Raw genomic sequence first — 72,089 nt, 5'->3', positions numbered from 1 at the left:
TTCTTTTTGGTAACTTTTTTCTTCAATTTTTCATCATAAAAGGACAGAAAGATGTAACAAAGAGTGTTGCACAAATCATGAGATTCACTGAAATATGAGATGGGTCAAGGAAGCAGCACTGAACAGATTAATTTTTCATATTTAAAATGTCAACATTTAGGGTTAAAGAAGAAGACCTAACCTAAAAGTATTTAGGCCTGCCTTATTTTTGAAACTTTTTAGTGGCATCTATTTTTTTTTTTCTTATCATTACAATTAATTCTGTGATAACTACCCTTATACACAAACCACTGCTTTTGTTTTTGGATAATTTCTTGTACACATCCCAGGATCTGGGATGTCCAAATCAAAGAGTAAGGGCATGATTTTAATGGCACAGTTAATGTAGATATGTCCTAATAGCTGGCAAATATTTTCCCTTTCAAAAAACTGATTGTATCACATTTATTTCCTTAGAAATGTTTTAGGAAAAATTTTAAAATATCTAGCTCAAAAACAAGATTCTTCTTAGGAGGACAGCAAAAGAGTGAATATTCTTTACATCCTGCAAAATGTCTAGGTTTCAAAATATTTCAAAAATTCCAAAAACAGAAAAAAACTTCACTGAATATAAAATGTAAATATAAAATTTATCCAGATGTATTTTTGAAAAAAAATAATCCCCAAAATTTCTTCTTCACGATGTACTTTTTAGAACACCAGGCATTACTTTTAATTGTTCCTTAGTAATCTGTATAGTTCCATCAAGAAAAAGACTATTAGGTGGTTCCAATGGTTTCATTTTTATCTATTTGCTGACATTTACAGAAGGAATGAACTAACACATTGCTTACATTTTACTTGGTGTTCTATAAAATGCAAGATAAGATGCTGAAATGATTTACCAAATATATAAATGGAATTTTTTAAAATGACCCATTACCCACTGATTTAAACATAGTAAGACTCCAGTGATTTAAAAATTGCTTATTTCCTCAGGTGTAAACAAATTAAACAACATTGTACTGTGATTAGCGAACATACTTGATTTACAAGATTAAGTGTTCCATGGGTTGTTTTTTTTTTTTTTTCCACCTTATCATTTCTTAAAAAGAAGTATTATTTCCCTAAAATTTTTATAACAATAAATTGAACAATTTGGGGACAAAGGAAAATAAAGGTAATCTTGTAATTTATTTTTTTTCTAACATAGTTAAGAAAAATAGTCATATAATGTTTATATTTTTTCTAACATATTTAAGAAAAAAATAATGACTAACACTTCTATTATTTCTGTAGATACATGGTGATTATTTCTGCAGTTCTGGTAGAACATTTGCTGAAAATATTTTATTAGTTATTTACTTGAGATATTGCATACAGTTAAAATATTTTTTACAGATGAGTTTTTAAAAACTCAATGCACTTGTTATAGTTTTAAATATATTTAAATGTCATTTTAAGCAAAATAGTAATCAAAATATTTCATAAATTGGCAATTATTAAAATGATTAAGTAATTTTTTAAAATAATATATATGTATATATATATATATTTCTGTGAAACACCTGAAATTAAAATCTAAAGATAACAATTATATCATAAAGCAATTTACAAACAACAAAATGTATTAATGTTGCCTTTATGCAAGTAGTTATATAATAAAAACAATCTAGGCTCCATTGGTATAAAATAAGGGCAGAAATTGTGGGCAGAAATTTTATCCATATTCTACTGGCCTGAAAGATCAGAGAGATCTAAATGAAATAACAAAAATTAATTAAATGGCACCAATAAAATCATTCTATATTCACATATGTTGTTAGTTTTCTTTTTAAAGGGAGATACAGAGAAAGGAAGGAATGAAGGTATTTGGCATTCTACACACAGGCTAAGTATAAAATCTGTATGGAAAATAACCCCAGGAATAGTGCTAGATTATGCACAATTTTATGCACAAGAACAAAGACTCTTAATTTTTCAAAATGATACATCTTAGAACAAGATAAAAATGGAAGTGGTTGAGTACAGGAAACCAATAATAATGAAAAATAATATCAGAACTGAGAGTAAACTAGAAATATTATGAAATAGACATTGATGAAATTCAAACCAAGGATATGGAGGGAAAACTGGGAATGAGCACAGTGAATGGAGAGAAAAGTAGAAAACAGTGAATATGGACAGAAAATGAACATGGAAGTGATATATATGTGATTGCTAGAGATGCAGAAATCCAACAGATGAAATTTTATAGGATTCAAAGTTATGATACTGAACAATTTCATACAATTGATGTTAGAACTAGATCTGCAGATTGAAAGGTAAAAAAAATGCATTCATAAATATTGCAGTAGGTCACCATCAAGATTTTGTTGTTGTTAAGTTATTGAGAACTTCAAGTATAAAAATAAAAGCCTTTCAGGTAACTAGGGAGAAAAAGCCAATCACTTAGAACACAATAGGTAACCAAGTTGTCTAGAAACTTAGAACAATATTGAGAAAATAGACAATAAGAAGAAAACACTTCAATAATATTACAACTTCATTGTGTGCAAAGGGTTTTAATAAAATTCAACTTGTACACACACACACACACACACACACACACACACATATGTATATAGAGTCACAAAGGGCTAGAAATTATTGCTTCAGTGTTATCTCAGACTAAGAACCAGTGGAAAATGAGATGGAAAAAATATTGTCAATTTTCTTATTAAAAACAGTATTAGGAAATGCATATCTACAATGACTATTCTATGCTCAGTACAAAAATATAAACATCTATATACATGGATATTCAAAACCGCTAAATTTACTAAGGATCATGAAAAAAAAAGAATGCAATGATTCACTGTGATCCTCAGTGCATCTCATTCTCAAAATATGATCTCTTCCTATTACTAAACATCAACTGATACAAATTCAATCAGAATATCAACCTGATTTTTACTTTAATTAAATTACATCAAGCAAACAATCAAAACAAACACTGTGATAGTGATAAAACATTTTAGACAAAAACTGATAAGAATGAAATTAAGTTTCAGAAGTTAAGATAGGGTCTATTTGAGTGAAGAGCCACAGTTATTAATGGAACAGAATTTTATAAAGTTATGTCAGGAGTTTTTAATGCTTTCAATTATCATAGCTTCATGATCCATCCACACTGTATTGTGAATCACCATTTCAAGCCTTTTCTGTCTTCTGCCCTAAACAATTATTCTACCTGTTTCCTGACTGGCTTGCTGTATACTTCACTGAAAAGAGAGAAAATCAGGAAAGACCTTGAGCAAGCTTTCATCACATTCATTGGATGCACCTAGCCCATCATCTGTTCCTGCTTTTACTATGAAATAGCCCAACTCCTATAAAAGTCAGCTCTTTTTCTTAGGAAATACACTTTCATTTCTTGCCTTAAAGGCTCAATTATTTATTTATCCAAACTTTCTATCATTTTATTATCCTCTTTATTTAATACATGTTGTATCTATCCTATTAATTATCAACATTCTTCTTATTCAGCTACAACCCTTATCAGCTTTCACTTAACACAAAATTCAATGAAAAATTTATACAGGATGACTCTCATAAATTTGTCTCCTCACATTATCCCTTTAACACAACAGGATTTTGTCCCCTCCTCTTCAGACAATACTATAATTTACATTTTCCATACACTATTACTTAAACTTTTAGATAAAGGCTAAAGATGCACCCCTCATTTCATACATATTACCTCAGTATACTGAGAATTACTACAGGTTATCACCATCTATGTTCTGAAACTGCAATGATTTGTTTCTGTATACAAGTAGTTTCCATTAAACATAGGCATTCTGGATTATACAATAATCCATTACTTTATGTACCAATATGAAATTTAAAAACTTTGATAGTCAACATTTGGTTAAGCAGTAATGATAGTACTAACATGTTGAAGTTGTGTTATTAATTAAATTTTTTTAGAACTTAACTGAAAAAGAAACTTTTAAAAACACTTTCCAAATATTCTTGCTTACTTCTTACTTGGTACTATAGTAGTTATCATCATAATTTCCATATTACTGATAAGAAATCCAAGGGACAGATTGGATAATGAAGAGCTCCTAAGTAACAGCTAAAAATTTAGGACTTGGGAAGGCTGAGGGTATAGCTCATTGGTAGAGGACTTTCTTACCATGCATAAGTCCATCAGAATGATTCCCCAGCAATGCAAAAAAAAAAAAAAAAAAAGGAAAAGGAAATAACTCTCTGCAACTACCATACACTATTATTTACTATTCTATGCTCTGTACAAATAAAACATCTAATTTCTAGAAATAACTGAACCATATGCAGGAGTACTGTACTGCAAGGAGATATATGCAAGAATCATTCTGGTTTGATTCACACATGCTGTTCTGTCTTCATGGTGAGTATAAATTTTATACAGTTACTTTTAAAAAGTACCACAAACGACACAAAAGCAGTTTCTTGGCTCACAGTTGTGGAGACTAGAATCTGGGATCAAAGAGTCCGCTGATTTAGTTCCTCCAGTGACTTATGAAGAAGGACGTATTACATGTCTATCTCTTAGCTTCTGATAGTGTTGTAGCAGTTTTTGTTGTCCCCTGGCTTCTGCTTCTTTGCTGTGCATTCTGCCTTTTTGCCCACATATCCTCTGCCTATTTTCATGCAAGTGTTCATATTTCCCCTTTTTATAAGAACACCAGTCATATTAGATCAAAGGACTACTCAACTCCAGGATGACCTCCTTTTAACTAGTTACATCTACAGTGATCTTAATTCCAAATAAGGTTAAATTCTGAGGTGTATGAGTAACAACTTCAACAAATTAATTTTGCTGGTGACAAAACCCAACCTCTAACAGTGACCAAATTAATGCTAACACATTTAATTTCATCATACAACAATTTTTACCATCAGGTTTGTTTAGAAATATATTGCGTTAATGTCCTGAGAATAAGATTGATTTAATGTTTATAATGAATTGAAAAATTATGTGCAGAATATTGTGAGATAATGTACTACAAAATGTTCAAATAATCTTTCCCTTTGTAAGGACTGCTCTCCATTTGACATGTGCCAGTGGCCATTCCAGCTGTGGTAGTAACACTCCTGGTAGAGAAAGATGCCAACTTTTCTCCAGCAAGAGTGATGATATGGCAGCCATTAGGCCACCACTGCTCTGTTGCAAAATGGATTTGATTTATCTGCTAGGCAAAAGTAAACTTATCCCATTTAAGTACAACTAATTCTGCAGGGCATGGTGGTGCGTGCCTATAATCCCAGAAGCTCCGTAGGCTGAGGTAGAAGGATCTCATGTTCAAGGTCAGCCTCAGCAACCTAGAGAGGCCCTAAGCAACTCAGTGTGACTCTGTTTCAAAACATAAAAAGAGTTGGGGATGTGGCTCCTTGGTTAAACACCCCTGGGTTCAATCCATGGTATCTAAATAAATATATGCATAAACATAAATACAACTAATTCATTAAAAAATTTAATAGTTACTCTTCACTTCTAGAATTTATTTTCTGTTTGTACATTATATTGACAGGTGCACAGAGCCAGAAAAATAGGCAGCTATCCTGTTAGAACATGGTACAGACCAAATCTTTGTGGTAACAAAGGAAAAACTATTCTGTGTTCTGCTGCCTATGGCCAAAATTAATGAGTATCAGCAACACTGGGATTAGATTCAGCCTGTCTGAATAAAACAGGATCACCTCCTAATCTTAAAGTCGGCTGATTAGCATTCATTCATCTGCAATGGTACTTCCCTCTTGCCTTATAAAATAGAACATTGCATTTAGAGGCTCGAGGGATTAGGATGCAGATATGTTTGGGGCCTATTATTCAACCTGTCACATAGCTTGAGAGTCCTATTTCCTGTCCTCACTCCTACACATAAAAAGATAAACGAAATTTTCAGAGTGATAATGGTTCTGAAAGATATGTCCATACATTCCTTCAAAGATTGAGGAATCTTTGAAACCTGTGAATGTTACCTTCTTCAAAAAGGATCTTTGCAAATGTGATTAAATTAAAGATTTTAAGGTAAGGAAACTAACCAGGATGATGTAAGTTCTCACTAAACGTTATCACAAATATCTTTATGAACAGAGAGCAGATGGAGGTTATACATATAAAACATTTATGTATGACCCCAGCAGTAGAGGTCGGTGTGATACAGCACAGGGACAGAGGTCAGTGGGAGGAGGCACAAGTCAAGGATACTGTCTGCCACTAAAAGCTGGAGTAGACCAGGAACCCATTTCTACTCTAGAACTCTCAGAGCAGGTACAGCCCTGCTGACACCTTGATTTTGACTCAAACTGATTTTGGAGACTTCTGGCATCCAGCATTGTAAGAGATAAATTTTTGTTCTTAAGCCACTAAATTTGAGGTAGTTTCTTACAACAGCTTCCTGAAATAAAGATAGTGATTTTTTTTAAAATTTTATTTTTCCATTTTTAACTCAGATCTCTAAGTGACAAAGGTAATTTACATATGGTAAATATGTGAGAGCTACAACTAAAACAACTGTCCATTTTACTACTTCTTGGCTAGAGTTTTGCATTAGAATCAGCTGGCATTTAAAAAAAATATTAATTGGATGTAAGCGCTACCCCTGAAATCTCTGAAAGTTGAATAAATATAGTAAGTTCTGGAAATGAATATTTAGGTGTACTATTTTTCCTCCTACTTCAGATAAAAGACCTCAGAATGGTTTCTTGACCTTATAGACTTTAAGTTAAGCATCTTTTGTTATATATGTTCTTAGACATTGTTGGACCCCGGTGATATAAAAAAACTTTTATTTTCTTTTTTATTCTTTTATTCTTTGAGGTAATCGATCATAGGGAACACATGAAGATGTATGTCTTAGTTCTATGATTACTAACTATTAATATTCAAGTATACATGAGGCAGACTAATATTCACTTGACAAAATATCAAATAGCTATTTAAAATAATTTAAATTTCTTAAGGATGAAATTAGTTCATACTTTAGAACTTCACAGGCTCCAAGATAATGTAGACTTCTTTCTTCCAGTTTTTTCCACAAGTGCCTAGCTGGAAAGTGCTTTTCTGCCCCAGCAATTGCTCAGCCTTGGAAGCAAGCATCCTTTCCTTCAACTAGAGGCACCAAGTGGTGATGTGAGGACAGTCCCTCAGTTCCTCCAATAACACAAGTGGGGACCAGAGGAAGTCCCAGCAAGGTACATAAGGGCCCCCATCTGCTTCTTCCCAAGGACCAGAAATGTATGAGGAATCTATTGTAGATGGTCTATCACTCACTCAGTATGAACCTTGAAGCAAAATCATAAAGAATTATTAATCAAAGTAAGAAAAATTATATTTTAAACTAATCACAAATGAGTTAAAGTACAAAATTTTGCCAAAATATTTTCAAAGTACAAATAAATTTCTCAGAAGTGTCAGTGCAAGGCAAGCAAGAGAAATGACCAAACTTAAAGTATGTCCCTTCAAATTTAACAAATGATGGAACTGATTCCAAGGTAAAGGGCACTATTAGAATGTTGGTCTCTGCAGTATTCTCATCAGTTTCTGAATAAAGTGAACTCAGTCTTGAAAATGTCATTCCATCTCATTTAGATTCCATGCCCTAGATATATATTTCGGTCATTATTCATATACTTTTAAAGTGACAATAAACTAAAAGAGTGAAAAAATCAACATAAATCCAAAATTGAATATATTTTTAGCAAAAGGACAAGAGATTTTAATGACTGAAAAATTTAAAACTACAGCCCCAAAGCAGTTATAATTGAAATGAAGATAAGAAGTGCAATATAAAAACAAGGTACTATATGAACACAAATGCCAACAGTTTGAGGTTTGACACTGTTGAATATGTCTCAGTCTAGTGATCCAAAAAGACTTATTGCTATGTGGCTTAGTTTTTACCAATGAAAAGGGACATATATTCCAAATAAGCAAAAATGTTTCTACCTAAACCAATTAATAAGAAACAAAACATAACTAAGGAATTTTATTACATTAATTAGAAAATGAGTTGTGGCTCAGTGGTAGAGTGCTCGCCTAGCATGTGTGAGGCCCTGGGTTCGATCCTCAGTACTACATAAAATAAATAAATAAAATAAATATATTGTGTCCAACTACAACTAAAAAGTTATTATTTAAAAAATAAAATAAGAACTTCTAGGAAGATGGCTGCTGCGTACGGGGGTAGCTGAAGTGCTGAGCGTGGTGCTCAGCTCAGCGGCTTTAATCGAGATTTCGCACAGTCTGTTAGAGCTCCTTTCACCGTTAATCTGTAGTGGACCACTTTGCCAAGCAGCAGGAAGAACAAAGAAATCGAAAAAGAGACGCTTGGCTCCCGGACGCTTGGCTGCTCAGAGCCGCAGGCGCTTTGCTCCCATCTGCTTCCTCTTTCGCTTCGCTCTGGGCAGAGAAGCTGAATGTGTAATCAGCAGTGGATTTTAAGTACCCGAGGCAAAGAAAACTCAGTGCGCCCCGCCGTTTTTTTTTGTTTGTTTGTTTTTGTTTTTTTTGAATATTTTTTATACAGGGAGAGTTTGTGGATTGGGATTGTTGGCTGGGCTGTGGTTTCTGTGCCGAAAATCCACTCCGCGGGAGCCGCCATTTGCTTTCTGCTTGCTGTCTTGATGGCTCTGTATACATTGTCCGACAGCAGCATCTAGAGGTTGGAGCTGGGCTGCGTGCCGAGCCCTGTCCTCCGAAGGCTGGACTGCAGCCTCGAGCGCCTCGGTGGCCTGTTCGCCGCTGCACCTTCGGGCAGAGCCTGCTCTGGGGTCGTTCTGCATCCCCCTGCCAGGGGACAAGTGCTCCGGAGGAGGGGGATGGAGAGCCGTGGCGGGAGCCGCTTGGGCCCCAGGGGCCGGGCACCAGGCTGAGGAGCTGCGGAGGCCAGGGCGGCTCTGCTACGGTCGCAGACGAGCGCGGAGCACGTGAGCGCGGGCGACTGCGGCAGGGTTTCATTTCTAGAAATCTGGACTGGAAACAGAAGCAGCAGTTTGTATGATCCCAAGAACTTGCTTATGCCAGGAAGCTGTAAGGGTAACATGAATATCATTGAGGAGATCTAACATGGTGGCAGGCTCAGAGAGATCAAGTCTCTGACATCTTCAACTGCGCGGGCATAGGGAGCCGTAAACTGTCTAAATGCTGTTTGCTCAGGATCACTAGGCAATGCTGAGCTGACGTGGATCTGGGGCATACAGGCTGGGCCCCTCAGAACACACACACAGAGCCCGAATCGGAGGCAATTACGCTCTGGTTTGCCTGCTTCTTGTGACTCAGTACTAACGATCCTGCTGAAATAATTGGTCGGCCCTTAGGAACTTACAGAGGTAAAAGCCAACCGAGCCTTCATAGGCAGTGGCCACAGGACTGAAAAGGGGATTGGGAGAGACAGTCAGGACCCACCCATTGCATTGGTCACCCGGCAAAGGGAATGAACGGTCACCATTTGCATTGGATACCACCATGGCAGAGAACTGGCGTCACAGGCGGAGGAGATAACTGCATTGAAACCAGCGCGACAGGTGTGTAATCCCCTAGCCATCTCTCTCCACACAGCGGGGAAACCTTAAGGGCCCCTCCAAGCTCTCCTGTGAACGCAATAACCAGACCGAGGGAATCAGGAGTGGCGTGGGACTCGCGGCGCGGAACTCCCGGCTACCGCTCCCACCAGTGCTGACAACTGAGGTCTCTTGCACCAGCTACCGGGGGCGTGGCTACAGGAGGGCAAGCAAATTCGCTGGGGGATCTCAGCCCCAAGCTCTACAAACTTAGGGTCTGAGGGAGGCAAACAGGGAGAGTGAGCCCAGGTGTTCATGAAAACAGGGCTCCCAGGAGCAGCAGACCTGGCGTGTAGCCAGTATTGTGGTGAGCGCCACAGGTGAGCACGGCCTGGCTTGAGGAAACACAAGACAAGGCCCTAGACACTCAGGATTGGAGACCCGCCCTGTCTAGGAGAAAGAGCTGCTGCACAGTGAATGGTTCCCACCTATTGAGAGGAGAAGCTTGGCCCAGTGGGCACAGCTCCACCTACTGGAAGAGAAGTTAATAGAACTCTAGGACTGCATTTATTATTATTATTATTATTATCATTTTTTTTCTTTTTCTTTTTTTTTCTTCTTTTTCTTTCATTTTCAATTTTTAGTTGTTGTTGTTCTTTAACTTTTTTTAATGTTTCTAATTATTTTTTAATTTTTTTAATTTTATTATTATTATTATTTTTTAAATTTTAATTTTCATTTTTTTATTATCATTATTATTTTTGTTAAAAAAATTTTTTTTCTTCTTTTCTTTCTTTCTTTATTATCTAATCTTTGTTATTTTTGTTTCTTTTGTCTTTTCATTTCTTTTCAATTTTCCTTGAATTCTACCTGCCTACTCTCATTCTCTTTAGTGACTTCTTCCCTTCCCTTCTAATATCTTTCCTCCCAAGCATCAAATAAATTTATAAGAGTAAACAGTAACTCAGCAGTCAAACAGAACAAGAAGTAACATGAGCAGCATAAAAAAGCAAGGAAGAAAAGGAGTACAAACAATGAAGGACAGCCTAAATATTCAGGAGGACCTAGAGTCAGCAGAAAAATGGTCATATAAAGAACTCAAGGAATACCTTAGACAGATGGAATGGAACCTTAAAGAAGATACGAGACAGCAAATCCAAACAGTGAAAGAACACTTTGAAAATGAATTACATAAACAGATAAAAGAAGAAGTTAAGCATCTTTATCAGGAGATAGAGATTATAAAAAAAAAAAAACAAACAAACAATAATTCTAGAAATGAAGGAAACGATAAACCAAATTAAAAACTCAATTGAGAGTATCACTAACAGAGTGGAGCAAGTAGAAGCCAGAACATCAGATAATGAAGACAAAATATATCATCTTGAAAAGAGCCTAGCCAACTCAGAAAGGCTGGTAAAAAACCACGAGAAAAACATCCAAGAGATATGGGATAACATAAAAAAACCAAACCTACGAGTCACCGGGATAGAAGAAGTTACAGAGATTCAAACCAAGGGAATGAGTATCCTGCTGAATGAAATAATTACAGAAAACTTTCCAGAAATAAAAAAGGAAACGGATATAAAAATTGTAGATGCATACAGGACACCGACCACACAAAATCACAGTAGACCAACGCCAAGACACATTGTTATGAAGATATCCAATATACAGAACAAAGAGAAAATATGAAAAGCTACAAGAGAAAGGAGGCAGATTACATTCAGCGGTAAACCAATAAGGTTAACAACGGATTTTTCATCACAGACGCTGAAAGCGAGAAGATCCTGGAACAACGTATTTCAAACACTGAAAGACAATGGATGCCAACCAAGAATTCTGTATCCAGCAAAATTAAGCTTCAGGTACGACAACGAAATAAAAATCTTTCATGATAAACAAAAGCTAAAAGAATTTGCAGCCAGAAAACCAGCACTGCAAAGCATCTGAGCAAAACACTACACGAGGAAGAAATGAAAAACAATAACCAAAATCATCAGTGGGAAGTGCCTCTATAAAGACAGAGGGCGGGGGGAAAGCTAACCACGGAGAAACAAACTAAATTAAAAAAAAAAAAGAAGATAAATAATCAAACATGGCTGGAAGTACAAACCATATATCAATAGTAACTCTAAACGTTAATGGCTTAAACTCTCCAATAAAGCGACATAGGCTGGTAACATGGATTAAAAAAACAAATCCAACAATATGCTGCCTCCAGGAGACACATCTGATTGGAAAAGACATACACAGGCTGAAGGTGAAAGGTTGGGAAAAAATATACCACGCACACGGTCCTCGTAAGCAAGCAGGGGTGGTCATCCTCATATCCAATAAAATTGACTTCAAGACTAAATTAATCAAAAGGGATGAGGAAGGACATTATATACTGTTAAAAGGAACCATTCACCAACAAGACATAACAATTATCAATATTTATGCACCAAATAATGGTGCTGCGATGTTCATAAAATAAATTCTCCTCAAGTTCAAGAATCAAATAGACCACAACACAATAATTATGGGTGACTTCAAAGCTGAATAAAGAAACTATAGAACTCAATATCACGATCAACAACCTAGACTTAACTGACATATATAGAATATATCAACCATCATCAAGTGGATATACTTTTTTTCTCAGCAGCACATGGATACTTCTCAAAAATAGACCATATATTATGCCATAGGGCAACCCTCAGTAAATATACAGGGGTGGAGATAATACCACGCATTTTATCTGATCATATTGGAATGAAACTGGAAATCAATGATAAAAGAAGGAAGGAAAAATCCTACATCACATGGAAAATGAACAATATGTTACTGAATGATCAATGGGTTACAGAAGACATAAAGAAGGAAATCAAAAAATTCTTAGAGATAAATGAAAATACAGACACAACATATCGGAATCTATGGGACACAATGAAAGCAGTTTTAAGAGGGAAATTCATCGCTTGGAGGTCATTCCTCAAAAAAAGGAAAAACCAACAAATAAATGAGCTCACACTTCATCTCAAAGCCCTAGAAAAGGAAGAGCAAAACAACAGCAAATGTAGCAGAAGGCAAGAAATAATTAAAATCAGAGCGGAAATCAACGAAATTGAAACAAAAGGAACTATTGAAAAAGTTAACAAAACTAAAAGTTGGTTCTTTGAAAAAATAAATAAGATCGACAGACCCTTAGCCATGCTAACGAAGAGAAGAAGAGAGAGAACTCAAATTACTAATATACGGGATGAAAAAGGCAATATCACAACAGATGCTACAGAAATACAGAAGACAATTAGAAATTATTTTGAAAACCTATATTGCAATAAAATAGAAGATAGTGAAGACATCGATAAATTCCTTAAGTCATATGATTTGCCCAGACTGAGTCAGGAGGATACTCACAACTTAAACAGACCAATAACAATAGATGAAATAGAAGAAGCAATCAAAAGACTTCCAACCAAGAAAAGCCCAGGACCGGATGGGTATACAGCGGAGTTTTACAAAACCTTTAAGGAAGAATTAATACCAATACTTTTCAAGTTATTTCAGGAAATAGAAAAAGAAGGAGCTCTGCCAAATTCATTCTATGAGGCCAACATCACCCTGATTCCGAAACCAGACAAAGACACCTCAAAGAAAGAAAACTACAGACCAATATCTCTGATGAACCTAGATGCAAAAATCCTCAATAAAATTCTGGTGAATCAGATACAAAGGCACGTCAAAAAAATTGTGCACCATGATCAAGTAGGATTCATCCCTGGGATGCAAGGATGGTTCAATATACGGAAATCAATAAATGTTATTCACCACATCAATAGACTTAAAAATAAGAACCATATGATCATCTCAATAGATGCAGAAAAAGCATTCAACAAAGTACAGCATCCCTTTATGTTCAAAACATTAGAAAAACTAGGGATAACAGGAATTTACCTCGACATTGTAAAAGCTATCTATGCTAAGCCTCAGGCTAGCATCATTCTCAATGGAGAAAAATTGAAGGCATTCCCCCTAAAATCTGGAACAAGACAGGGATGCCCTCTATCACCACTTCTATTCAATATATTTCTCGAAACACTGGCCAGAGCAATTAGACAGACGAAAGAAATTAAAGGAATAAAAATAGGAAAGGAAGAACTTAAATTATTTATCACTATTTGCAGTGACATGATTCTATACCTAGAAGACCCAAAAGGGTCTACAAAAAAACTACTAAACTAATAAATGAATTCAGCAAAGTGGCAGGATATAAAATCAACACGCATAAATCAAAGGCATTTCTGTATATCAGTGACAAAACTTCTGAAACGGAAATGAGGAAAAACACTCCATTCACAATATCCTCAAAAAAAATAAAATACTTGGGAATCAACCTAACAAAAGAGGTGAAAGATTTATACAATGAAAACTACAAAACCCTAAAAAGAGAAGTAGAAGAAGATCTTAGAAGATGGAAAAATATACCCTGTTCATGGATAGGCAGAACTAACATCATCAAAATGGCGATATTACCAAAAGTTCTCTATAGGTTTAATGCAATGCCAATCAAAATCCCAACAGCATTTCTTGTAGAAATTGATAAAGCAATCATGAAATTCATAAGGAAAAATAAAAGACCCAGAATAGCAAAAGCAGTTCTAAGCAGGAAGTGCGAATCAGGCGGTATAGCGATACCAGACTTAAAACTCTATTACAGAGCAATAGTAACAAAAACAGCATGGTACTGGTACCAAAACAGGAGGGTGGACCAATGGTACAGAATAGAGGACACAGAGACTAATCCACAAAGCTACAACTATCTTATATTTGATAAAGGAGCTAAAAGCATGCAATGGAGGGAGGATAGCATCTTCAACAAATGGTGCTGGGAAAACTGGAAATCCATATGCAACAAAATGAAACTGAATCCCCTCCTCTCGCCATGCACAAAAGTTAACTCAAAGTGGATCAAGGAGCTAGATATCAAATCAGAGACTCTGCGTCTGATAGAAGAAAAAGTTGGCTCCGATCTACATATTGTAGGGTCGGGCTCCAAATTCCTTAATAGGACACCCATAGCACAAAAGTTGATAACAAGAATCAACAAATGGGACTTACTTAAACTGAAAAGTTTTCTCTCAGCAAGAGAAACAATAAAAGAGGTAAATAGGGAGCCTACATCATGGGAACAAATTTTTACTCCTCACACTTCAGATAGAGCCCTAATATCCAGAGTATACAAAGAACTCAAAAAATTAAACAATAAGAAAACAAATAACCCAATCAACAAATGGGCCAAAGACCTGAACAGACACTTGTCAGAGGAGGACATACAATCAATCAACAAGTACATGAAAAAATGCTCACCATCTCTAGCAGTCAGAGAAATGCAAATCAAAACCACCCTAAGATACCATCTCACTCCAGTAAGATTGGCAGCCATTATGAAGTCAAACAACAACAAGTGCTGGCGAGGATGTGGGGAAAAGGGTACTCTTGTACATTGCTGGTGGGACTGCAAACTGGTGTGGCCAATCTGGAAAGCAGTATGGAGATTCCTGGGAAGGCTGGGAATGGAACCACCATTTCACCCAGCTATTGCCTTTTTGGACTATTCCCTGAAGACCTTAAAAGAGCGTACTACAGGGATACTGTTACATCGATGTTCATAGCAGCACAATTCACAATTGCTAGACTGTGGAACCAACCCAGATGCCCTTCAATAGATGAATGGATAAAAAAAAAAATGTGGCATTTATACACCATGGAGTATTATGCAGCACTAAAAAATGACAAAATCATGGAATTTGCAGGGAAATGGATGGCACTAGAGCAGATTATGCTTAGTGAAGCTAGCCAATCCCTAAAAAACAAATACCAAATGTCTTCTTTGATATAATGAGAGCAACCAAGAACAGAGCAGGGAGGAAGAGCAGGAAGAAAAGATTAACATTAAACAGATACTTGAGGTGGGAGGGAAAGGGAGAGAAAAGGGAAATTGCATGGTAATGGAGGGAGACCCTCATTGTTATACAAAATTACATATAAGAGGTTGTGAGGGGAATGGGAAAATAAACAAGGAGAGAAATGAATTACAGTGGATGGGGTAGAGAGAGAAGATGGGAGGGGAGGGAGGGGGGATAGTAGAGGATAGGAAAGGTAGCAGAATACAACAGTTACTAATAGGGCATTATGTAAAAATGTGGATGTGTAACCGATGTGATTCTGCAATCTGTATTTGGGGTAAAATTGGGAGTTCATAACCAACTCGAATCTAATGTATGAAATATGATATGTCAAGAGCTTTATAATGTTTTGAACAACCAATTAAAAAAAAATTTAAAAAAAAAATTAAAAAATAAATAAATAAATAAAAATTAAAAAAAAATAAAAAATAAAATAAAATTGCTAAAGACAGCTTATATAATTTTAAGAAATTAAAATATGATGAAAAATCTATTTGACAAATTATACATTATTATTATTAAGGGTTTTATTAAAATGTTTTTTATCAATTAAAATGGAATTATAAAAAGTAGCTGTTTTCTTACAAGTTAGATGAAGATCATATTTTTTCAAAATTCCAACAAAAGCAGCCATTACCCAAATGACAAAATTATCACGGATTGGGGTTTAAATCAAAAACCAAATGTCAATTAATTATGGATTCCAAGTCTTTGTTAAGCAGAAGGAAGGGCCCTGTTTCATATTACCAGGAGGTTCTGGCAAGGGATGCTAGAGGGACCATCTCTTTATGTAATGCCTATTTTTTTTTCACAAATAAAAAGCCAGTCAATTTTAATTGGTTTCCAATCCTCACCCACAACTTTTTTTTTTCTTTTCCTTTTTTTAGTACCAGGAATTGAACTCAGAGGCACTCAAGCACTGAACTACATCCCCAGCCCTATTTTATATTTTATTTAGAGACAGGGTCTCACTGAGTTGCTTAGTGCCTCAGCCTCCCAAGCCTCTGGGATTACAGGTGTGCACCACCACACCTGGTACTCACCCACAATTTTACCTGATTTTTTATTTTTGTGTGGGATCTTAGTACTTTGGTGGATTATATTGTTCAATTCTGAATTCCTATAAGTTGGACACTATTAGCCTCCCAACAAGTTCATTCCTTGAGGTTCCACTGACAAGATCACAAACTATTGTTGTTAAAATTCTCCATCTGCAGGAACATGATAAACAGCATGCCTTTTTCTGCACGCATCCTGCTCCTCTCTTTGTTTCTGAGTATGACATGTAGTTAAGTGTTCAGTTCAGTTCATGTATTTTTCTAAAATCTTTCTATCCAATGTACTTGCTATCATTTCTCTTCCTGAAATGGCATTCCCTCAAACCATCTGAAAGAGGACAATAAGTCATGCCTCAATAATTCTCTCTTCATTAAAACACATTCAGTTTGTCATAGTTCCACTAATCTATGACACATTCACTCAGATCTCCCTGAGAATATTTTGGCCAATGTCAGTTTATCCACCAAATATGATATTGCCAGAGCCTGGCAATCAATTCTTTATAGATTAAGTGTAGAATTTATACTTGAAATACTGTGTTTGCCATAGCTATGTGTTATAGATAGTGACCATTGCTAACTATAGTTTGAGTATGTCAAAGTGTTTTACATATATGAAACTTGAAGGCATTGAAGATTTTAGTAGTTGATATTGCAGAACAAACCATCACTCCCTTAACTATTTCTGTCAATCTACAAATACACAGTAGATAGGTATTAGTGAGGCTGGAGATAGAAATGAGGAGCTCTATTTGTGTACAATGAGTTGAAATGCATTCTGCTGTCATGTATAACTAATTATAACAAATAAAAAATCATAATAATTTAAAATAAAATATAACAGTTATAACAAAAAATGTAAAAAAGAAAGAAAAAAAAAGAAGAGAAATGGAGACATTGAAGAATGGAATCCCACGACCCCAGATTTAAACCCTACGCTAAAACTTGGTTTTAGCTTCTGGCTGCCTGACTAGAAGGCCTCATTCATGTTTGGATGGCCATACATTCTACTGTTGCCCCACGTTTCCTTGACTGTGCTAACATTAATCAACCCCAAAGAGTTGTTTGAACCCAAGCAATTATTTTATTTTAAATAACAAGTACAGGACACATTCAGGCTAGCAAATATTAAATCATCCCATTATGGAAATAAGAAATTGAAATTGTACACTTTCAAATGAGTCAGAGAAAGAGAATAACTAAGGGGGCTTCTCCAATGAAAAGTTAGTTCTTCCTCAAAGCAGTATAAAACCCCTAGACAGTTACAGATGGTACCCTTCCCTCTTGAGACCCCTCCCATCCTGTAGGAGCATTCTTTGTTTGCTTCTAATAAACAAACGTGCTACTGAATCCTCACCCTCTGTCATCTGTATAATTCATTTCTTCTGTGACAAGAACCCTTGTTGCTCACAGGACCCTGTGTTACATTATAATACACAGAACTGTGACAATTTGGGCGTTTAGTAGTATTTTGTATTCCAGTGTGTTTCTCAACTGTTTCTCAACTGGATTAATAGCTACAGTGATCCCTGGTCCTTGGTGTACATGCAGACTTTTATGCATGATATCTCGTAAAATGGTTCTATTGTAGAAGGAAAAAATCACAAATGAGAACCAAATCACTGTAAGAATTACTTTAAGTATTTCTTTAGTATGTATTATTATTCTTATATAAAGACAGCATAGGTAATTCCAGATTGAATGTTTTCAAAATAGCCCAAGCCAATATATGCTTTCAGCCTCACGCAAAGATTTCAAAACTAAATAAATAGCTTCATCCTCATATAAATATCTAAACCTAAGTAAGAAGTGATATTATTCTTTATTGTGCACTAGGTTTCAAGAAAACAAATTTTTCTTTTGCATTTTCTGATTCTTATTTCCCTTTTCATAAGCAACCACTTTTCTTTCTTTACATTTGTCACTAATTTTTACTAAGACTTTCCCCTCATACCAGCATAGGGCTGTCAGATTCAGCCAGAGTCTGACCCAGAGAGTCAGCAAAAATATGTCTTGTCTAGTAGTTGAAACAGCTTAAAAATGTTAATCCTAGCTCTGACAGATGAGGTAAGGTGTTCCCCTACCCTATCCTTTCCTTATGATTTTTGGATAGTAATATTTACATGGAGGGCCATTATTTTATGTTTAGAAAATAATTCTTTATTCAAAACTCTTAAGTACAAAGATTCAGCTGCACATAATGAGTCAGAAAGAAAAAAATAATTAAAAGAAGAAAAGCAGTCCATCCCCTGCATCTTCTGCTCTACTCTCCCACCAATATCTCAGCAATTCACACAATAGCAATCACTTTACTTCCACACATACTAAATTATAACTAACATTCATTCATTCGATTGTGGAAGTCATCACCCCCAGTCACTTATGACCTTCCAAATTTTAAGGTCATTTTTCAATCACTCATTTTCTTATTTTTAAATTGTTGATGGACACAATACCTTTATTTTATGTATTTATTTTTATGTTGTGCTGAGGAGCAAAACCAATGCCTCAAACGTGCTAAGCAAGTGATCTACCACTGAGCCACAGCCCCAGCCCTCATTCTCATTTTCTCATCAATCCACCAAATTAGGAAGGACAAGGTTTCATAAAGTAGATTTACATAATGCTTGGTAGACCATGATTTTATGGCACTTCAATAAATTAGTTTATCATTTCCAAGAAATAATATTTTCTCCTCATGGGTCTCTTAACTATCTTAGATCCATTATTGGGTATGCAAATCCATATCTAGAACGAGTATCTACATAAGTTAAGAATCTTTATTAGAGACTTGAAGCAGTAATGGGCCAACATTGTCTACTTCCAACTAAGTATTGCAGCAGTTCGGCTGCAGCAAAATAACCGGGGGGTGACGAGCAACTTGTGTAGATTGATACAGCAGGAGTGGGAGCCATTTATTGTAGGACAGGAGGGGTATATATACATTACACACAGCTTATCTTAATTAACATAAACTAGATAAGCAGTCAACCAATAAGGAATCTCCACACTTAATGGCTCGCTGGCGTTACTTCACAAACCACTCCCTCTGGCAAAATGCCAGGTGCCATCTTGACTTGTTTACAGACCCTAACAAGTATAAGCACCAATATTCTCCTATTTTCAGCAAGTGGTCCATAAATATTTTTAGTCTAAGATATTCTTGTCAGGAAAAAAAAATGAATTGTCAGTCCCCCTTTAGATTCTGAGGAAGATATTAGCATGTATTTTTATCTTGCCCAATGTTGTATTGTTGAATTCTTATATTATGACTCTTCCCATGTTCCCAAAGTTTATTTATAAAGACTAAGTGAGGCATTCACTTATTTCCAGTTGCTTTCTGAATTAGAAGTGGGTACTTGGGATAGTCATTGAGTCACCCCACTGTGAATTTATTTTCTAGTTCCATAAAATTTTCATAACAAATTGCCCCATAATGGGGTTCTTCTTATCTTTCAGTATAAACCCATGTTACCAATTGTTGGTTATTGTCAATGGAAATCTACAAGGAGCACCAGCTTTAATAATGCCCATTGAAGGGATTTATCTTTTCTCTTTTCAGTCAAGCTATAGCCACCATCAGGCCACAGTATAGCTGATTTCCACAATAAGTACCACCCTTGACATTGAGCTGCTACCTGTAAGATGGACTGCTTATTTGGAATTATCTGAAAAATGATTCTTGGAGGGGTCTAAGCACTTGAGTGCTCCTGGGGGGTTACTTAAAGCAATCATTTTATACAATTTCTCTATACACTCAAAGGGTAACCAGATTAGTTACCCTGTTGCATGTTCTTGATTATACCATTTCTATGTAATAAGATAAAATTTAATGTGCATTTATTTTTCTCTTGATATGATTAACAGAATGGAGGATATGACAGATATGTGGGGTCTCAAGGTAATTCCATGTTCTTCAGAACAGAAACATTATCAACTAATATCTAGTAACAAAGCAATGACTACTTCCTAATGGTTGCAAATGTACCTGATCAGGTAATTTTCTATTCAAATATCCCAGTGGTCACCACTGGGTGGCAGTTAAGAGTTTTTCCAAAGGCCCCATTCAGCCTTACTCCAAGCAGCAGACAAACAGTCCTGTGAGGTTGGGGGTTATAAGGTCCCCAGGGATATAGTCATGGTCTGACTGTTTAAGTTCCTAGGTAGCCTGTGCTCAGTAAGAACAAAACTCAAAAGACCATTTTGCTTGTTTTCGTGATTAATTTCAAGATTAAAGTTTATTTTCAGACATTATAGATCCAGAAGCATTTGTGAGAATCAACACAGAAAGATCCTATGTAAATTTTATAGTTTTCCCCAATTGCAAAACTGTATTATAATATCACAATTAGGATACTGACACCGACAGAATCCACCACATTTAAACTGCTCCACATTTACACATATACATTTTTTAAAAGTTTTATTTCAGTTTTAGACTTCTGTATCCATTATACCAACCAAGATATAGGATATTTCATTAACCCTAAATACCCTCTTAGCATTCCCCTCTTATAAGCACACTTAGCTCCTTCCTAGTCCCAGCCGAACCCAAGTCCCTAACAGAGTAAATGCTAATCTGTTCTCCATTTCTTTAATTTTGTCATTTCAGTATTACATTAATAGAATTATATGGTAGATAGTCTTTCGTGATTGACTTTTTTTTCCAGTATAAATCCTTGGAGATTCATCCAAACTGTTGCATACATTAATAACTTGCTCCTCTTCATGGCTTAGTCTTTCAGGGAATGGATACAAGATAGTTTAATCATTCACCTGTTGAAAGAAATACGTCTCCAATTTTTTTGATATTTGAATAGTTTCTTTGGAATTCTGACACACATTTTGAACACATGTTTTTTTATTTCTTTGGCATAAATTTTCAAGAGAACAATTGCCAGGCCATATATTAATTGCAAATTTTCTTTCGTGAGAAACTATCAAATTGTTTTCTAGAATGACTGTATTTTACAATCTCACTAGCAAAGTATACACGGTCTGATTTCTTCAAATATTTGAAAATATTTGGGAGAATTACTATTCTTTATTTTAGCAATTCTGATAGGTATACAGTGAGAGCTCATGATCATATGATTAACAAGAATTTGAAATTCATACTAGATGTTCTTCATATTAATAATATCAGCATTAAATCATCAGCATAATGAGTAACAAGGCTTTCTAGTGGAGTTAAAAATATGTTTCTGTTTACAAATATGTAAGAATATACATAAAAATGTAAATACACCTGTGGTAACCCATTGCACTGTGGCATCTCAAGAACAGTAAAGAGTAGAGATATAAAGAATAAAGATTAGAAAGAAGAAAATGGTCAGAATTCATAGAAAACACTATTTGAAAAAGGTTGATAATCCTCAGACAAAGTGCTAGGGTTAGTAAGGAAGCTTTATATAAATTAAAAGCATTCAAAAATAAATTCCATGTATATATATTAATAAAAAATTTAGAATTGCAAAACTTTAGAAAAACTTTTTTTAGAAAATAGTTGTGCAAAACCTTTATAAAATTTCAAATTATTGTTATTATTATTATTGTTATTTTTTAAGGAAACTAATCAAGGATCCAAACACATGGATAGAAAGACTTATGTAATAATCACCAGTTATCCCCAAATACTTTTGAGGTCGCGGAGACTTCTAGTTAAAATCCTCTGCAAATATCTCTTAAAAGATGCTTCTTAAATTAGTATAGAGATTCATTTGTGAACATATAAGTCACTTCTGAAAAAAATTAAAATGTAAGGAGTTGTTTTGCCTCAGCAGATAGCTAAGAATAACTAATGGGATACTGATTCATAAATGTTGGAATTTATAGTTCTACTCTTCCCGTGTTTGTCATCTACTTCATTACTACACAGCATTTATTCCGTGTCTATCATTTAATCAGTCTCTTTTCAATATCCTAAATGTATTTGCTTCATTTATCTTCTATTAAATCAATATGAAAAAAGCCCATCATCTCCGTGCCTTTACCTGAGCTATTGTTACTTTAGGAGAAAATTACACATAGGAGAAATTTCCTAATCTAAGAAACGGTTATTAGCCTTAATTTGACACTATGCATGAGCCACACTCCTAAGAAATGGTCATTACCCTTAATATGACCCTACATATGGTAATCCTATTATCATTCAAATGATATCCTATCATTATTCTCTAATCTTCATAATGGCTATCACTGAAGAATTTGGCAACACTTACCTCATCCCTATCTCTTTATCTACTAACAGCAAAAAATCTTCTCACTTCTCAGAGAAAGAAACTAAGCCCTCAGGTGTAAACACTACACAGACAAATAAATCCTTCTAGTTTTTATATTTCTTGTTTTCCCAGGACCATTTAACACATTGAGTTTCTTTTTTATTTGAACCAAATTTATCAATTCATTTATTCAAATAAAAGCATTATGTGGTGTTTCCTATTTAGTTCTCTCATAGTCGCTGAGAGATTAAAGCAGTAAGGAAAATCACACATGAATCCTAAGATGTTCAAGAGAAGACAGACGTTTGTCAAATAATCACAAACATATGAAAGACACACATCAAAAAGTCACAGAAGAGAGAAAGTTCTTGGATTGGGGAAATGAGACTCTTAGAAAATTCCAACATCCAGGTCAGTCTTAGAATTTTTAGAGTAGCAATCCTGGAGTCAGGTATAAAGGTAAGTACCTGAGGGCAGCCTTTCTGAGTTCTAGCCTCTATTAAGATATGAGGAAAACAGCTTTGTCCTCCTGAATATCAATGGAGAGGTGGTTGAGAAAGAGCTGAAAGAGCTTAAATAGACTTTGGGGTTAGGACAGGGAAAATGCAGATGGTGAGAAATCACAATGATCCAGAATTATTTGATCTCAGTCCAGCAGATACAGATGCTAATGGTCATCATTGGGAAAATATAATTAAAAACAAAATCCCCTGCCAAATCAGAAAACCTCTCCACAAACAAGAAGAAAAATAAAGCAGTTCTATTATTGCATAAACATTAAACCAGAAAGTGATGTGTATCATAGGCAATCTGCTAATTTTTTTTTTCAAAAATTGCAAATGCAAGCAGAGACAAGCCATTGCATACATGTTCTTAAGGTAAGGAGTCCTCAAGTGAGGGCATCATTTATCACCCAGAGGTGCTCATTGTAAATTCACCTCTAAGTGAGAAGACTGTCTTTTAGCTAGTTCTCTTTACCCAAAATAAAAATAAGTTCCTTATATGTACATAATATAACATAATTTTGGAGCTAGTTACCTACTGAAGTTATGCCTCTGTTCTCCCAAAGAAGCAGGGAGATAAGAGCATTATATTCTTTGACGTGACGCTTCAAAGAGATGGTTTCCAGGTCTGGGTCTTGAAGCTGGAAAAAGCCTTGCTTAATAACTTTTATGTATGATCCAAAGAGGAAGAAATATCTTAACAAATGCAGTGTTTCTAACTTGCCTTCAGGAAAAGAAGTGGAAGTAGATGGGGAGTATGGGAGTGCAGGGACTAGAGAGTCTCTTTCTTTCAACAAGGAAAGTTAAGACTCTGATTTTTTTTTTTTTATTTTTAGTTGCCCTTAGAATCTCCTCCCTGTACTCCCATAAAACAGTAGTGTTCTGATTTTCTGTGTATTTATATTGCTGTGTCCACCTGCCTCTGGGCAAGTTGCAGCAGTCAAAATCTCTAGCAAGTTCACAATAAAATGTAAAGCAGTTATTAGAATTACAACAGGATGGATGTAAGCACTCCCTACAATATTTACCTTGGGGAAGAAACCAATGATGGATGAATGGTTATACTAGATTCTTGATAAGCAATGCAAAATCATTTTTTCTTAGTGATACATTAATTGTATCACTTTATTGCTTACATTTTAATATGATTCACTAAGTTCCTTTGAAGTCCCATCTAATCCAAATTTAATAGGTAACTGAACTGTGAAGCCTGATAATTCACATAAAAGAGATAGGGGTTTTGTGTTATTTTTGGTAAGGCCTGGTCAATTTCTCTTGACTTCTTAGTTATATAAATGGCAACACATTTGTATGACTATTTAGGTCCTTTAGTGATTGTTTTGTATTCCCAAACAATGTTCTTCTGATGCAAAAATGCAATGAGATGATCCTTACCTACACAAAATCTTGTATGAAAACTTCTCTTTTATTCTGGGTCCCTGGGCAAGTTCAAAAAATATTTCTGCTTGGAACCTCTCTCTAGCTTTGACATTATCATGAGATGTTTCATTTTCTAGCACTTTCCATACTGGGGATCCTCAAATATGGCTGCACATTTAAGTCATATAAGTAGCTTTAACAATCACTGCTGCTTTATACCATACACAGATATGATGATTGAATTTTGAATTTGTTATTATTGTTGTTCTGTATGCATGTGCACAGTGTGCCTGTGTGTGTCTCTGTGTGTGGACAGAGGTATTGCGGATTGAACCCAGGACCTCACACATTTTAAGAATTCTCTAGCCCTGAGCTACACCCCCAGCTCAGATTCTGATATAGTTATTGTCACTTCCTCCAAGAAGATTGCTCAGTTTTTTTTCCCTGCTTATTTTATATATTCTGTTTGCTGTTTCACATTTTACAGACATTATTTCAGCTTAGTAACCAGTGGCAGCTGGTTTAGAGTTTTTTTTAATTTATTTTTTTAATTCTGATTACCATCTCATGGCTTCCCTCTCACTCACAAACACTGCTCATGTAGAGCTTTGAGCAGTGATTTTCAATGTGAGCTGTGCATTAAAATGACTTGGAAAGATTTTTAAAACTTTGCTAATTCTAACACCAACTAATTCTAATCTTTAGATAAAAATAAAAGTAATAGATTGCAAAAAGTATTCCCGGTGAGTCTAAGGGTGAGAGTAGTTGTGTTAGAATACCTTAGGACAAGGTCTCTCAAATTTTAATGTGCCCAAGAATCACCCAAGGATCTCGCAAACATTAACATTCTGATTACTATGTCTATGGTGGAGCCAGAAGTTTTCCATTTCTAACAAACTCTGGCTGTGGCAATGCTGCTGGATTGCTCACAGCTGAGAAGCATGGCCTTCAGGCTTCTTGGAGAGAAAATATGAATGCCAAGAGTTTTGTTTTTGTCATTACCTTGAAACCCAACTACTATATACTGTATTGTCCCCAAACACCTCAAACTTTTTGTTTCACTGATAGAACATTTCATCTCTGTTTTTAAGTTCTGTACTCTTATTATTTCTTTTCATTTAAACAACAATAACAAAAACCACAGCCACAAATCTTCTTGTGTCTTTTCAATGGCATTTGAAAAGGGGTGAAGGAAAATGATTGTTTAGTTCAGTAACCACTTTAAATAGAAGACAATTGTTTAAATATCCATCTTCCCTTCCCAAAATAATCTTTTAAAATATATGTGCACTTTTCTATAGAAATTTTAAAAAATATCTTGAAGAGATTTTTCCAAGTGGAAATCAGTGTAATCATGAGAGTCAAGAAAGAGAAAAGTGTCTATAAAGAAAAAATGAGAAACAAAGAATACATCTATGGGACTTATCTCATGTATTAAAATCTTAGAGTTCTAAAGTACCTTCAAATTGCGCCCACTACACAAAATAGTGTATAGATCCACGCTTCTTTAATTTTCGACTTCATTAAATAAATCAGATTATTATTTCTACTTCCTGAGAATGTTTTATTTGCAAATTATAAGTACTCAGGTATAAATAAAACAGAATGCAAAAATTTATACATATATCTATATAACGTAGCTTGCAAATATAAAACAAATACATAGAGGAATAAATAAATAAATATTATGAGATAAGCATGATGACTCAACTATTATTTATTATTATTTTAATTTGGATCCATCATAATTATTTGTTATCATTAATGAAGTAAAATGTTAAGAAAACTACAATAATATTTCCAAAATATTTTTCTTTGTTTGGAAAGGCATTGCTTTCTCATACTTTAGAGAAAAAAACATCAACCATCATGAAAATAAAATTGAACTGATGTGCTCTTCCATTAAAGACCCAAAGACATGATGGATCACAACTGCATGTATCATTATGACATTTGCCATGGAATCCTGTATTTCTTAGCTCACATAACAGATGGTAGACCTCCATTCAAATGCATCTCTGTCATGTGCAAAAAAGAAAAAGAAAATGAAACATACATTGAATTTCCTTCACCATCCCTTCTGACCCTTAACAGCCTATTTGGCCAATTGCCCATCAGAAGAGAGAATTTGGGTTCTGGTAAATTAGATCTTATGGCTGATCCACTTTTGGTCTTCCAGTGGCCTCCTTTGACCAATAAATAACTAATATGTCAGGAATTATTCTTACTGTTTCCAGAAACTTAGACACAGAAGGGATCTCAGGGTGTATCAGTGCTGTGGTTTTCAACCTATAATCTAAGGGACTCTAAGGTGTCCTCTTTAAGGCTGTTGGTTGGAAAGAAAGTTGACCAGGGATGACATGCTCTGGGTCTCATTCATAAATCATTGAGACTGCTCATCTGGTAAGGTTTACACGGACCATTCTATTTGAACAATGAAACCTATTCATCATATTCTGGTTCACATCCTTCATTTTACATTACAGTGTGGAAAGTTTAAGCAATATTATTCATCTAGCCTCATTACTAAAGAGAGAAGTAGAATTCACACATTATGAACCAGTGATTTCTACATAAGGTTGATCACCTGACTCACCTGAGGAATTTTCTGAAAATCAGATTCATGAGACTGAGTCTGGATTATTAAATGTGCGACTTGAGAATATACACTCAAAAAATCTCACTTGAGATTCAGATTAATTAGCAATTTGTAAATCCTACTAAAATCATTCTCTTACTTTCACCCCCATGTGATCTTTCCCTATTCTCTTCATTGTCCAGATGGTTTTATCAAATTATCAGTATTTTTCATAACTTTATGATGCTTAGTATGTTGCTACAGTAACTCATGAAACCTGAAACATTATTGCAAACTATCCTTTGATATGAGGTATATATCCATTTTAGAGATACGTTAAGTGAATGAAAACAAGTGTTATGTTTCTGTTTCCTTGCTAGTTGCCACCACTTCCAGTACATTCATTTCCAAAAGCTCTTTCAAGCTCAAATTTCAAACATTCTTCTTTTTTAAGCTGTAGATAGACAAAGTACTTTTATTTATTTATTTTTATGTGGTGCTGAGGATTTAACCCAGTGCCTCACACATGCTAGGCAAGCACTTCCCCACTGAGCTACAACCTTAGCCCTCATATTTCAAACATTCTTGAAAATGATATACAGCAGCCCAATATTAATATTGCTTCTCAAACTCTGAGTTTCCAGGTGAAAATTTTTCAATAAAATTCACTTCTAAATTTCACTTTCCTATTTGTGTTTCACTACAGTGGGCACTGGTAATGTGTCATGTCATAGAAAAAACAAAGTGTAGCAGCTTATGATTAAATCTGGGATGGGTAGCCTCTCCAGAGGACAGGCACAGAGTGACAAGCTGGGCCATGGAATCAGAAAGATCTGGATTCAAATCACTAGCTGTGATCTAATGATTCCCATTTTCTTTACTGATGAAGAAAATTTATCTCTTAAGCTATGTCAACCAATACCTGTCACTTATTAAATCCACCTTTATCTAGGCACCCAACCTTCCTTCTATGCATGTTTTCAACATTCAATGTTCAGTTTTTCTTTTTAGCAAAAATAAAAATTTGGGGTTGGCAAAGTTCATTTTTCTTTTATTTTATTTTTTCTGTCTAGCACCTTATGTGTGTCAAATGCTTAAAAATTCTCAGGAGTTTTCATGAAGAGACTTTGAAAAGTAGCTGGTAGTGATCTTAAGTACCCTTAATCCCCTATTATAAAGAGTTTTTTTTTTTTTTGAGTCTTCTCTGTATAAAGACTTTCTCTTTTCTACCTGCACTCCTCCCACCCACATGTACCTATATATTTTAGATAGATATGTATGCATAACTCACAAGTCTGGCTGACCACTTGCATCTGTAGAGAATTTTAATGACATAACTCCTTGAATCCTGTATCCTATGGCATTTTATTTAGTAGAGTGAGGCCAGGGCCTAGGAATGTCAGTGTCTGTGAAACTGCTCATGTGACTCTTAAATTTACTTGGATTAGGTGATGAATCACTGTAGTAACATGCAGGACATGAACAGCTATATTGTAAAACTTGCTATTTTACTATGACCTTCATCCCATCTTCTCTAGTTATAACAATCATATTTGGCAACAAAACTCAAGGGAAACTGAATAAGATTGAACACAAAATAATTGACTCTATTGAACACAAAATAATTGACACAAAATAACACAAAATAATTGATTAGTGTTAGTATCTGCTGCATTTAATATTTTTTTAAATATTTTTCATTTTTTCTCAGTCATACAAAAATAAAATATTGTTGGCCTACATTTTGCATGTATAAAAGTTGAGTCTGCAAATATAAGACTAAATGTACATGAAAAGAAAATTTATATACATTTAATAGGTCATCATAGTTTGATTTACTTTTAATGTTTTGTATATGTAAAATAAATTGGCACATTTAAATTAAAAAATTTTCAGAGAAAATACTATGATATCATGATACCCTTTACCAAATATAAAATTTACTTTATCAAATAAAAACATGTAGTTTATCAAATATAAATGTAAAAATACTGATTGAAAGGAAAACTGAAAGATAAATGGCATATACATTTATTTAATAAATCTTTGTTAATTAAACAACATTTGTGATTCTTTCCACTAATATAATCTGATATCTTAATGAGTTTTTGACCGTGTTCAGAAAATTCTTATTTTAATTTAAATCCTTAATGAAATTTATTTCCTCTATGTTAATCCATAGTAAGAAAGAAAAAACAGTGTTCTGCTTTATTCAATATAACCCTTTTATGTAAGTGAAGACTAGTATTTAGCTTCGCTCAGAACATTATAATCAATCATTTTGATTTTGAGTACATTGTAACATTACCACATAAAATATTAATCCATCTCTCTTTACCATGGAAAATGTGGCTAAACAAACAAAATTTTCCTACTGAGTATGAACTTGACATTGCAATCACTCCATAGGTGACACTCTGGTCACTGCTAATGATCCAATGGTCATCTGTTTCAAAATCTTTTTTGTGTGTGTGCACGTGTGTGTGTGTGTGTGATTTGAATATCAGGGTTAATATTCACAATTCTTTAAAACGTATCACCTTTTATAAACTGCTGCATAAACTTGCATTTTCCCCAAACATACAAACTAAAGTTTTTTCAGTTTGCATGATAAGAAAAAATACTAATGGTATAGAAAATTTTTAAAATCTGTACATTAAAATGTATGGAAGAGTGATACTTCAAGATTATAATATTTTTACATTATTCTTTACTGTGTTGTCTGTATTATAACATTCACCTGTAGCATTTCAGGCTTTTACCAAGGAATTAATTACTATCTTACATGTCGTTCTTTCCAAAATTATTTTAATGTCTTTATTTTTGTCTCTATGTGTGATTTCATCAGGATCTCTATTGATCTTTAAAGTTCTACAAACTTTAAAGACTTTGACTATGTCAATTTTGTAAAAATTGTTTTCTCATTAATTCACTTTTGACTAAGTATAGTTTTATCTTAAATTTTCTTCTGTCAGATACTCTGAATAGAAGTTCTGTGTGAGTTTCATACTTTTGATAAGTTTGTTTCTTGGGCATCAGATAGAGCACACATCCAGCACAGGAAAAAGGCACAGTCTCTATTACCTGTGGCTCTGATCTTTCTTATTTGGAGCTATAATCCTCTCAAATCTATGCTCTTGCCTCAGATTAAAATTTTGCCTTTTTTTTCCCTTTCAAACCAAAGTTTCAATTATATTTTGTGTCTAATTTGCCATCAAATCTCTGTAGATGGTGTAAACTTGTAGTTCTTTTCAACTAAGTCTGATAAATGGAAGAATAGATTCAAAATCATTTTTTTAAATCTCACCAAATTAGCCAAGCTGGATCAAGTGGGCTTCTGTTAATATTTTCAGTATGACTCCTGACATAAATTCAAGTACAAAATCTAAGAAGAACAAGAGAGATGCATAATTTATTTGAACTTGACCTCTGAAGACATTATGCCCTCATTAAATATGAGGAAGCTATAGAAATGATACAGGTACATTTCTTGCTTCCGGAAGAAATCTGTAAACAGCTTCATTAACTTTAATTTTAATGCTGCATGTCAAATTACTATCAACTTAATGACTTTAAACAATATGGTTATAATGCCATAGCTTCTGTAGGTGATGAATCTGTTCCTGGCTTATTTGGTTCCTCTGTTCAGTTGTCACAAGGGTGTAATCAAGGAACCAGTTAGAACTGAATTCCCATGAGTTGCCAAATTGGGAAGACATCCATGTTCACATGCTCTTGGTTGTCAGCAGTTTTCAGTTCCTTGTGCCTAGAGAATGCATACAAGCTTGTTTCTTTCAAGTAACATGAAATATTTTGAAGATCTTGTACATTGCAACATGTATATGTATACTTAGTTTCCTAATATTATAGGAAACAATTAACAGTTTTCCATTTTATGGATATGCAACATCTTTTTTTTTGAGAGAGAGAGAGATTTTTAATATTTATTTATTTATTTTAGTTTTTGGTGGACACAACATCTTTGTTTGTATGTGGTGCTGAGGATTGAACCCTGGTCGCATGCATGCCAGTCGAGCACGCTACCACTTAAGCCACATCCCCAGCCCTACAACATCTTGTTTACCCATTCACATTGGTATTTTGGTTGTTTCCACTTTGGGGCTATTAAAATAGTTTTTCTATAGATATAAACACATAATTCTGTGTATGGGCATGTTTCTATTTCTCTTGACTAGTATTTTGGGGGGAAATTTAATATAGATTGGTTGGGACTTTTCTTTGGCTTAATAGTGCTAGCATTTAATACTATATATCTGATGTTACCAATAGTTAAGCCCTTCCTAAAGGAAACATTTGACATGAGATTATGCTTCTTTACATTTGTTTTCCATGATTTATTTCCTTTGATTAAAAGTGATTCATATTTAAGTGGAAATGAAATTCTGTACTGAGGGCATAATTTTCTGATAAATATTAAAACTTTTGTTTCTTGAAAGGAAGTAACTACTGTTTTGTAGCATTAGAGACATGCTAGTTTATGTCCAGTTTCATAAAGATACTACAAATGTTTAAAACATGAAAATATAATCATATGATAAATGTTTTTGCATCTGGGCTTACAAAAGTAATGGAAAATCACACTAAAAAGAAATATTAAAGCACATTTAATATTTGGAATTGTGTTAAAAAGACATATCAAGTAAAAATGTATCATTCATTTCATCATGGATTGAAAAGCACATTACTGATGAGGAAATTTTCTATATTCTTATTAGTTAAATGATAGATATTATAGTAAGATCTTATTAATTCAGACTTTTTTAAAGAAAAACAAAAAGAGACTGAAGCAAGTTGGAGAGGCAAAGTAATAGCTGCTCTTCCAAGCTGCCAGCTTTATTTATATCAATAGGTCACATTAGGTCATTGACATCCTTAGTACATATTGCTCCTTGTATAAAGTTACTGTTATGTGGACAGCTTTAGGCACAGCGACACTTAGTGTTGTCTAAGAGAGTTCCTTTATTCTCAGAAGCTGAGTGTCTGAGATCAAGGTTGAGGTTGATAAGACTCTAGCAGAAAACCTCCTCATGAAGGACATTACCATAGCAGTTAGGCAGTGAACATGTATTAGTCATCTTACTAGTTCCTGAGAGAAATGCAGAATATTTCAACCATGGGAAACAGGGTACCTGTAACCCTCCCATACCCTAAGAATTTACTCACCAGAGGAACACTGTTGAGGGCCACACCGAGTCGGAATGGCCCCTGGCATTTTGCCAATAGTATTGGTTGAGAGGCAAGCCATTAAGATGATGTTGGATTGATTTGGTTGTATATTAGACCTTTACTATCCGCCTTGGCCTGCTACTTTGGAGTTCTCGTGGGGATTCCCGGAGAGTTCCCATTGGTTGGGGAAGTGTGGGAGGAGGGATTTCCGGAAGAGGGATTTCCAGTTGTTGGTTCCTGGAGGAGCTGCGTGACATTCGGGAGAGTTCCCCGGAGAGCTTTGTGGAGTGTGCTGTTGGAGTTCAAAAATAAAGTTTGTTCCTGCTTCAGTGGCTCGTGATTTGTGCCCAGCCAGACTGTGGCAGAACACTGCCTTGTACATTTCCACAGCCAGAATCCTTACAGACTTCAGTGACCCAGAACTTATAATACTCTGTGTAAGTGTTAAAATACTCTATGTAAGTGTTTAAACATAGTGTTACTATGTTTAAACTCATAGCATTTTTAAAGAAAAGTTTTATAATATAAATGAGTTGCTTAATAATGGTTATGAACTGAATGTTGGTGTCTATAGAATTCATAGATTGTAGCCCTACTCCCCAATGTGATGGTATTTGGAAGTAAAATTTTGGAAAACAATTAAGTTATGGTAAATTCTTGAAAGTGGGATTAGTGACCTTATCAGAAGAGGAAGAGACCAGTACTTATTTTTTTCTCTACCATGTTAAGACACAATGAGGAAGACATGTCTGTCTTCAACCCAGAGAGAGAGACCTCATAGAACTCTAACCCTACTGCCCTGCTGTCACCATGGTCTGAACATCACACTGTAAAAAATAATGAAAGAACTGTGTGGAATAAATAGCTGTCATTTAAATCACCTAGTCATTGATATTTTGTTGTAGCAGACCAAGCATTTTAAGGAAAATGTTTTTAATCACTGTCAATACTCTCAGAAACATATTTATCTAAAGATTCTCTCCACATCAATTACAGATAATTTTTATTAATACATTAGAGAGAATCCTAAGTGTTTATGTAGGTTATACTCTTCTGATATAATTTTACATACTACTGGTAATTTAGTGTGATCATGATTAGTTTGCTTTATTAAAATCTATAATACTGACTTCCTGTAATGCTGACTTGTTTTCTCCAAATTCGTTTAAATTACTGAACTCCATTATAATAATTTCCTTATTTAACATATATGCTACTTTGTAAGAAAATATTTTTTTTTCTTTTTGACAGATTAGCCTAGCATATTTTGATATATTCATGCTAAAGTATACTTCTTAGAGTCTCTCAGAACACCTTCTGACATGGTTTTCCTCCAAGTTGTTTTTAATAGTTTTTACTAAGTACTTCAAGGAGTACAATTCTACATCAAACTGCATGTGAAAATTTTATTTTTAAGCAGTATATTACTGCCACTTATTAATCCATGAGGACTTTTATTTCCACATTTGATTTTATCTAGTATAAATGAAAACTTGATTAAACAATATTATGCATAGGCAGGTTCTATGAAATCAATGTGTTCAGTTTACACATGAGTAAGCGAGGGAATCACTTTTCCAAATTTATTCTTGAAGTCTTGGGGTCCTGTTAATCGGTGATTACATATAATTACTTCCTAGGAGAATCCCACACATTAGTTCCAAGAATACAGGGTTTCAGTTCTGAAGAGGGATAATGATTCTGATTATTGCAAGGGGAGAATCAAAAAGTCTTTTTATTATTCTATACCAGAAATTCTCAAATTCAACACTACTGACATTTTGGATTGGACAAGTCTTTAATATAGGATCCTTTCTATGCAATGGAGAATGCTGAATAGCACCCCTGGCCTCTATGCCTGTAACACCTTCCTCCATCTCCCAGACATTGCCAAATATTCCATGGGGGGGTAAAAATCATCTTAATATATAACCACTGATCTACTTATATTTCCTTTTCAATTTTTAGTGAATAAATAATTTTCTTCAGTTATCTTCCATATCTACATTCACTTTGGAAGGAGTTTATCACAATTCTTAAACCTTTGTGTGGCTCAGTTTCCTGATTTGTAATGCTTGTGGGCAGCAATATATTGAATTATGTGGAATAATGAGATAAAATGTGTGGAACATCTAGAGTAATAATTTATACATACTTAAAGTCCCATATTTCCCATATTTGTGTTTTACTTTTATAAGAGAAGATCTGAATTAAGGTTTTAGAGAAGTTTTAGATTTTTTTTAGTTGATGAATTAAAAATTTCTACCAAGTTTGCAAAACTCTGAACTTATACCTAAAGAAAACAATATTTAAGAAGTTGAGAGATATAAAGACCAAGTTAAAAAAAAGCAAGGTTAAATGGGTAAAGAGGACACACATTCAGTAGCTTTCAGACCCAAGATCTAGGAATATGTTAGGTAAAGACCAGGAATTTATTCCTGTCTGGTCTTTCAGAGGTGAGCTGTTATACTGAGGTTTTTCTCTTATATACTTAGGATTATTTTCTAATACTAGTAATTATAAAAACTGAGGCACTGCCTGGCTGAGCCTTATATAAAATTGTGACATGTATGCCCTACAGGGAAAATTATTAAACAATTGATAGGAATGCAAAACAGGAAAAATTCAAACAGGTAAAAATGAGAATACAGAATAATGGTCAGCATCAGACACTGGGTGTTGGTGCTTCAAATTGCAGACTTGATCTCATGAATCACCATATAACTTTTCAGTTAGCATTGGTGGTTATTTTTTTTTTATACTGGACATTTTGATTACAAATTAACTGATGTGAATAAAGTATTAAGTAGATGTTGAATTTCTTTGAATTCAAGGTACTTTTGGTATGCATTCCAAATTCCAGTTATGTTTTTAGTGTGAGCAGTCTCAGTGCCACAAGTAAGTTGAATTTAAAATTCTGTCAATGAAGTTTAGAAGGCCTGCTGCTCTCTAAATAATTGATTTTATAAAAATGACAATCTTATCAAGAGATATAGTTGATGTTCAGAGGTTATAGTCATTTAGCTGCTGGCTACCAATTCCAGGAGTGACATTCGAATATGCCGATCTTCCTTTTAAAGTTGATGGTTGCTAGGAGCAGTATTTGTATTATGTAGCTGTAAAAACTAAAAATATAAGCAAATCTTTACCATCTAAAGGCCTTATTTGGTCTGCAGCTATGTTATATAAGAATACAAGAGTAGGAGAATTATATACAAGGTACTAAAAGTAAGTCTGCAATCTGTTCTTTCCAGATCTTCTGATTAATAAGAAATTTGTGACAATGTATAGTATATGAACCAATACATAATGAATCCCTAGAATAATCCTGATTGAGCAGTTAGTAAAAAATCTTTTTTTGCTTTTCATTGACTAACATTGAGTACAGATGTTAGATACGACTCCTATTTGTATGAATGCAGCATCCTTAAAGGCAATTTATTCAAGTTTATATTATGGTCTAAGAACTCTCATGCAAAATCATAGTTAATTAACTGGCATGTTGTTTAAAATTTATGATGGTATATTATTATAGTTAACCTAAGGTTTTGATTATCTTAATCTAAACAAAAATGATAAGCATAGTAAGTTCAAATGTCTACAGTAACTACAGCCTCATTAATTCTCCATTTATTCTTTAAAAATGACACATTTATTTGAAATACTTTTTAATGTTTTGCAAAATATTCTTTGTAAGTGGGTTGTACTGTTGGTATAGAAAAGCAAAATACCCTATTTTTTTAATCTCACAGCACAAAATTTACTCAACCTTGATTGATGAGAAACCTTGGCTACTTAATGTTTATGTTGTTACTGAACCCTCTTTCTTTTAAAATAGAGACATTATGAAAACACACTTTTTTACTTATGTTGTTTGTTTGTTTTTCTACTCTGCAGCTATTGGTAGGGCCTCAGTCATGGCACAAAGAGATCAGATCCCCATGCATGATCCAGGACTTCTTCAGATCATTTCTCAGAGACCTAAGGCCATTCGACTCCAGGATGTTGATGCCTGTTCAATCTTTGGTGCATCAGAAGGTGTGGTTCATTGTCAGATATGGATGCTTAGATATTCCAGCTATCTATTTTGTTTATCAATGTACTCTAAATATTAAGAGTAAAAACACCATATGGTCACTCAGCACAGGTTTGTCAGTCAATAATTTGGCAATTAGTTACACAACAACAGAAAATTAATTAGTACAACAGCTTAAAAACAGTACTTCATTAAGGTTTATGAAACCTTCTGAAAGTAGTCCTGCCAATTAAGTTTAAATCTAGAACATTTATCCTCATTAGATGAACTTTTACTTTTTTGTTACTATTTTACATCTAATTTCTAAATATCTGATATTGGTAAGCTCTAGGGACTAGAGCTGTGCATATATTTCCCATAGAGTGCCAAAAAATGAAAAGAAAAAAAGCTAAAATATATTATATGGTACAAATGTGTTTGAAAACTAATATGACGTTGTATAACATTACATATTACTTGTGATTCAAAGAGATTATTTTGAATAAGTTTAAAAATACAAATTATTATAACCATGAAAACATGGAGACAATGAAGCCATTCCTGAATAAAGTGTATGGATTAATTCTGTTATTTAAATAAACTAAGCATTACATTTATATTGTCATATATGTTTACAAATAGCAAAGTGTTAATTTGGATGGAAGTGTTTTCTTTGCCCAATGAACCCTAGGAAGCCAATAACAGTATGTGACATCTTCACAATACATCGAGGTCTCACTGTTTCATATTTGTAAAATTTTCAATTTGTCAAATGCATTTTTAATATGTTCTATCTGGCTTTCTAAGAAAAAAAATCACTGAATTTCTATCCAGCTTTCAAGGTTTTAAATTTTGTTTTTGTTTTGAATACAGTAAAAACACTACTGTCACCTTTCAAAAAGTTGTTTTACACTATTTTAAATAAGTCTTGGCTCAATATTAACCAGGCTTAATTAAAAAATTTTGATGAAACATAGGATTACATAAATTCCTTTCTGCCATTTAAAAGAAATTCAAAAACAAACAAACAAAAAAGTATATATCTTTTTTGCAATCTTTTAAATGTTAAAGTAGAACTGCCATAAAGGCTGAACCACAGAGATGAAGATATAATTAATTCTGCCTTAGGAAGAGCTATCATTCAGATGTTTGAGGGAGTGCTTATGAGCACAAATAATAATTTAATTGAGTTTAAGGAATTAGTAGGACTACCTTGATAAAAAGGAAAGACATATGACTTTGTAGGAGATCCGACTGCTATGTGATGAGAAAATTTCATGACACTTGGCCAGGGGACAAGAATAATTTAAAGTTAGAACTCATGTAAGAAACAGTGAAAACAAGGAAGGACAAGAAAGTTGGTGTGTTTTTAGAGAATTCAGTCTAATTCTACAAAAATCTATAATATCAAAATATGTTGGAAATATTAAAAATCATGCAAGAAAGAAAGCCGTTACTGAGGTGCACCAAAAAGGCATTAAGGACCAGGATTAAGATGATGGTGTCTTCATTTACTTCTCTCTTCTACCTTATCTTATTATTCACATTTGTTTTAATTTATTGATTATGTCAAAGGACAAACAGCTAAAGAAACTGTTGAGAGCCACGGCCAGGTCAAGATAGTGCCTGGCATTTTGCCAGAAGGAGCAGTTCCTGCTGCCTCGGGTGCCCCCTATTTTTGAGCTCTCGCAGAGTTCCTAGAGAGTTTGCGTGGGTGGAGTTCATGGGTTAAGTTCCGGTTGAGGGCTCACAAAGTTACCGAAGTTCCAGTGGAGCTCTCGGAGACTTCCTGGAGAGTTCCTATGGGCAGCGTGCTGCTTGGGTTCTAAAAATAAAGTTCGTTCATGCTTGAATCTTCAAGTGGCTTGTGATTTGTGCTCAGCCAGACTGTGGCATATGGTGGTCCTTGCGGGGAACACATGAGGGTAAGTGATAAGGTAAACTGCTCACCCTGAGGGCAGTGCGAGAGGATGGGTAACCATTTAAAGATTCTTCTTTCCTTTTGTTTAGCTTTTGTTTTAAGTTGCCTGTCCCTGGAGATGGGTGGGATGGAAGAAAAACCGCTCACATCTGAGGAAAAACTCTTTGCATCTGAGGGACAGATAGGGAGAAAGGACGGATTGGACATTTCAGGAGGATAGAAAGGCTGATATAATGAATTTTTGTTCCATTTTTGTTTCATTTTGTCTCGGTTTTCTTTTGCATTATTTTAGTGAAGGGTATCTTCATCACGGAAATATGGAATTAAAAATTAATAAGAACCAAACCGAAAGGGCGTTAAGTAAAGTGCTAGAGGAAGGAGGCATCTCAGTAAAATCAAGAACAGTTAAGGAATACGTTAACACGATACAAAGGTGTAGCCCATGGTTCATTAAAGAGGGGTTGTTAAATATATCACAATAGAACCATAATGGTGAAGATTTTAAAAAGATACAAAAGGAAAGCCCAGGAAATCTGCCAGTTGGCACATTACCATTATGGACGTTGGTACAATCTTGTTTGCTTAGTCAAGGCAAAGACATCTTACATCAAGTAAAAGAGGAAGTCTCTCGAGTTAGACAAAGGAAAAAAGTTTAGAGGAGGAAGGGCTATCAGGGGAGAAATTACAACGGGAGGTTGCTACTAACCCCTTTCTATCACCGGGGAGCGTGTGTGTCCAATCAACAGCTCCGCCTATGGAGACAACATATGCTGAGTGGCCCTCAACCTCCGTAGTTGGTAGATGGCATCCTGAGACAGGACCTCAAGGATTAGCATGCCCTGTATTTGAGATAGCAGGACAGAAGCAAACTCACTATGCTTTAGATCTCAAAACAGTGAAGCAGCTGAAAGAGGCTGTAACAACCTATGGTCCTCAAGCACCCTTCACTGTAAGTATGGTTGAATCCATTACTAACTTGAACTTGACGCCAGCAGATTGGGCTAGTATATGCAAAGCTTTGCTAAATGGAGGACAATATCTGTTATGGAAGGTTGCCAATCTGGAATTTTGCACGGAGATGGCTAGGTGAAATGCAACAGCTGGTTATCCTCAGAGAAATCTAGATATGTTGTTAGAAAGGGACCTTATGAGGGTCAGCAGCAACAAATTGGATATGATCCTGCCATATACTCACAAAATGCTGCAGATGTAGTTAGGGCATGGAAGACTTTACAAGGACATGGAGATTTACAAGGTCAATTATCTAAGGTAATACAAGGAGCTAATGAAGCTTATGCTGAATTTGTAGATAGGCTTATACAAACAGCTACCAGAATCTTTGGGGATATAGAACAAACGATGCCATTAATAAAGCAACTAGCCTACAAACAAGCAAATAGATGGTGCAGGGAGGCCATTAGACCATGGAAACATGGAGATTTAAACACATATATTAAATTATGTAGAGACATTAATGAACAAGGGAAAGGCTTGGCAGCTGCAGTACAACAGGCATTAGGTGCCAGGCCAAAAACATGCTACAATTGTGAACAAACAGGACATTTTAAAAGGAGTTGCCCCTTAGGAGGAGGGTTTAACAAAACTAGGTATCAAAAGGGTAGAATACCGCGTATTTGCCCACAATGCCGTAGAGGGAGACATTGGGCTAATGAATGCCATTCTCAAACCACTATAGAGGGTACTCCGTTATCAAAAAATGGACAAGGACCAGGTGTTTACCCACAATATTGTGGAGAAAAACATTGGGCTCCATTGCCAAAAAACAGACAGGGGGGACCCATGCTCCGGGGCCCATGACCACAAATATATGGGGCACTGGAGGAACACAGCAACACCATCAGGGTAGTGCCCCGGACACATTATCCATTAGATCCCTCACTAGACAAACCAGAGGGAGTGCAGGGTTAGACGTCTGTGCCTCCGCCAGAGCAGTACTAACTCCAGAGATGGTAGTTCAAATCATTCCCACAGGGGTAAAAGGGCCTCTTCCCCAAGGAACAGTAGACTTATTATTGGGACGCAGTTCTTCTACTCTAAAAGAACTTATGATAAGTCCTGGGGTAATTGATCCCGATTATGAAGGTGAAATAAAAATTATAGCCAGTTCTCCAAGGGGTATATCAGTAATTTCACCAGGAGATAGAATAGCACAGTTATTAATAATACCCAGCCTACATGATAAATTTTCCAGTAGTACTATAGAAAGAGGTTCCAGGGGATTAGGCTCCACAGGTGTAGATTGGGCTATGGTTTCTTTAAATTTAGATTCTCATCCATGCTAAAACTAAATATTCAAGGACATGAATTTAATGGACTACTGGACACAGGTGCTGACCTTAGCATTATCTCTCGTCAAGAATGGCCAAAACATTGGCCATTACAACAAGCCACTCAAACGCTTCGAGGCCTAGGAGTGGCAACTAATCCCCATAGAGGTGCGATGGTATTAGATTGGAAGGATCCTGAAGGATGTGAAGGAACTATACAGCCATATGTATTGGATCATCTTCCTATAAATTTATGGGGGTGAGATGTCCTAGATCAATTAGGTTTGACATTAGCAAATAATATCAATCCAAATGTGCCCACTATTAGGGCTAGACAAGGTTTTAGGAAAGAAAAAAGATTAGGTGAACAAGAACAAGGTATAGGAGCACCAATTCAAATAGATTAAGGAATAAATAGACATGGATTTGGTTTTCAGAAGGGGTCACTGAGACAATCAAAATTACTTGGAAATCAGAAAGACTAGTATGAGTTCTTCAGTGGCCCCTGACTAAAGAAAAGATACAAGCAGCCCATGACCTGTTCAAACAACAATTAGCAGAGGGACATATAAAACCTTCCATATCTCCCCATAATACTCCAATTTTTGTCATCAAAAAGAAATCTGGTAAATGGAGATTATTGCAAGATTTAAGAGCCATTAATAATGAGATGGTTATTATGGGACCTGCTCAATAGGGGATTCCCCAATTGTCTGCTTTGCCAAAAACCTGGTATGTTTTAGTTATAGATATTAAAGATTGTTTTTTTTTTTTTTTCAATTCCAATTCATCCTGAGGATAGTCCATATTTTGCATTTACTATCCCTGCACTGAATCATGAAGGTCCTGATCAGAGATATGAATGGAAAGTACTCCCTCAAGGGATGGCTAACAGCCCAGCTATGTGTCAAATTTATTTTAACAAAGTAATCCAGCCACTTAGAAATCAAAATCCTGAACTACAAATATTTCACTATATGGACGATGTATTATTGGCACATAAAGATAAAAACACATTGCTAGAATCTTATGTCACACTTACAAATTTACTAAAAAATTATGATCTAGAGATAGCAATAGATAAAGTACAATGAAATTTTCCAATTAATTATTTAGAAGTTCTATTATCCTCGACCATGGTCTGTCCACCAAAAGTTCAAATACAAGTAGATCAACTCAAATCACTTAACGACTATCAAAAGCTATTAGGAGACATAAATTGGATAAGGCCTTATCTAGGCATACCAACAGGAGAGTTGGGACCTTTATTTGATATCCTATAAGGTCCATCAGATCCAAATTCACCCCGCATATTAACGCCGGAAGCAAGAAAGACATTAAAAATCATTGAAACATATATGGAAAATATGCATTTGGATAGAATTGACATAAGTTTGCCTTTATCATTTATTGTACTGCCAACAAAAAATATTTCTACAGGAGCATTTTGGCAAGAAGGTCTATTATTATGGATACATTTATTTTATTCTCCTAACACTATTCTTACTAGGTATCCTGAGGTTGTCGGACAATTAATACTCAAAGGAATAAAAGCAGCAAAGGGAGTGTTTGGAATTTCTCCCAATAAAATATATACAATAGATCAAGTTGATGAGTTACTAATGAGTTAAATATTTGGGCAATAATCATGTGCAAATTTAATGTTTCATTTGATAACCACTTAGCATATAATCCTTTGTTGTCTTTTTGGTCTTCACATCCTGTAATTTTTCCAAAAATTACAAGAAAAACTCCTATCATGAATGCTCCAAATATATTCATTGATGGGTCAAATAATGGTACAGCAGCAGTAGTTACCCCTGATCAAACTTTTACATTTTTAGTACCCAAACAATCAGCTCAAAAGGTAGAGCTTAATGCAGTATTACAAACTTTTGTGATGTTTAAAAATTCTGTATTTAATTTATTTTCCGATAGTCAGTATATAGTTAATGCTATAGTATCCCTTGAAGATGCTGGTAGGATTTCCCCTTCCTCTACTGTTTTCTCTTTGTTTTCCACTATACAAAGTCTAATCTGGGACAGAAAAGATCCATTCTTCATAGGACATATCACGGCACATTCAGGATTGCCTGGAGCCCTTTATTTGGGCAATGATTTAGCAGATAAAACTACACATGACATTCATATTTTTTCTATGCTAGAAGAAGCTACAAATTTTCATAAATCCTTCCATGTCAATGCAAATACTTTAAAAAAGTATTTTTTTTATTTTTTTATTAAAAAAATGTGACCTTTTTACCACAAGTTAATCTTGGAGTCAATCCTAGAGGACTGATACCTAACCATATTTGGCAGATGGACGTCATACACTTGCCAAAATTTGGAAAATTAAAATATTTGCATGTTACAGTTGATACTTCTTCCAGAATTTTGATGGGCTCCCTTCATGCCGGAGAAAAAACTAAAGATATTATAGCTCATTACTTACAAAATTTTGCCACTGTGGGCGTTCCAAAACAGTTAAAACAGATAATGGCCCTGGCTATACTTCTACCTCTTTTAAACAATTTTTCTCATCTTTTGGCATTACTTATATAACAGGAATCCCATACAATCTACAGGGACAAGGCATAGTTGAAAGAGCTCATCAAACTATTAAAATGTACTTATTAAAGCAAAAAGAGGGAATTGGGAAGGGGTATATATTCCCCAAAGATAAACTTAAAATAACCCTTTTTACTCTAAGCCTTTTAAATTTGGATTCATCAGGGCTTAGTGCTGCGGAAAGGCATATGTGTCCAAAAAATGTACATAAGCCCATGGTACTTTGGAAGGATATTCTAACAGGAAAATGAAAGGTCCTGACCCAGTGATTGTCTGGAGTTGGGGGTCTGTTTGTGTGTTTCCACAGGGAGAACAGCAGCCGATTTGGATTCCAGAGAGACTAACTAAAGCAATTTGTACAGACCAAAAAGAAGATGATTTGGCTCAAATCCATAACAGCTGATATCCATAACTCCAGTTTGGCTATCCTTACATCTGGGACAGTGGTTCTCCCACACCAGGAGGCTAATGAATAATGAACACCATTAAGGCCTATTTCAAATGTAAGAAACCTTGGAGCTTGCTTGTGGGAATACCTTCAGACCCATATGCAAGTTACAGGAAAAAGGATGGGATATCAAAAGGAGAGTCAAACCCAGGTGGTAACCAGGATGCTTTTTTCAATATCTATTTTATTATTTCCCTTTCCCACATCATGAAGTTTTGTTTTGTTTTTTGAGCTCTTATAGACCTAGGTTAATGTTTTTCTGATCAGTTTCATTTTTTGACTGTGGAGCTTTTGAGCATTGCAATGGGGATTTCACCTGTAAAAAACTACAAGGCCTTTATTATTATGTTATGTGTTGTATGTATTGTGTTATGTGTGCACACTTGTGTTTTGTGTTTCATGTCTGTATGTGCGTATGTCCATATATCATATATGAGGAGTGCTCATGATAAAATGAATCCAAATATTTTTGTTTTAATTTAAATTGGGTAAACAGCTGTTGAGGATTGTTTTAAAATGTGAACAAAAAAGGAGGTTAACAGATCTGTTTGTTTACTTTCACCTTTCCTTTACACTGTATCTAATTCTATTCAGGATAATAAATTGTTTAGAAAATTGCTTCTTTTTTTAGTGCCTGCTGGAATGTTACATAATTTTTTTTAGCCATCACTGCCAGAATTCCTATCTTCATCCCAGTGCCGGTGAAGACAAAGATAAAACCAAACTACAACTTCTGCGATAGCTATCACAACAAACTGTATAAACTGATGCATCAATGAATAATGTAACTCAACAAGTGATGCTCAATCAAGGAGTCAATTTAATTTGGGAGGAAAAGGACATATTAATGGATTCCTCTGCTTTGAACTGCTTGCAGAACTTGCCTGGACTATGTATCACTTGTATGCATTGTGAACTATCTGTTGGTGCAGTGAATTGTAGTAGTGTCGGGGTATCTTTGCTAATGATGTCATTGGTGGTACAATTTTTCCAAAAGGGGCTGTCAATTGGCTTGGTGTTGTGGCGTTTTGTATCCTCCCCTTTCTGCTTATAGCAGGTTGTTATTGGTATTTGTGTAAAAACCACTATCCACAAGTGTGGCTAAATGCTGGGCCGGTAGTCAATGACGGGTAAGATCAAATTGCAATGGTACCAACCTAAGACAGGAGGCTGACGCCTTGAGGTCAGCTCATCCGATGACTGGCAAGGACCATATGTAGTATTGGACAACCTAAGACAGGCACAGTCCCTAAGCCACATACTTGTTGTTTAATTAAACAAAAGGGGGAGATGTTGAGAGCCATGGCCAGCTCGAGATGGTGCCTGGCATTTTGCCAGAAGGAGCGGTTCCTGCTGCCTTGGGTGCCCCCTATTTTTGATCTCTCACAGAGTTCCTAGAGAGTTCGTCTGGGTGGAGTTTGCAGGTTAAGTACCAGCTGAGTGCTCACGAAGTTCCCGAAGTTCTGGTGGAGCGCTCGGAGAGTTCCTGGAGAGTTCGAGTGGGCAGCATGCCGCGTGAGTTCTAAACATAAAGTTCGCTCCTTGAATCTTCAAGTGGCTTGTGATTTGTGCCCAGCTAGACTGCGGCAGAAACAAATCCTAACCTTGGTATTAACAAAATGTTAGACATGATTTGTGTCAAAGTACAAACCAACAGCATTTGGTAATGACTAAATATAGACAATTGACACCTTTTAAAGCCTTACATTTCTAGTTTTTGAAATTGGAAGAATAATGGTATCAAATGAAAAAACGATAAATCAACAGAATCCGAAAAAGGAGGTTGGAAGTTAAAGAGGTGGAATAATCAATGAATTCAGTTTTTTTTTAATTTTCTCCATTCTATATGACAACAAAATATATTCATAGATATATAGATATATACCTATGTCTTTATTCTGATATTCAATCCAAAGATATCATAACAAAAGCAAATTTCATTGTAAGAAACCTTAGAAAGATGCAAATATCTTTTACAAAACATTAGTATCGAAATTCACTATTATACAAAAAGAATTATATAATTCGATCAAGCATCTTTTATCAGAAATGCAAAGTTGTTAAGATCTGAAAATACATTAATAAATTGACATATTAATAATGAGGGACAAAAATGAAATAATCACTTCAAGTCTGCAGGTAAACAATTTGATGAAATTCAATGCCTATTAATTATTTTTAAAGTATCTCAAACAGTTTGAAATAGAAAATAACTTTTATAATCTCATGAAAGACAAACATGAGAAACCAGAAATAGGAGATGTTGGTCAAATGGTTCAAGTGTTCAGTTATAAGGTGACTAGATTCTGAACATCCAACCTAAAACATGTTGATTGTAGTAAATAATACTGCATTGGATACATAAAATTTGCTAAGAAAATAGATTTTAAACTTTCTAACCACAAAACAAACAAATAACAACAAAAAAGAAACATTAATTAGGTGCCACTTTTATCATTGTTCCCTGAGCTCAAGCCATGTGCACTTTCTCAATACAAAAGGAATATTCTTTTTAACTGTTCTCTACTTCTGGAATACTGGTCCCTGTACTGCAGGCAATGTTTCAAGCATCCCATTTTCCATCACTTCACTCAGATGTCATCTCAAATGTTACCTCCTCCAAGAAGCCTTCTAGATTGATTTTCTAAAATATTCTCTTAGTCTGTATTTCCTTGCCCTGCTTTTCTTTTTTCTATATACTGTATTTGATCTTTTATGTAGATTTCTTTTTCTCATCTTTTGGGATAAAACACCAGAATGCCCAGATGTCTGTTTTATTTCTTGATTTTTTTTCCACCAACACCTAGAACAGTGCTGGCATACAGAGGTGTTCCAAATTGATTTGTCCAACAACAGAGGTAAGTTGATTGCTCAAACACTTATTTTCCCAGCAACTGAAACAGTATTCCTTCCCTTACTACACATGTTTTTTTCCCAATAGCTGAAATCCTCTTAGACTTGATTTCAGTTTACTGTGCATGCCTGAAAAGATAGTAACAACATTTATTATAAAATAATTTATCATTTAGATTATTTCACTAATTTAAATTAGCATCATGCTTTTTTTTGTCTGAAACCACTTTGGTTATGTTTTTGTCCCCTTTTTATTAAAATGTGATTTCCTAAAAGAAAACTATGTGTTTGGTTCTCGTGGTTGCTTTAGGGCATATGTGAACCCTGGTCAGAAAATGAGCTCCTGGAGAACAAAGCCAGATCCTAATTTGTTTATATTTCCAGTATTACATGGCACTTGGCACTAAGAATGAGTTCAGTGAATGAAGGAAAGTTGGATTCTAAACATGGTGTTCCGTTTGCATTTCTAATATGATGGTAATGATATTTTTATAAATAATTCTGATAGCTCATCTTCATCCAACTGCTTTGTATAGCCTTTTCAAAAGAGTATTCTTTCTTGTTTTTTTTTCTTTTTCCCTGTAGCTCTTCCTAACTTCTGGATGCCTAGCATTTGAACCAAATCAGAAATTACTCATCAGAAAAAATTTGTTATAATATAATCATAATATTTTTAAATGTCAAATATGTCATTTTCCTCCCTTTTTTCTGACTTCTACCAATGGCATCACATTAGTTTTTATAAAATGTTTTTGGTCCTTTTGTGACAGTCACTGTCCTTAGAATTGGCACTGCATTAAATATTATAGCAACACTTCACACAGCATAATTTAAGTGTGACCACAGGGTTCCAGTTACTTCAAAATATCCCCCCCCCCCATCAGCCTGCCAAAAACCAGATTTCTCTGCTCATTAACAACTTGTATGTTGGATTTTATTATACTTTCCTTTTATCACCTACCAAATGGCACTCACTTCCCCTCAAATGGCTCCCAGGCTTGTGTGTTTAATATACAGAAATGTCCAGGGATATGTATGTACCCTTGAAATATAATTTATGAACCCATGCATGATCATTTAATTTGGGTAATTTACATTATGCCATATTCTCATTGAGTATCTATGTTTTTCCTCTTAACATTATGTTTGTCAATTGTGATTTTTGCTCTGTGTTCCATAATAGATGTTCACTGCATTTTATATGTTATTTTACCTGCTAATACATATGTCTCCAATTTCTCTACAACAGAAAGTTCAATATAGAATATTCTTATACATAATCCTTTATGGACTTGTGCACATGTTTCTCTAATAATTAAAACCAGAAGTATGGTCATGGGTCATGAGTTATGTTTATATACAACTTCAATAAGTGCTGTCACAGATCTGCACTAGTATAATTCTGGCTTGTGTTCCAAACCGTTCTTAACCCACTGTTTAATTTTTAAATTTGCATTAGACTAAGTATTGGAGTCTATGCATGTTTTTAATTTTTTTTATTTATGTAAAATCTTTATATAGAACATTTGTATCTCACAGTCTTCTAAGGATTTGCTTAAATTAATTCACATATCCCTCAAAACAACTCATTATAACCAACCTGTGCTACAAGTACAATCAATGCTATTACACAACTTTAGAGACTAAAACCTAGTAGGCACATTAAGACCAATTTCACATCACATGACTAGGAAGTAGTTCAAACCTTGCTTATCTGGTTTTAGGGCTTCTCTTTTTAACAACCTTGTCATGTACTTCTAAGCCATTTGGTTTTCTCCCTCTGTGAATTTCCCATTTGTATATTTTGTTCATTTTCTCTGTTGGGGCTCAGATTCACCCATGAACAAAAGAATGTCTGTTTTCACTGAGTGGCGTACATAATTAATTCTGCGAAGATTAAGGAAAGAGAACGTACTTTTGTCTATAGTGATTGTTGGGAAGGAGCTTCTGCTACCCTGATATTACCAAATAGACTTAAAGAAATTGAGGGAGAAGCCATGACAATCATTAGGGGAAGAGTATTTCAAGGAAGGAAACAAGGTGCCAAACTCACAGGAAGAAACAGGCTCAGAGAATTTCAGCCAGGAGACGAGTGTGGCAAAAACAGTGAGCAACATGGGAGTGAGATGGTGGGAGACAAAGAGAGGGATGGCAGTGGGATAAGGACATGAGGCCACAGGGTAGGAACCTGTGGGTCTTGGAAAGACTTGGGCTTTTACTCAGCATCAGAAGGGTCAACAGTAGAACATTTTGAGTAGAAAAGTAACATAATCCTTGTTTTTTTTGTTGTTGTTGTTTAAAAGGCCATAATGTATAAACTATATTCATTTTACACACACAAACACATATGATAAGAAATATATATATATATATATATATATATATATATATATATATATATATTTGTAATAGCATTTTTCCTATTATATCTATCTATCTATATATATATATATATATATATATATATATATATATATATATATATAGAGAGAGAGAGAGAGAGAGAGAGAGAGAGAGATAATAGGAAAAAATAAAAGAATAAGAAAATAGATGATAGGAAGATAAGGTTAGGAGCAAGACACCAGCTAGAAAAAGGTCACAAGACATGATGACAATGCCCTCCTTCACCATGATCCTTAATTTTTGATGCATTGTTACACAGAATAAGCTGAAGATTCATTTATAATTTTCTCTTTTATGTTCATTTGTTTATCGATATTATCATTTTTATACTATTCGTATCAAAATTATACTGACCACACTCTGCAGAAGTGATAAGATATCCCTCACTTTTTTGTTCATTTTTGTTGTTGTTGTTCACATCAACTTGCAAAGGAAGAACTGATTCCTGGGTCAATTATTTGAACTTAGGTGTAATATAATTACCATATCAAATCCTTCCCTATTTAACTTTTTCTCATTTCAATTCAACTACCTGCCAGTTTCTGTAGACCACATTTGCAAGAACTTTAATCCTTCTGCATGTTAATTAACATAGTCCTATTTTTATTTGTTAAATGTGTCTTCAACCTTTCAAATAAGTTTATTTTATATATTGTCATTCTGCATTTTCTTTTTATTCTCATTAGGATTCTTGTAAAATATTTGTGGACCTTTTATTTTATGTAGTGACTTTGTTCTTAACTTTTTTCCTGCTTTCAACTTTATTAATTTGTTCTTAGTTGCCTATGTATTTCTTTGCCAATTTTCTATTGCCTTGTCTTTCCATGCCTTGGCTATTTTATGTGACCTCTTTCTGGGGAACTTAAAGAATGTTACAAAGTATATTCAGGGCTAGATCGTTATAGTTTTTGAGAATCATTTCTATGTTAATCTAAAACAAATCTTTTGAGGATATCATGTTTATCTTAGATAATATTTTAAACTAATAATACAAACTGAAAGATTAACTCATTTATAGCAGTGTTTTTCTTAATAACAAACTAAATATGTGCTCTTACTAATAGAGCATCACACAGAGATCTGTAAGAAATTAATGTAGTCATGTTAATCTGCAGATCCTGATGATTTACTGTACTACTTAAAGAAAGTACACTTTTAGTTGTGTTTAAGTTATTATCATAATTTTTCCTAATAATTTGTTCCAATTTATACGCTTAAGATTTTTTTCCTCTTGAAATGAAACTTCTAAATGCAAAATCATTAAATCCTCACTATGAACTTAATAGTTTTACAAGACACAATATATACAGGGAACAATAGCCACATCATATATGAAAATAGAACTCTCCAATAGCCAACCCAGGAGGTCAGCTGACAATCCCTGCAGCAGTTAGCCCAGAACCATTAAGGTTTCACCAATATTACCAGCTTCCTTGTTATTGTAGTCATCTCTCCATAACCATGAGTTCCTCATTTGCAGATTCAACAAGTGTGGATAAAAATAAATTTGAAAAGATATGTCTGTACTGACCTTTTCTTTGGGGTCATTCTCTAAACAGTTCAGTATAAGAGCTATTTCTATAGCACTGACATTATAGGATATATTACAAGTAGAGATGATTTTAGGTACACTATGTGCATGGATTATATACAAATAGTACAAATACTACACCAATGTACAAAAGAGACTTGAACATCACAAATTTTGGTATGCACAGCACTTTCCTAGACCAATAGCCTGCAACTGAAGCATAATTGAAACCTTCTTCTGTTTATTTAATTTTTCACTGTCACACTTTCCCATTTCTCTACCTTGGAGACTCTTTCAAATGCAAATGATGGTGGCTGACTCTCTGAGCTACAGCAAATTCCAAATAAACAGGCTTTGCTGTTCATTTTATGGTCTTCACTTATTTTCCCATTTGCATGAATCACTTAAAGTCAAAAGAATGCATTCCACTTAATTCATTTTTGTGTATTTATGAAGTGATACCAGATCATGTTTTTGTGGTTTTTACATCTATGTAATTGATTACTAACAGTTTACTAACAGAAAGTATAACATTAGGCCCCATAACACAGTTTTCCAATGAGTTAATGGGTTATTCATGAACTCTATATTCAAAGTAAGTTAGGGATGCTTATAATAAATGACTTGTAAACTTCACTTCATTGGGAAAATATGGGTTCATAAATGTTCCATTATTACTAGCCTCTATTTCCTTGGACATCATAGGTGCTGAAATATATGAACCATATGAAATATAGTCCTAACTCCTTAAATACCTGGTAGATAGATAACACAACTGAAAACTTGCTTCTGGGCATGATGACTTAGGTCTCTAAAAAAGGCCCCAAATCAATACTGACCTTAAAGAAGAAAAACTGAATTCTGCAGGACTTTTAACAGTCACCATGCTATATGGATATCATAAATATGGGATGCAATAGCCAGGTCAAATCCTTGATTTGTTCCAAAGAAACAAATTATTCTGTGTCAAGTAATTGATTAATTTCATATTTATAGATCATACTTTTTATTTTTAATTGTAATATCCACATGAAGGCAAAGGAAACTGTAAATCTAGCATTATGGAACATAAAGTAATAAAAGTCCAATTTGAAATTTTTCTTTATAATATCCAATCTTGATTCATAAAGCACTAGGTGTCTTACTATAGGGAACATCACTGATGCTTAAGAGCTCTTCATTTCAACTTTAATGCTCCATAACTTTGAGAACAAAGATAAATGTGGGAAATTATTTGCCTTTTTCTAAAAAATTATATTGTAAAATATAATGTCTGTCTTCTGTAAACATAGAGTAAAAGGAAATTAAAAATTATAGAAAACCTATCACGTATTTTGGTGAATTTAATTCCTGAAAAAGTTAAAATAAACCACAGAAGAATTAAGGATTTTTTTTTTTTTTTTTTTTTTTTTTTTGCTTAAACCAAGTTTTCCCTCTTGCCATGTTATTTAAGGTGCATTTAGCATGATCTTTCCCCTCATCACAGAAAGGAGATGCCAAAAGCTAAAATAAAAAAAAAAATAAAAAAAAAAAAACGAAATTAAAGAAATATAAATGAAGATCAAATACTCAGGTCTATGAATTTCAAATCCTCCTCTTGCAGAGGTGATTCATCTCACCTTATCCTGACATGCTTTTTGACAAAAATTGGCAAAGTTCCTAGAGGGAGGGCACCATGCCACACAACAGATGGGTGAGAATCTAGGCAGCTTAGAGACCATGTCTGTCAGATCTGTTAAAGAGGAGTTATAAATCAACCAAGGTGATGAATATAGATCTACCTGAATTCTTTTAACTTTAGGGAAGATTCTTTTAGAATTGAATCTACTTGAAAAATATCCAGGCATCCTAGTCAGATTTGGGAACTCTTAGATTAGAGAGTCACCTTTTTCTAGTAGAGAAAATATCATAATAAATTCCTTGGTGAGACTTTACTCTCTCTGCTATAAGAAACTGCCATGAAATTTATTCATAAATAGGATAGTGGAGAAAGAGTATTGTTTTCCATAAAAATCAAAAGCTTAGTGCAACAATGTTGAATGTTACCTGTACCTTGTGATCCTGGAAAAACAGTAAGACTGAGATTAAGAGATCCATCCACTCTTTTGCATCCCAATAAAAAGTTTGCAGTAAAGAACCAGACTTTTGTGATTAGGCAAGACTCCTGGACTACTACCTTGTTTAATACACAGCAAAGCCAGATAACAGACACAAAACTTCTAAATTCTTCTTTTGAGCCTCATACATGATTAGCTGAACAGTTGGGACCAATTGACCAAATACCCTCTAAACTGATCATATTTTAAATCAGTTTCTCTGCTTCCCATAGGCCCCTGAACCTGACCTACCTCCAGCTTCAGCTTGCTCAGTATCCTTTTTCATACCTTTCTGTATTAGTCAGGATTCTCTGGAGGGCCATAACCATCAGACTGTACAAATAATTTTTGTAGGGTGTTTTAGACTGGCTTACAGGATCACATGCTGAGGAGTTCCACTATGGCCATATGCAGGTCAGAGAATGGAGAAACCAGTAACTGCTCAGTCCAAGAAGCTGGAAGTCTCAGAACAACAGAGACCAATGGTGCAGCCCTAATTTGAGGCCAAAGGCTTGGAAGCTCCTTGGGGAGTCACCTGTGAAAGTATGCGGTTGGTACCCACTCAGAGCATGCGCCCTCCTGCTCAAGAACCTCCCAGTTTTCCTTCCCCTTTTTTGTACAAGCAGGTCCCAAAACTATTGCACAAAGCTACCCACCTACAGCCAGGGTCCTCCCCATTCAGTTCACTGACCAATTTGACAATCCACTCACTGTTTGCCAGTATTTTCTTGAAACATCCTCATATCCAGAAGTGTGCTTTACCAATTTAATGGGCTACTCTCAATCCAGCCAAATTGAAACCATAATTAACCATCACATGTCCTTTGAGTAGGCTGTTCTCAGGGCAAACCACTCCCTGATTAACTGTCTAATCACACCACTCTCTTCTCCATACTTAATTTTTCTGAGCTTGTTTAGTCCATAAAAGCTCTTTCTGCCTGACTTTTGATATATTTGCAGATCAATGTCCAGAAATAGACCTCCCTTTCAATAGTTTCCCTCCAACTGTTGCAAATAGTCCCTTTATGCTGTGATAATCTTATTAGATAGTGTTTCCATCTCTAAATTTACATGTGTTTTTAATTGATAGTTAAAAATATGTGTTTTTCCTTACGTATACTAGCACATTATGAATTATTTGTTCTATAGTGTATCATTCATTGTCTAGAAGTGTTTCCAGGTTATCACAAAAAGGAAAACCAAAATGTTGTATGTGGATCAGAGCTGTTTACCTAATTTTTGCTAAAGGGTATGTGGCTATCCTACTTGGGCTTATTGCATCAGATTTCACTTCATTTACAGTTTTCATAATTTTTAAAAATATCACAGAGTTCTTTCAGTTCAACTCAGGAAGGAGTCACAAAAATTTGAAGGACATTTCTTTCTAAGTGAATACATGTAAAATTAACCCCAATTAGAAATTTTAATGTTTCAAATGATTCATTTTCTCTGTGAGAGACATGTGTTGCTTTGTTCCAGATTTCTTATTTTCATACTTAAAAATATAGAATGATTTTGAACTTGAAGTAATCACCAGCATCAAATACAATAGGATGGAACTTGGAAACCAAAAGACCCAGAGAGACCAGTTTTACTTGATATCTCAGGAAGAATCTGCTTGGACTGGGATCAAAGTTGAAACAATGTGGAATATAGTACAACAGTATAAAGAAAAATAATCAGGGAGACAGAGACAAGATGCACAAGCAGGAAAAAATGGCTGCTTTTCCAAGCAACCACATCTATTTATATGAATAGTTTACATTAGAGTATCAGTAAGGTTGCTTATTCTGCAATTACATTCACAGTTACAATATACAATGTCAGGAGCTTTGTGTAGCCCTTAAGAAAATCCATTGTATAAAGTTACTGTTACTTGGACAGATTTAGGTTCAGTGAAACATTGTGGTTTTCTAACAAGATAGTCCATATATTCCCAGGAGCTGTGTGCTGAGATGAAGGTCAAAGCTGATAAGACTCTTAGCACAGAGCTTCTTTGTGAAGGACATCGCTGAAGCAGCCAGACATCCCATGTCGTTACATAGAAGTTTCCCGGCAGCCAGGCATTCTGTGCCTTTGCACATAAAATTCCTAGCCACCAAGCATGCCACAATCACAAAGTTGATCAGAGACCCCAATCCGAAACATAGAACCCCTAACAACAGAGGGTCCCTAACCCCTACTGCTCTCTCTTTATCTTTGTAACAAGGTCGCCAGCATCAATGTCACCTGTGAAAGTATGATAACAATGTCTTTTATTATCATGACCAGAATAATTATTCTATTTCTTTTTTAAATCCTATGGTATTTTAGGAGATAGAATACATTTACAATGGGTAATAGTTTTCCAAGAAAAATGTTATCTTTTGTCTCTGGTCTAACTTGGATCCCGTTATGTATGCTAAGCACAGTGCCAGTGAGATTAAGGTTTGTCTTCTGGTCCCAAGCAGTTTGACATTTTGTGTTTCAAAAAGTTCTGGAAAATGCAGCAGCCCAAACCTTTCAGGCCACTAGTCCCAATGGAAATTGAGGTTGAATGCAGGTCCCTGCTAATGGAAGAAGGCAAAACCACTGGCCTGGATCAATTCATTGGCAGCTGTGTATAATACTCTCAAGATCATTAAAGATTTCCTTTTTCGTATGCAGGAATTCTTAACACTTGGTAGATGTGCAAAGTCTCTAAATGTCTCAGAATGACTGAAATTCTCCATTTAGGACTCATATATTCTCAGCCTTTGAAACTTCATTCTCACCCTTTCTTGTTCATGACCTGAGCCTCTAACTCTTCAACCTTATCACTCCTGATAAGCTTCAATGGCCCTACCAGTCACTACCAAATCACAGAAATAATTCTTAATCTTGTAAGAAATATTTATTGTCCAAATGGTCTTGAAACGGTTTTAATGTAGGCTGATTCCTATGTAAAAGTTTTATAAAATTTCTTCCCTTACTTCCCCAGGCATGACTGAGGTCTTCTGAATAAAGGTTTATGTTTAAGGAGACTTTGGTTGATTTTCTTCCACAAAACTCCCCAAATTTAAAACCAGATAACAAAAGTTATGGCTTTTTCTATATATTCCCAGCACCTGGTAAAAATGAAGAAAATATAAAACAAAACAGGGTTCATATATTTAGTATATTTCTTTGAATTTATTTTAAAAATCAAATGGTAACTTGCACTCTACCAATTACTTTAGACAGGTAGTAGAGTCTGTTTGGAGCTGATAAGCCATGTAGTTAACATTACTACTCTTACAATTTAATCTAGCTTGTTAAGTACTATTACTGATGATTTTAAATAATTGTTGAGTGAATCCTGTGCCCATCTGAATGGTTCTGATCAGTTTCTATGATCATGTCTTGATTCACTGTTTCAAACTCTCCCTATTTTGTCCTGTAGAAATATTTATTGATCCACCTGTGAGACACTGTGTTATTTAATTGATTCTGTCTCTTCCTTTCAGTCTGTAATCAGTTTAACAAAAAGGATCATGTTTTATTTATGTTTCTGAAACAGCACCTAAATCTGTTTCAGCACAGATAAATGACTGGATTAATGAATAAATGAATGAGAGTAAATAAACCAAATACAAGGAGAACATGGGAAATTCATACAGTAGTGGTCATAGCAGAGATAAGACCTCATGAATCCACATAAAAATAATTAAAATGAATAGCAGTGGGGGGCAATAAGAAAATAAAGTGTAATTGCAAGGAATTGTAATTCTATGTGGAACACTTGTAAATAGGATGTTATTTTTTCTTATTGCTATATTCTATTCTGAAGATTTCTTTAAAAAAAAAACTTTTAAAACAGCAGCCTACTGATTGCTCATAACATAGCTGGTTTCTAAATGTGTAGCTCTCCATCCAATGATAAAGCAGAGTTGTTTAAGTGTTAGGAGGCAAATACTGAAAGGAAGACAAAGGTGCCATTTTCTTCCTTGAACTGCATCATTACCTCACCTTGTGAGTTGCCCACATTATTTAATTCCTCTTGCCTTAGTCAGCTCAGGTGTAAAATTGGGTGGAAATCTATAACTGATGGTCCACATGAGTGGTTTGATTAAAGATGTCCAAGCAAATTAAGTGAGATTGAATTTAAAGAACCCTCTGAGACTGGAATTAACTCTGACTAAACACTTCATAAAACTGTTGAAACCTTTATAGCTACTTGAAAATGACTCTACTTTTTAAAGTCCCATGATAGTTCAAATAGGATTAAAAAAATTTATAATAAGTAATCTGTTTCCAAGAAAGATATTCTGTCTTTTTTTCTCTAGGAAGATTCAGAACCCACACACATCGACATCACTGCATATAGTCTACTGGACTTTGAAACATTCATTGGGTTTCTTTGTGGTTACAGTTTCCTCTCCTTTCCCCTCCTCTTTCCCATCTCCTCTGCTTCCCCATCCTCTCCTCTTCCTCTCTTCTTGTTTCAGTTCCACTCTTCTTTCTCCATTTTTCTTTTTTTCCCTTAAATTCATCTCTCCTTACCACTATGTGTTTTTAATTAGAATGGTTTAAAAGGCATAAGCTATACACACTAAAAATTATTTCCACTTGGATACTCTTCATTTCACAGATGTGGGCATTGTAATATAAAGTGTGTGGAAAGTCTTAGAGTGTTGCACTGAACTAGTAGGGAAGAATGAGAACAAATTGAATTATATATATATATATATATATATATATATATATATATATTTTACTACTTCTGAAATTTAAAAAAGATCATGGTGGCTTAGACTTAGAAAAGGAGAAATGGAAATCTTGAAATTTTGTATGAAGCATATTTTCTCCACCATGATGTATATCAGAGAAATAGTATAAAGATAATTTCTGGTTTTTAAAGTATTTTAGAAACTCAAAGTGACAAATAATAAGATAAAAGACAGAAAATAGTTTATTTCATAAGTTAAAACATTAGAGAAAGCTGTGGCAAACAGTGGCAAACATTACAGTGGCAAACGCCTGTAATTCTAGCAGTTCCAGAGGCTGAGGCAGGAAGATTGCAACTTCAAAGACAGCCTCTCAGCAACTTGTTGAGGTCCTAAGAATTTTAGTGAGACCTGTCTTTAAATAACATATTAAAAACGGCTGAGGATGTGACTCAGTGGTTAAGTGTTCCTGGGTTCAATCCCGATACAAAAAATAATAATAATAATTTTATGTCATATATGGCTCTTTTGCTGAAAAACTAGGAATGGGTTTAATTTCAACAAGTAGAAATTAGAGTAAATGAAGTTTCATTAGTTACTAGAAACAATTTCTCTAGAGTCGTACTTATGAATAGTTCAGCATATTCATTAAATTTAATTTAAAAATTAATAGTATGTTTAGATTTTACTTTTTACAATATCTCAGGATTTGAAAAATTTACCTGAACTTTATCAGGGCTTTATGCTGATTACATTAAACAATACAATGTTCTTGAAATAACAATTCTGAAAAGAACTTTTTGTTTTAATTGGCATTTTTTGTTGTTGTACAGGTATTATTATTATTATTATTATTATTATTATTATTATTATTTTGCTTATATTCTAAACCTCATGCCTCAGTGAGTTTTTCCTGACACAGATGGATAGCCATCTTTGTCAATTTAATCTCACATATGAATTTCAATAAAATTTCATATCTTGATTGTTACAAATGCAGTGAAATTAACAACATGCTTTCTGGGTCTGGGACACATAGGCATTATGTAAGTTTTTTGTTCTTTAAAGTGTTTAAATACTTTAAAATGTGATGGCTTCAGAGTGAATGACACAGCAGAAACATGACTCTAGATTGTAATCTCAGATCCAGAGCAAAGAAGGTCAAATATGATAAGATAGAAAGTTGAAGAGTCAATTTAGTGGAAATGTTCTGTGGATTTTACCTTTTTCATTTGACTGAAACAGACATTTTACCTATTATTTAAGACATAAAAATTTAAGTATTCATTTATTTAGTTTATATTTTATAAACAAATTTTTCTAACTCTTAAGTGAATCTTGCTAGATCACTTAACAACTCCTTTTTATTTCTCATTGACCTGCCATACTTTTGTTTGAAATAAATAACTTCTTTCTTGATATAATAAACAGGTTCTATTTTCACAGTTACAAACAGTCACAACCTGTCACAGCTGGCATTTTCATCTTGAAGTTGCCACTTCCCCAGCTCCATGACTGAGATTAGGTAATACCACATTTAACTAGTTTTCTTCCAATTTCCCACTCCTTTTTTCTCATTCTCCATTTTTTAGATATTCTCCTTCGATCCACATTCTAAATACTGATATTTTGAGAGTCTTTTGTGTTCACCTGCATTTACAATTATAGTAATATGGTTTTTACATGCAGTACATCTCAAAATGTATACTATCAGTCCAGGTGTCCTCTTTCCATTTTCATTTCCTGGTTATCCTTTTTATTTTATTGAATAAGTATATATCCCAAAGATTTGATTTTCCTTTCTTCCTGGGGACAGCAAAGCTCAGAGAGCCTGGGGGCTCTTTTCCTCTTTCTTTTTGGAAGCCTAACAAGAATGGTTCAGTATGTCTGAGCTATCACAAAGGATGTGCAGATTAGTGCCAACATCAGAGTGCCAGAGGTAACTATTTTGAGGAATCTTTTACTTTTTTAGACAACTTCAATTATTCAGTGGTCAAGCAACTGTTCTTTGTATCCCATTTACCTACAAATAAATAGAGCAAGGGGGACTATAGTTCCTTCATTGAAAAACATTGCTTGGTGAACTAAGCTACTCCTGACCCAAGCACATGACTCAGAGGGTAGTGAGAGGACAGGACTTATTCAGTTCACTGCTTATCTACTTCTAAATTTCTCCAGGAATCTATTTTGTCTTTTCACCTCATACCCACTTTCCATGTTGCCCCCCCCTCCTGGAATGTATTCTGCTCCTAGTAAATGGAACCATTAATCAACAAATGTGTTCAACCATCAACCTGGAGTCCCTCTGTATTCCTTCCTCTTTTTCGCCTCCATGTCATATTGATTATTTCATTCAGTTTTACACTAAAATGTATCTTAAATGTGTCCCTACGTCTCTGCCTCCACTGCCATTCTTTTTTCCACATTCACCATCACCTCTAACCTTAACTTTTGCAACAGCCTCATAATTATTATTTTTTTACTTTGTTGTTTTCAGTATACACTGTCGGCCCATCCATGCAGCAAGTAGCAAAAGTAAGCAGTCTACATATAAATTTTATCACTTTACTTCTTAGCTTAAAACCAGTGGCTTCAAGAATTAAACTAGTGTTCAGATTTCTTACCATGGCATGTTGGAGGTAAGGCTATATAGTTATAAGATCTTAGGAAGCATGAAAGAAGATTCTAAAGAAATTGGTTAGTAGCTGGAAAAGAGAGAAAGTGATTTGGGGGAGACAAGTATTTGGGAAGACAATAGAGTACAAAAAAGAAACAAACATAAATATTATTAAAAATTGAACATGTAAAAATAGGAGATAAAAGAATATACAACACAACTGTAATATACTATGCAGACATCCCAGGCCTCAGCAGCCTAATTCATGAAAAGTACTTGGTTTCACAAATGTTGGGGTTGTGAGGGTGAGAAAAGAGAGAGAGTAGAGAAAAAAAAATCTCAAAGGAAGATACAAGGATTGTTTTTGTTGCAGTTCAGTATCTTTCCTGTTTCCCTTCTCATCCAATATGTGGGGTTTTCTGTTGTTTTCTGGTATCTCCACCCTCAGGATGGTGAAGGTATTAGGGTGGGAGGGTTAGCCTTGGGGGTAGAACCCTTGGAAGTGGAGTATAACACTTGCTAGTCCCTGATGAAAGACTGCACCCTAAGAATCTCTTGGGGGCACACTCGTGTGATGTGGGCACCTGGTCTTATCTCCTTATATCATCTGTACACTTCATAATTAATTCCTGATTCCTAATTTAGTCTCTAAACTGTATCTCATTCACCCACTCCCTTTTCACATCCCAATCAGGAACCTCTCTCTGCAGAGTTCTTCTGGGCTGCTCTCTGGGGGCTGTGCACCTGCCATGAAGAGCTGTTTTGTATTGGGCAGTTCAGGACCAGGTTTGTAAGCTATGGACTGACCATGAAGTTGCAAACACTGTATCAGGTGAACAGCTGCTGAGGAGCAGGGGAGTTGGGGACTATAGGTACCTTGATATTGCTTCTAGGCCCCAGCAGGTGTCTGAAGCTGAGAGTTCCCCAACTAAAGATGGCAACAAAGGTGTCCCAAGATGGAGGTGGCTGCTTTCATAGATGTGGTGTCAGGTAGGATTGTGCTGAGTGGTAGCATTGGGTGGCATGTTCAGAGATGCAGCTCTGTGATGTGCAGTATTGTGGCTGGCAGCTATCTCCAGACTCTGTGTGGTGTCCCCAGGTGCAGGCTAACACATATAGGGAACTATGGCAGTGGTTGCAGTGTCCCAAGATTGAGGCCACCAGAGCCCCATGTTGGTAGATGTGGAGGTACACACAGGAGTGGAGGCCGGAGGTCCTGCATGTGGGCAGCAGCTATGTATCCTGCACTAATGCTTTGGTCTGGAGACCTGATCAAGCATGGTGGCCATAATTCCTGCCCAGGAGCAACTATGGGGGTCCTCTTATCATTTGCAGAGAAACAGTCCCAGGTCCAGGAGCAACACAGAATGTAGCCACCCTCTAGACTGCCATCTTGAATCCAAGCTCCCTGTTCAATATTTCTTTGTGAACTTAAGTAGTGTAATGTATCTGATATTTATTGAATAGGGACAAACAGTTCAAAATTTTCAACTTAACCTTTCTACTTGATTAAAAATAAAACAAGATATATTTGTTTATCAATATTTAGGCTCTGTGGATGACTGTCAAGATTTTGGTGGCCAGAATTAATAAAGCATAGTAAACCAAACCTTTTGTAGGGCATGACTTTACCCAAGCTGATTTTTAAAATAATTTTTATCAGTGTATTGCAATTATACATAATGTGGGGTTCAACGTATTCATAAATGTATATAACATAATTAGCTCCATTTCAGTCCCTATTACTTTAAATGTTGGTATGCATGTATTACAATACTAAGCTAATTTTAGTTTGTTGGACACTGGTTTATTTTAAATAAGGTATATCTTATGTGAGGCCATACACTAGTCATATTAATCACTTATAAGAGAAAATATATCTGTTCATGGTAGATTTAAATATTACCTAACATTGAAAGTTTACTATTAAAATATCAAGCTTTAGACAAAAATTTACTGCAAACTATTCCTAAGTTCTTCTGAAGTTTATTTCATTTAGTGTTTTTGTCTCCTCCCCAAACTTACTTGAATCTGAAATGTTGAAATGTTTTATTTAGGATTTATTTTTGCTTTAGAAAAAAATCATGGTTTTGTCATTATTTTTGCTATAACAGACTTCAGAGGATACTAAGATGCACACTTTGTAGTATGAATTTTTAAAGTTAACTTTGGCTTTCGTAGATTTCTTGGTAATAAAAATGTTTATTTTATACTGTAAAAATGGGTTAAGAAATAATCTAATCTCTTTTAAAAATGCTCTGTTCAGAGAATGCCTTAACAGTGAGTCTACTGTTAATACCATGCTCTTCATCTAGCTACATATTATAACTTCCATAAGGGAAACTATGTGGATTTAAAAACAAGATAACACTGGAGTCAGGGAGCCCTGGGGTGAATATATCCAGGGGGTTTTGGAGGACAATGTGATCAGACACAGTTAACCCCTGTACCTAGTGTCTGAAAACCATTAAAGCAGATTGGGAGGGAAAGTAGTCACAGAAGCAATCTGATTAGACTAGGAATAGACTTTGACTAATTTATTTTTAAATGGACTTCCTATTTGTTCTATGGCATTTTTAAGGCAACTATACTTGCTTTCTGTAGAATAGTGTCATTTCTGATAATGCTACCACATCTAGATCATTTTCAAATAAGTTTTGAGAAGTTGTGTTCACAGACAAGATTATAGATGGTAATAGGTTCCATAAGAAATGAGGAACACATAAATGGCTAATTAATATACATCTGTTGTATATTAATTGAATTTTATATTTAAATTAATACAGAGTAAATATGAAGTCTGTCTAAAATACATTTTATCTCCAGTTGCAGAAAAAAACAAGTTTTAATGTACTAACCAAAATTGTTCAGTGAGCTACATGTGTGGGTGCATGTGCTCACATGTGTTATATATGCATGTATATTTTTGACCTGAGAGTAAAGTGTCCTGAAGGAAGGAAAATGATTTACCTTTGTATTCCAAGAACTTGTTTTTATTTGTATTTAAATAATCTCTCACATTGCAATTGTCTCCCCAGACTGAGGGAGCCATAATAGCTCATTTATATGGCTTTAAATTCTAAAAGTCAATTCTTTGGTGAGATGCATCAAGTTTCTAGGGTATTTTTCATTGGAAGCTTATATTGTGATCATATTATAACTCCTTAGCAATGATTATAGGCTCCTTTTTAAATATTTTTTATTATCTCTTTCTCTAAAAACACCATTTTACTGCTATTTTTTTTACCATCTTATTTCCCATAACCCAAACATTTCAACTAGCCTGTGTTTTAAAATATCGGTAACAAGATAAACTAATAAAAGTGATTAGTAAATAAAACCACAATAAGACAATACCTTATAACTATTAGGATGGCTAGTATTTAAAAAAGGCAATAACAAGTGTTGGTGGAGTTGGGGAGAAATTGAAATCTTGTCCAATGTTGATGGGAATGTAAAATGGTGTAACCATTGTAAAGAACAGTTTAGGAGTCGCTCAAAAATTAAAAAAGAACAAGTGTATGATGCAATAGTTCCATTCTCATTAATATACACAAATTAAGAGAAAGTGGGGAATTGAGAAAGTTATTTGTTCACCCATGTTCACAACAGCATTATTCACAAGAGCCACATAGTAAAAAATACCACCTGTCCCTGAAAAAATGAGTGGACAAACAAATGTGGAATATGCATACAATGGAATATTATTCATCTTTAAATAGGAAAGGAACTCTATATATACTAAAGAATGGATTGTAACATACACAACAACATTGGATATTATTTCAGGTAAGAGGATCACAAAGTGATTCTACTCATATGAGATATCAAGAATGATCAAATTTATTGAGATGGAAAGTATAGTGGTGGTTGTCAGGGCCTGGGAGTAGAAACAATTTTTTAGTGCTCAAAGAGTTTTATTTGGAAGACAAAGAGTTCTGGATATTGGTTGTAAATGATGTATGTCATTAATACTGTGGAACTCCATACTTATAACTCAAATGTTAAATTTTGTGTTCTAAGTATTTTAATATACTTAAAATTTTAAAAATAAGTACATAGCTTCAATTAGATAGAAGAATGTCTTTTCTTTAAGCTATACTTCACAGTTTGGTGAATATAGTAAATAATAATAGACTATACATTTGAAAATTACTAAGTAAATTTCAAATGTTCTTAACACAATGGATACGTTAATTGCTTGATTTAATTAATCCACATTGTAGGCATGAATCATAACTTCATTTGTTATCTGAAACAACTATAATTTATCCACTTGTAATTTAAAAGTAAAATTTTTAAATAACTCTTAGGGCTACGTTTAGGGCTATGAAAAATAGAAAAATCAACAAACATTAGTGAAATCAAGCAATGAACTTAAAAGTAATTCTAAATTATTTTATACATTCTATCAGTATGACAAACTTTATATACTTTTAAAATGATATAATATCATTCAAACTAACTATCTTTGGTGACTGACAGCTAATTAAAGCTTTCATTTGAAGATATTTATTCTGAGTATTATAATTATTAATTCAAAATGTTTTTATATTTGTATTTGGTAAATGTACACTTATATACTGATACAATTAATTAACATAACATGGGCATCACATCTGGATTTTAAGACTGATAAATAAGATATGGATAAACATGTATGTTTAGTTTTAGAATGTGCAGTTTTAGAGACAAAAAATATTTTTCAAGGTAAAAACTTAGATTAAAATTTACTTTCTAATTTTGATTTTACAAAAATTGCTATCATATGCACTTTTCCAGCCTTATTTTGATTAATGTCTACTTTGCATAGTGTCTACAAGTTGCATGCACAATTCTCTTTATGAATTTCTCAAGAATCAGCAGTAAAAAGCAGAATTTTCAAGCTCTGAAATAAATTATTTAAACCCCAAAGAAATTATGCTGGCCAAGTATATAACCATACACAGGGTCTAAGAAGGTTGAGTTCTCTGAAAATTGCATGTTATTATTGAATAAAACTTATTGAAACAGAGAAATCATTTCAGGTAGTGCAATTTCCAAGGGTGTTTTATAGAAAACGATTTTGTGGTCATATAAAACAGTGTCTTTCAGGAGTTATTTGATAAATTCTGTTCTCTCCCATTTCTCTCCTCACAGCCTTTTCCTGAACCACATTATTCTTCAGTGGGGAGTTATATGTGTTTACACGCACAATACAGAGAATTTACAAAGGAAGAAGACAGGACTTGTCCTTTAAGATGTATCCAGTTTGCTGTAAACATTAGCATTTAATAATTTATTTGTGGCCACAGTGAAGTTATATTATTTACAATGAAAAACCTCACATTATACCAGTTCTGTCAATGCTCAGGTACTGAGAAGTTGAATGCATTATTTTTTTTTTTATGTCCAATGATAAAGGGACTTCACATTTATCATTTAAAAATTAGCAATAAAAATGGATGTAATTTTCAAAGTTGATTGTAGGGAAATGTGTATGGTATTGGAACTTGGCTGTGGACAAAATTCTTACCTAAAGAATTACATAGATTGGTCCATGCTCATTGCATTTCCAGCTAATGTTTGTCTATAAAGAAATATTTCTTTTTCTAGAAAGTGATTAAATTAATGTAACTTTCAATAATATATTTATTTGTTAGAACAGTTATACATGGGAAGAATCTTGCAAAAGCTGAGAGGTTAAGTCTATGGAGGCCTCACAGCTCCTTACCTGTATTTCCGTCTTTCTTTTAATGAATTTTATTGCATGCCACGGTGTGTCAGTCACTGTTTTGCATTCTGGAAATATAAAGATAAGTAATAAAATATAGATGAAACACAGTGAAAATAATATGTTCATATTAACTGGGAAGATATTGTGAGTTATTGTTTAAACAGAGTCTTACTCGAGATTAGTAAGGTAGGAGATATTTGGATCTTTGTAGAGAGTGTCCCAAACAGAGAAAATTGCCAGTGCCCAAATTCTGCGATAGAGGCATGTGCGTTATGTTTGAGAAATACCAAAGAAGCTAGCTGAGCTAGAGAAGTGTAGACAACTGATGGATTGTGTTGGCCTTGTAAACTGACAAATTCTTTTGATTTCTCTGTGAGAGGGAAATCATTGGAATGCTCTGAGAAGAGTAGTAAAATACAGAATTACATTAAAAGAAGATTATTCTGATTTGGGGCTTTATAGGTACTAACAGCAGATAAAGTGAAACAAAATAGGAGGTTATCAGTCTTCTATCTGGTACAGAATGGTGACTTAGACCAGTGTGTTAGCAAGTAAGGAGGTGAGAAGTATTGAACTGAAGATTTACTGAGGGTAAAGTGGACAGGATTTTCTGAGAGTTTAAATGTGCGATCTGAGACTAAGAGAAGAGAAAAGGATGGTTGCAAAGTTTTGGTCTGAGCAAATGAAAGTCTTGAGTTCCCAATTACTAAGGTGAGGAAGATAGGAGAGACAGAGATTTGGGGAGGAAAATCAGGGACTTAACTTTAGGAATACCATAGTTGTGATGTACTGCTTGATCTATTAATCAAGATGTAAAGTAGGCAGATGCAGATACGATCCTAGATTTCAGGGAAAATAGTTGTCTAAAAGATATACATTTTATAGCTATCAACATTTAGATGGTAAGTTTGTCAGCTTTCTCACAGTGATAAAGTGCCTGAAATGATCAACCTAAAGGGAGGAAAGGTTTGTTTAGTTCATGGTTTCATAGGATTCATCCCATGGTCACTTGGGCTTGTTGTGGCATAGTACGTGTTATGGTCTGGATGTGAGGTGCCACCAAAAACTCATGTGTGAGAGAATACAAGAAGGTTTAGAGATGAAATGATTGTGTTAGAAGAGTTTTAAACAGATCAGTGTGTTAAGCCCCTGGTAGGGAATAACTTGGTGGTAACTATAAGCAGGTAAGGTGGGGGGCATGCTGGAGGAAGTGGGCCATTGGGGGCATCCCTTTGGGGTTTATATTTTGTCATGGTGAGGTGAGCTCCTGTCACAAGCCACCCATGGGCTCCTTGTGTGAGCTTGTGCATTTGAGCATATGAAGTGACTGGTTAGGCTCTGTGTGCTGATTGGGCTGTGCAACACAAGTGTGCCTTTCCTCTTGCTCTGCCAGTGATCCCACACAGAACCTTAGATGGGTGTGACTTGCCAAGATGTCAATCAATCTGCTGACCATAAGACATCACCAAGCAAGACTCCACCTTTCGAAACCCTACAAATTACCTTTTTTGGGTGGAAAATTCTATCAAATGTCTTTTTTCCCCAATAAATTGACAGGTTCTGAGTGGCCTCCCTCTATTACTTGTCATGCCCTCTTTCCAGCACTGCCTACCATGGAGCTGACCCTTGGGGTCTCATAGCTGTCCCATCCTCAAAACTCATGTCCCTGTGTTGCATGGTTTCTTCACCATTTTCTTGGTTATTGCTGCAGCCAGCTCCTTTAAACCCAGCTCATCATATCAGCCCGGCCAGCTGGTGACATGCCCCCTCTCTGTTTACTGATGCCATGTTCCCAGCTGCTTTTCTCCTCCACACCCCTCAGCCATGATGTTTTACCTCTCTTTCAGTCCAGAGCAATGGAGAGGGCCATCTATGGACTGAAGCCACTGAAACCATGAGCCCCCAAATAAACTTTTCTTTCTCTAAAACAATTCTTATCAGGTCCTTTGGATACAGCAGCAAAAAAGTTGACTATAACAGTACATCACAGTGCAGGAGCAAGTGGCAGAGGACATGTTCATATCATAGTAGCCTAGAAGCAAAGAGAGGAAGAAGATGGGCCAATGTCCCAATATCCCTTTCAAGGACACTCCCCCAGGGAGCTATCTTCCTCCCTCTATGTCCTTCCTACTAAATGCTCTACCACCTCTCCATAGCGCCATAGGCTGGGGACAAGCCTTTAATACAAGGGCCTTTGGGAGACACACAAAATGCAAATTATAGCAAATGGTACTTAAGAAAACTGCTGAGATTATCTAAGAAATTAGCATAAATAGAGAAAAGAAAACAGTTAAAACTTGAGCCTAGAGGTTATTCTGATATAAAGAGATGAATAGAAAAGGAGATGGCAATAAGCAATAAGGAGAAGGAGCTAGAGCAAGTGCTGTCCAGTAGAGTCAGGCACGTGGAGTCTAATAAAAAAAAAAAAATCTAACGTGTCCTACCCAGTCATGAGTTTTTATTGATATAGCTGTCTAAGAAAAGAGTATATTTTACTAACTCAAGCATACTTGAATTACAAGCTAGCAGAAAATCTGGCTGTCACTAAATTTGAACATTTCTAGATAAATTTAGCATCACTATCAAATACTGTGTACTGTTAATAACATGCTGTTTATCATCAACCATTTAGTTTAGATATACATAGACCAATTATGGAAATCTGAAATGGGAAAATTTTGCTTCAAAAGGAAAAAAAATGAGCAAGACCCTGTCTTAAAATAAAAAATAAAAGAGGTTGGGGAAATGACTCATTAGTTCAGTGGCCCTGGGTTCAATCCCCAGTAGCTAAAAAAAAAGCAGGAAGAATGATGGTGTATCAAGAGGCAAATGTGGACATCAGTGAAGAAAGAACAAAATTGGCTTTGTTAATGCTCTAGGAAAACACGATATGAAGTAGTAAGAAAAGGAGACAATTACTATTCTTAAAGCATCAAGATGGTTCTTGTACAAAATCGGATCAGCTGACTATAGAAACAAAAATAGACATGTCAAAACAGTATGCAAGGCAGACAACTTATTGCTGCAACTATACTGAGAATAAACGATGTGGTTTGGGGAAATTATAGAAGTTATCTTTTGAATGTTTATATTTTCTCAGAGGACTAGAAAACAAGTCATGAGCATAGTAAAGAGGACTTAGGAGTTTATGGAGGTTTTATTAGAGAGAAAATGTAAAACTATTTTCCTAGGAAAGTGGAAAGTGAATGCAATAGATATATTTATGATCCTATAAAAAGTTACTGTCTGTAAATGTACAAAGATACCCATATTCATGGCTTGGTTCTTTTCCAAAGACATATTCATCTGCCTTGGTTCAGTCATAGAGTAGGTGGACTGAGATTTATCCAGGTGGTTATAATGGAGGATGTATGTAACAGAGAGTGTAATAAAGGACCACTTAATCTACATAGCTATGTGGTGGGAAAAGCAAGCATGTACTGGAGCAAGTAAGTGAGTAGGCTCAAGGTATCTATGGTCATACAAAAGTGCGGAGGTCCAGCCTGGGTGGGGGGCGGAGTGGGGTTCCAGGGGTCCTGAAGGAGGAGAGGCAACAGTGAAAGAAGAATAGTCTGGACAACAGGTTGCAAGTTATGAGCAGCCTCCAGAAGAAATCTCTCTGCTCATGGAGGGACCTTTATTTTTATACCTTTTTTACAAGTGTTTGTTCAGGTAGATAATGGATAGCTTCAAAGCCTGAAACTTTTTTGATTTACATAATTTTCAAGAGTTACAATCTTTTTTGACATACATTGATTACCTAAGATATTGAGTACATTGTTCAAAATATTTTTCTGTAACCTTAGTTAATCATGATTAAGCTTTTAGGTTTTGACCTCAATCACTAGGTACTAGGTGATGCAACTAGACTACATGACTCCTGACCTATTATTCACTTCTAACTTTAAAGCATACCTATATTTATTTCATTAACCTTTAACTTTAAAGCATATGTATGATTATTGGTAAGATTTCTTACTTCTAAACTAAAATCCCAGTAAAACACACTGAAAGTAGTGAAAGTCTATTATTTAAAAGCCTACTACTCTGAAGTGCCTCTAAAATATATCTATGTTAATTTTTTACATTATTCTATTTTTAATTTCCAAGGTAATTTCCTTTTTTCATATGACCTATTTAACTTCTTTCTTAAAGAACTTCCTTGATCCTTGGTTAAAGCACACCAATTCTTATATCTTTGTAATCTTTAACAAAAGGGCAGGCTTTACACCTCAACCCATTTGTCATTTATATTAATGTGTTTTCAATTTTCATCATAAGTTTCTGTGTAAGACAAAGGAGGGTCTATTGGTTGGGGAAACATGTTTTTATTAGCCTCTCGTCCTCAAAGGGGATACCATAAGCTACATATGATGGTCCTAGCACTGTTGGCACAGCAATTGTTTTTCTGTAGTGAAGCTGTTGAACAGGTTGTTGCTTTAGGATAGGGTTGGGGGTGGGTAAGTGTAAATTGTTAACCATGGGATAAATATTTTTTGTTGTTTAGGCTTGAGGAATAACACTATTGTTTGTATCCTGAGATATATTGAAACATACCTCATGGCATGTCTCAACTCCTTAGTCTCATTCTGGGAATTTTCCTGCAATCTCAGGCAATATGTACTTTTATTATTGATTGGCATATGCCCTGTTATCCATATCATGAGTATCATAAACAAAACACTTAACATTCCTAATGGTTCTGGTTTCCAGATGGTATGGCCCTGCCACAGCATCCCCCACGCTGTGACCCTGTCAGACAGCAGGTGCAGGAATGCCTTCACCAAAAAAGACTTTCTGGAGATAGAATATTAGAAATAGAATTAGTTTACATACTAGAACTTGGAATTTAGATAGAGATCTGATTGCTAGAAATTGAGCTTAACTTGGTGGAGCAGTTCTTGGTAGCTTTCATTTTGAGCTCATTAGACTGAAGCATCTGTGAAACACAAGTGGGAAAACAGAGGAAAGCAATCAGGAAGAAGGTAGAGGTGAAATGTAGATGGGCACTGGAGCTAAGGGAGTGAAGGAGATGGAGATCACTCTCGGGAGCACAGAACACCTTTAACAGGAGACTGATTGCCTTAGGAGGAATGGAGTACTCATCTGGCCTGGAATGTATATTTAGGGTTTATGAAGTCTTAATCAAAATTTTCCAAGTGCTACTAAGTGAAAATCCAGGGCAGAAAGTTGTCTAAGAGGTCAAGATACAAGGAAATTTTTAAGTGGCTTTTTTTTTTTAAAGATTTAAAGAGTTGACAATTAAAATATTGAAATAATATATTTAATAAGGAAGGATAAGGGGGGAAAAGAGGGGTCTGATAGAGGTAGACAAACCTCAATGAAAAATGCCATATAGATATCTGTACGACTGTGACAAATTTTCCTATGGTATCCTAGATTGTCCCCCAAGTCTGTACTCTTAACTACATGACATAAAACTGACTTTGAAAGAGACCATTAAAACATTTAAATACCTAGAAATCACATGATATCCACTGGGGGAAAAATGCCCATCAAGTAGGTGTATATGTGAGTTTATAAACAAAGGAGAAAGTTTCAAAATTATGTAGTTTCTCTCTTGATTAATAAAAGGCATACTAACAAATATTAACAGACAGGAACATTGCTGAAAACAATAGACTTTTGCTTTATGTCTTCACTAGCAATAATTTGTATTTATTCATAAAGAGAAATCATAAATCATATATGCAGGAACCTTTGTCAAAATGATATGTGTGTTATCCCTATCTTCTTAAATCTCACCCAAGCCTTGTTCTAGTATGCACAGCTGCTAAATCATTATCCTTTGCATGAGTAATTGTTGCAGATGTTCATAGTGATTAATGGAGAACAGCTATATTTCTGTTGGTTTCAGCATGGCAACTACACAATTATGATTGCTCTTAGGACAAAGGACACTATGTTGTGAAGCTGAAACATGGGGCTCCTGATTGACAGTTATTGTTCTCTAATTTAACCTAAAAAAGTTTCTTTCCGAATCTTCTGACCACTTAAATGATCCTACCCTTACTATACACACACACAGGAGACATTTTGTAGGAGGGATATTCACATACTACCTTTAAGCATTTTATAGTTAAATTACTCTCTCTCTTAATCTCCAGTGCCAATACAACACCAACAAAATTATCACCAACAATTGATTCTTTGGAAGTATATTTCTTAATCCTTTAATTTGGCAAATATTTTGTTTCATTGTTTCATTTTAAAAATTAATCGATAAGGATATAAATTTAGAAAAATATTGAACAGGTAAATTCAGTGGGTTAGGAGGCATTTTAAAATGCTCAAAAGAGCATTTTTTAAAAATTTTGTCAGCTTGCTTTTAAAAATACTTTTGAATCATTCATCATTGTACACAGTATAGATCAGAATAATACTTAGCAACAAGACACCTAGTAGCTATCTGATAAACACCACTTAGTGAGTGAATAAAATCTGAAGCTGATTCTCATACTATTATTAGAAGAAAGAAATATAAAAACTATCCTTACTGTTTTTTTTTTCTAGTAATATGGTAGCTTTCTCTAAGTCGATGTCCGTAATAGTTGTTT

This window comes from Marmota flaviventris, chromosome 1 (genome assembly GCF_047511675.1).
Source record: "Marmota flaviventris isolate mMarFla1 chromosome 1, mMarFla1.hap1, whole genome shotgun sequence".
NCBI classification, from domain to species: domain Eukaryota; kingdom Metazoa; phylum Chordata; class Mammalia; order Rodentia; family Sciuridae; genus Marmota; species Marmota flaviventris.
The sequence above is the reverse complement of the archived record's forward strand: the minus strand, read 5'-3'. Positions refer to the sequence as shown.